Source organism: Atractosteus spatula, chromosome 19 (genome assembly GCF_055471065.1).
Source record: "Atractosteus spatula isolate fAtrSpa1 chromosome 19, fAtrSpa1.hap1, whole genome shotgun sequence".
In the NCBI taxonomy this organism is placed as follows: domain Eukaryota; kingdom Metazoa; phylum Chordata; class Actinopteri; order Semionotiformes; family Lepisosteidae; genus Atractosteus; species Atractosteus spatula.
In genome coordinates, this window is record NC_142724.1 from 5135490 (window position 1) to 5190840 (window position 55351).

General features: G+C 36.0%; 2 protein-coding genes across 3 annotated transcripts; both read left to right on the forward strand.

Moving 5' to 3' along the window:
- The first annotated feature begins 7968 nt into the window (after window positions 1–7968).
- Window positions 7969–26263, forward strand: myt1b (myelin transcription factor 1b). Its single transcript, XM_088937126.1, has 21 exons — window positions 7969–8023; window positions 8587–8617; window positions 10349–10411; window positions 11070–11329; window positions 11705–12715; window positions 13326–13460; window positions 13896–13986; window positions 14119–14238; window positions 15395–15609; window positions 16212–16420; window positions 18698–18949; window positions 19408–19562; window positions 20034–20096; window positions 20981–21049; window positions 21478–21540; window positions 21842–21925; window positions 22771–22992; window positions 24200–24291; window positions 24656–24759; window positions 25034–25177; window positions 26071–26263. The coding sequence occupies exons 1-21, from the start codon at window positions 7969–7971 to the stop codon at window positions 26212–26214; spliced, it is 3582 nt and encodes a 1193-aa protein (XP_088793252.1). The 3' UTR covers window positions 26215–26263.
- Window positions 26264–38325: 12062 nt separating this feature from the next.
- Window positions 38326–49958, forward strand: pcmtd2b (protein-L-isoaspartate (D-aspartate) O-methyltransferase domain containing 2b). 2 transcript variants are annotated; one of them, XM_088937127.1, is made up of 6 exons: window positions 38326–38580; window positions 40958–41302; window positions 41763–41865; window positions 43666–43837; window positions 44908–45031; window positions 45805–49958. In XM_088937127.1, exons 2-6 carry the CDS (start codon window positions 40996–40998, stop codon window positions 46200–46202), a joined length of 1104 nt encoding a protein of 367 aa, XP_088793253.1. In that variant the 5' UTR covers window positions 38326–38580; window positions 40958–40995; the 3' UTR covers window positions 46203–49958. The 2 variants fall into 2 exon arrangements, with proteins under 2 accessions (XP_088793253.1, XP_088793254.1); XM_088937128.1 differs by having other exon boundaries at window positions 38329–38580; window positions 45808–49958.
- The last annotated feature ends 5393 nt before the right edge of the window (window positions 49959–55351 follow it).

The following is a 55351-nucleotide window of genomic DNA, read 5'->3' on the forward strand; positions in this document are numbered from 1 at the left end:
CCCCAATGTACAGCCAGTTTTGCGACACTGAAGGCGAATCTCGTGTATGTCTGTATCACAGCCAATGGAAGTTTTCTATTTTCTTATGGACCTCCTATGTGTCAAAATGGGGTGGAATTCACCAGCTTTATTCCAGGGCTATAAGTTTCATGAGATCCATCCTTTTTTCTCTCAAAAAAATGTGCAATAGCCCTTTGGAGCAAAAAAAAAAAAAAAGCTGTGAACACTGAAATGTGATGTATGCTTTGTGCGTTAATTGCTTCTTTTCTTAATTATCTCATTTTTAGAAAGTGTTAATCGTTCTACAAAACCATACTTCCCAACATAGCTTAAAAGCATCTGGGCTGAGATTCTGTTGTTCAAATCACATTTTGATTTTTCTTACTTTAGGTATGTTCTCATTCGATTTTCTGTTTTCTCGTGGTTTAAGCTATAAAACCGTATTTATATAATGAACCTAAATATTATGCTAATTGTTAGATTTATTCCAGTGCATGAATGGTATTTGTGTGTTTTGCTGCGAATAAGTATAAGTAATACAAGTTGTTAAAAATGAGTAAAGACGTCTAATGTTTAACTTGCCTGTATCTCGGCGAATGTTGTTGGAAGCTGAGCATTTCTCTTTGTAAATTGCAAGTCAGGGTTTGGCTAAGTTTGAAAAACCAAACCATTGAATACATACCGATAAGATAAAGCATGGCACAGGCCTAGTGCTGTCGTACAAGAAAGAGTATAGGCCTACGGTAAATTAATTTTTGCTAAATATAGGAAACTAGGACGCTGTAAAATGTTTCTTTTGTTGTACTCACCAAAGAGCTTCTCGGTGTTGTCCAAAAGGTTCATAAACTAGTAGACAAATTCACTCTCCTTCGTCTAAATCCGTTCATTGTATTATTTATTAATTCATTATTGATATTTCCGGATTGTGTGTGCAAAATTGATTATTATGGAGAAAAGCGATTAGCTATTGTTATGCGGAGCTATTCTGTTCTGACATTTGCTGTGATGTGGTTTGCCTTCGGCTACGTGTTTCCTGCATTCGAAATTACTTTTGAGCGTGAATAGCTTTTAAAATTATTCCAATAAAGTTTCAGATGGGGAAAAAAATTCCTACGCAACGTAGACTAAAGAAATTCTTAATCAGACCTTCTTTTGAAGAAAAATAATAATTCCCATTCGCAAGGATCCCCTACGATGAAACTGAATATTAATTATTCCTCGTGAAAGACAGGACAAAGAAACAGACTGAGTGTATCTGACACAAAATTTGCCTGTTAAACATTCATACAGTTAACAAAATAACAACATAACTGAGCTCTTCGAAGAGCTAGTGGTTTAATGGTTATCTTATATTACAAATTTACATTAACATTTCTAATTAGTTTTTTCTTATTTTATCATTTTGCCTACGCACGTTTCCTATTATGTGGACAGCACGTTCGTAAAAGTGCTGATTAAAAAGCTCTTATTGCCCCTGGTGACAGGACCAGGTGTCATAGGAACGCAGAAGTGGAAAACGCGATAAGCGTTTCCAGTGAAACAGCTGGGTCAAACTGTGCGTCCTTTTATTCAATGCATATAATCAAAACTCAAGCGATTGAAACGCGAGTCAGGGTCACCCAAGTCATCAATAAAAAATGTCACCAGCGATGTAGTAAGGCAAGAAGCCTTGAAACGGAATGTTTTTAACGGGATGGATGGGTAGGCTTTAAAACAACCTCTATTATCAAAGATGTTACATAATGTGCAATTAATTTTCACAACCCACCTCTTACAAAATCCATTCTTACAAAAATGCACAGTCGACCTCAAATCCCGCTTAATAAGGTTCAATCGCAGCATCGAAAATGTAAAACTAAGCTTAAGCTGGGAGGAGGGAAACTATCCATTCAAATAAACTATATGGAATGCTTTATAGAAGAAGTTACTCCTTAAGACATAAAAGACTTTCTTTGATACTAGTAGCATACAAACTACCCATAACTGCGTTTACAAACATTCAATTCTCACAATCCTTGTTCAGTGAGAGTTCAATGTCTGAAAGCTTGGCTGAAAACCTTAATTTTACAAACTATCCCTCTTTCTTAAAAATCAATTGCAGAAACCTGACAGTTCTTGGACTCAAACAACTACAACAACAACAAAAAACTTTATGTCAAATGATTACATATGTAAGTGCCCATTGCCTCTTAATCCTAACATTTAACAATTAGATATATTTCTGAAACAGGTTTACTGTGAAAACATGGTACTGTACATACATGCAACCCTGTATAAATAGATGATCAGAGTTCAATTATTTCAAAAGTCAGATACATTGCTAAATGTTTTGTGAAGGGAAGTCTATTTATCTTTTTGGCTTTTCAGGACTGTGTTAGTAATTCAGATTCAGACATTTAAGCAAAACAAATTACATCACAACTCAAATAATGGGATTTACATATATCCTCTCTTTTAAGTTTGTGAATATAAGATTTGGGTAATTAAACTGTTTTAGAGGAATAGAATATGTTAGAATATGATAAATGTGCCACTTTTGAGAAGCTTTCCTGACATGTTCTGTAGAACAAAACTCTGTATAGAACTCACAGGCAAGCCATCTGAAAGCTGAAACTGACTTAAAATACAATATGTACTTCTTTAAATACATGTACAATACACAAACAATACAAGTATATTATATTTTTATCCTAAAAATCTAAACTTGAGGCTGTATTTTGTTTTGTTTTGTTTTGTTTTTTTTTTCTTTTCCTGATTTTATGGTGCTGGCATTCTTTTGTCTCTAATCACACAATGTTGCTTTTAAATCCTGTCTAAGTAGAACTCTAGCATGCATCTGGATGGCTTTTGGATTATTGTAAACCTACACTTTGCAGTTTAATCTGAACTATGGATTTAATTCCTCCTTTGCTTAAATCTTACAGTTTTGCATAGTACTTTACAATTGTTCAATTTTGATTGCTTTGAGTGAACTATTATTGTGCAGTTTCAGGTTAATCAAGACCGTGCTTTGTTCTAGCCTGAATTAGAACATGTTTATGTTGTATCATTGGAAAAAATAGGCATCACAGGTTTTGTCAGTCAATAAATCAAAATTACGTGGAATGTTATTCTGCTTATTATATTGCATTTGTGATCTTCTAATTTACATTTTTTATCATAAGATAAAAAGCTTGATTAAAAGTATGCAACAAATCCCCATATTAATTTAATACAAAGCCCATATTCAGTCTACAAGCACATTCATTGTTTAACAGATTTTCTCCCCAAAGTCATTTTAAATAAAAGACTAGAATAGATAGCATGAGAACTAAGTTTATAAATAAGGAGCAAATTAACAATTCATCAAAATATGGAGTTTTTACCATTGTAAAGCTTTTACTGGAAATTAGAACACTCAAAAAACTATGCTCAGGCTCTGTTTATCACAAGGCTATTTAGCCAATTTTTTAAACCTCTATTTGCTTTTCTATTTACATGTTTATTTCAGTAACATTTCTCTGGTGATCTGTAGATGCTTTGGAATAAAACCAGTGTTGAAATTTCTCTTGATGTGCCAGAAGCATCTCGCGAGGCTCTTGATAAGCAATGATGGGCGAGAGAGCAAGTATGAGATTGTTGATTTTAATTGCAAGCAAACTGCTAAGTGTACTTGTTTAGTTTCAGCATGCTTTCCCATCTGTGTGTGGAGTAGTCACCAGTTGTATTCCGAGAGTTTCCTGTGTTAGTGCTGAGTGTAACAGATGGAGGTGCAGGAGTGCAGCTTTCAGGAAATTAACCAGATTGGTAGGAGTGGGGTGCGGGTGGGTGGGGGATCAACCTACCTGGTGTTTCTCCTGGGAAAGTGAAATTCAGCTACAGTGTTTATTTGTACAAACAAAAGCTTGAGGTAAAATCCATAGCAGTGTATGTTTGGGAGAAAAAAAAAACAGTGAGGTAAATATTGGCCAAGTACATTCGTCATTTCATTCTTGTTTTCCTTCTGTGATTTGCTACACTGGGTTTAAAATTAAAAAATAATGTTAGCGTTCAATAATTCTGAATGCATTAACACATGATTCTATCTTTTCTCTAAAAGCTTCAGTGATATTTATTTGCTTTTCAGCATCCACAGGGCAAAGGTTTTAGGCTTCTGATTTTACAAAAAAAAGTCATTATTGTTGCTGTGTTCTGCAGGTATGGCACACAATACTTTACAGGTTTTAATATTCATGTGCTTTTCTGACTGCACACTATACTTTACACAATGAAGGAATTGTGTAAAACAAATTGTCTTTAAACAAATGGTTATAGAGTTAAAGTTCTATTGGGGTTATAACTGAAATCCCAGGGTAGATTTGTGAACTTGCTTTGCCCCTGTGTTTTTTTTGTAGCGACATGCTGTACTAATATTTATGTACATAACGGTATGTACAATGGTTTAATGCACGAGGCACATGTGCTATCTAAAGGAAAGGGGAAATATACCATTACCCTGATGAAATTGTTTTCATTTGTTCTTGATTAATTATTCACTGACCTCCCTGACCCCTTATCTTACTCTTGGAACTGCAAAAAGCACAATAAAAATGTGAGAAGTTGATTAATTCTAATGGCAGATTGAGGGGAACAGCTGGGATTCTGCACCACTGCATTTGCACACATTAGTTAATGGCAGTGATTTGAGCTTATTTGTGTGTGGTCAGCTCTTATGGTTTTCACCGTTGTTGTTGAATATAATTTTTCCTTTCTCTGCTCTTTCAGAAAATGAATTTCGAGGCGAGCTGCTGAATCAGAGGTGGACAAGAGGAGAAAGACTCAGCAGTTGTGGAACAACAAAAAGCCTGCACAGCAGACGAATCAAGGCAAGGGGCAATTGCATTCTGGTTTCATTTCTGCTTTTTATGCATTTTCAAGTCAGGGAGTTTATCATACAGATGGTAACAGACAGCAAAATCACTGCTGGGCAAGGAGTATAAGCATATTGAATTTAAAATTCAGCCCATGCTACTATTTCTTTTAAATAGTTAAAAATATGTTTGCAGTGCTTTCCAAAATTAAAACTACCCACTACTGAGGAAAAACATTAGATTTGGTTGTTCGTAACATCTGATTCTCTTTCATAGCATTAACACATACAGTAGGTGAAAGTTTTGTTTCTTCATGCTTTTGGTTCTTCATGCTTTGAATAACTTTGAGCTTTTTCAAATAATTCTGAGGTGCATGATCTCCACGGTCCTGAACAGAAAAGGGAACTAGGTTTTCTAAGGTTTTTGTAATGTTTCAGGTTTCCCATTGATATTTGCAATACTTTAAAGGAAGAGGTTTTATTGACCTTCTTTCAACAGTAGTGGTGCTTTAAATTATTCACTTGGATTATTAAAAACTCGGCTTCGTTTGCTTCCATGCAGCTTCAAGAGGATCTGAATATCTAAAATCGCGATCCTCTCCTTTGAGGGAGTAACCCAAGGAAAAAAAAATGCATTTCCATTCGGAAATAGTTTTTTTTTTCTCTGAGAATAAACATTAGTCATTCATAATCTGTTTGCTTTTTCCAGAACCAACTGAAAAAAAGTCCATTTAACCCCCAGCACTTCCACAAAGCAGCATCCCCATTGCACAGAATACAGGGGTCTTGGTTATCTTTTCCTGTTTTGAATATGGTACTGCCTGATGGATCTTTTAATTGGCTTTGGTTGTCCATAGGTAATTTTAAAATGTCAGTCTTTCATTCTTCCACTAAAAGTGTTGCCTAGTGAATCTGGTATGTTATTCTTGGTTTTGCTTGTAAAAGTGAAAAGGAATAATAGGCTCGTTTATGCACATGGTGAAGAGGGTGACCTTCTCTATGAAGTCATTGCCCCCAGCCAGAAATTTACATATAGCTGTCAGAATGCGAGTCTCAAAACCTTCTCGTCTGTAGGAAGCACAAAGAAGGACATTATTAATAATGTACACAGGAGCCTGAGGGATAAAGATCCTCTCAGTTGCTTTCTATCAAAACTGCATCTTTTTTCTCTCTTCTTTTCCTTTCTACTGAAAAATGACGTACATGTTTAATTTAAAAGATTTGATGAAAAGCAAAGGTCAGGTTAAGTCTGCATTTCAATTTTTTGAAAATGAATGAAAAGGTGAATCATCACATATTTTTTATTTACTGGCCCTTTAATTAATAATTTGGAACTACTTTCAATTCATATATATATAATGATGCACTTTTAGTTGCTTAAGTTATATTTAATTTAAAAAGCCTTAAAACTGAGCCAGCCTACACCATTCCTTGTAATCTTGTATTTTGAAATCTGATCCTTTTTCAGTTTTTTTTAGTCGTCATTTCATTAAATTGTAAAAGTTTCACCTTCAGATTGATTATTTCACATTCTACTGTGATACATTGGTGAAATATAAAATACATCATTTTTGAAGTGAATTAATGTGAAAAATCGGTTTTGAAATGTGAAATTAAAAATTCCAGAGAAGATTTGTTTGGGTGAACAGAATCATGTAAAAAAAAAAAACATTTGGGTAAGTTGTTGCAGAGAGATCGACTTTGAAACTGAGTTCAATTCCCTGTCCCTTTCATTTATTTCATACAACTTTCAACTACAGAAACTATTAAGACACAATGTAGATTGATGCCAAAATGGCCCTGGTACTACGCACAAAGACTACTTGTTGTCCATATTTACATTCATTTAAACTGATCAAAAGTCCTATTTGATTTGAGCACACTGCACCTGTACACAGAATCACTTGGAGCAGAACTGAACACACAGCACTTTTATGTAGCTCTCCTTTTAAAATAATTTATCTGCAGGAAGTAGCAATTGCCAGAGCAGCTCTGCTTAAATCAACTATGTCTCTGCCAACTTCACTCCAGACAGGAACAAAACCTCTAAGTGCATGGCTTGAGATAAACGTGGGGTCCCTAGTAATCAAAACTAATAGCCTTATTGTGTAAAAAGCATCAGATAGCTTAGAGTGTGGTATATTTAAAAGCATAATAAATGGAATTGAGGCATTCGGTGACACCTGCTCTTTTGTGCATAAATGTAGGCCAGAACTATACAGGGACCACATGCTCAAAATTAGGAATTACAGTAATTGTATTTTCTATTTCAACAGAGTAAGGCGGTAGTCATAAAGAGATCACTCAAGACTGAACACACTGTGCCATATGCAATTGTGTTTATTGTTCAGGTGCAATAAATTAGGGGTAGGGATGGAGTTTTAAAATGCAGAATAAACACTAGGGGGTTACTTTTAGATAAATAGAGCCTTTTTTCATTTATTTTTTGTACTGTAATCTTTAGACTGTTTTTTATTCTTTTGCCAAAATGGTTTAACAGCAATACAAGAGCTCTGTGCATATATTAGGGAAAAATAACTAAAACATATGATTTTGTTTCTTTTCTACATATTTGGTCCAATGTAGCTCTCTAAAAATGGAGAAACAAGTCTGTGCATGTTGTAATAATCCACAGAAAGCTTAAAATTGTCTTGCAGACAAGGGCTACTGAAGCAGGTACGCATCTTTCCAAGAAAAGCATTTATTTGTTTGCTAAGCATACTCCATTTTCCAGGTTTGCTGTTGGGAGAAAGTAACTGAAGTGTCACATTTTTCTTTCACCATTGCAACATGCCAATCATTGTTCTGCATAGAACAAATATAGTAGAACTGTACCAAACTACAAAGTATCATAATATAGCAAAGCATGACAACACGTGAATGCACACATTATGATATGATATTGCAAAGTGCCATGACTTTCAATTGTGTAATGTTTTCTCTTTCTTTTCCTACACTGAAACTGGCAGTAAAGAAAAAGGGAGAGTGAAAATTAAAAACAAGAAAGCATGAGCTAAAACTTTCCAATTTCGTTTCCAATGAGTCAATCTCTGTCTGTGGACTATTTATCTGCACAGCTGCTAGTTTTCAAGAACAACAGCCTGAAATCCTTTGTACATTTTGTCCTGGTTTTTTTACAGATGAGTTTAGACAGTGACGACAAGAGAACACGAACACGATCAAAGGGAATTAGAGGTGAGTTAACATACATTATCACAGGAACAGTTTGATTGATGCATTTCCACTCGGGGCATATTTGTTCAAATGTGTTTCATTTTAGTTATTTTTATCTTAAACATCTATGTATCAATACAATCCTTTGTATAGAATGTTTTGCTAAAAATGGATTAGAACGAACAACAACCTTCAAGTGATCCAAAGCACTTTGTCTTTGCAAAGACTGAGTAATAATTACATTTATTTTCACAATTTCATTTTCATAGAAGTTTCATTTAATTAAATTTGATTATAAGTTAATTAAATGTGAATATTGTTTTGTATTCAGGTTTTGGAAATGTGCTGCAAATACATATTTCTCTGTTTTGTAAGTTTTAAAGTAAAGATAAGGTGATAGAATTAAACATTTAACTGATGGGTAACATTTTATGATGTTATTACTATATGTCCTGAATTAAACTGTTTTAGTTAAATTACACATAAAGTAATTACAGTATATCTAGCGGAGTCTATATGATATTATTAAAAGAGTTTCAAATATATACTTATTTCTTGTTTTCTGTCTTTTGTCAATCCCTCAGTACCTGTAGAACTTGTAGGACAAGAATTAAGGTGAGAAAATTGTGGATTCTCTTCATAAATATGATTGTATGAGTTAGAAGTGGAAAACAAAGCCTTCATATATGTACATGTGTCAGAAAGATGACATCCACCTTTAACATCAGGATGGACATTATATTGGCATTGTGATAGTCCATGCATTTCAATGACTCTTTCACTCCTTTATTCTGTTTTGCCCCCTGATATCAACACCTGAGGATTGTAGACTGTCCTTATGCTGGCTCTGACAATCATGGCTAAAGTAAAAATAAAACCAGGGCACAGCACTAGTGATACCTTTTCTCTGGTAAAGGCAATGGAAAAAAGGGACCAAACAGAAATGAGGGCATGAAGAGACATAAAGAGTCTGAAAAAGGCCAAGGTATCATTTTGGTGATGAGTGGATTCTCCTTTCAGAAACACATTATCATATATATACACATGGTTATTTATATAATGTGCATTTAAAACTCATATTGTGTTTTTAATATGCCTTTGGCTTTAATCTTGTTTTGCACATACACTTTTTTTATAATAAAATCTTTATTACTAATATGTGTAAGATGATTTGATTTGTCTTCTGCTTTTTTAAAATTGGCTCAATGAGGAATTGCTGTTTGTGTGACTCCTGTAGTGTTTTGTTAGCACAAAATGCAGACAGTTAATTTAAGAATGTAAAATGCAAATCTACTGAGGTTTTATTACCCATTTCTTTATAATATCACATCATCCTTGTTCCCGAACCTGAGAAATAATATGATTCACCAGCATAGGTCACAGTTTTTTTTCAAAGTCAATAAAAAGAGATGATGCTATACTGATCAGTTTCAAAATGCCCATTTACTCAGAGCAATAGACACAGTTAGTCATCAGGACACAGCCTAGGAAATTTTGCAAATTCACAAGGGCATGCTGAGGGCATTCGGAAACTTGCACTAGCACACTAGCACAGAAATGATCTATTGACTACAACTATTTTAGTAATATAGCAATGAGTCCTTTTTGCATTTTCACAAACGGTACCATAAACATACAGTATATTCCCAGTTTGGCATTAATAAAGTTCCCATTGCTGTCATAAACCCATTGTTTCTGACCCAAAAGCCATTTCAGACTAATTCTGTCCATTTGTCACGCCTCACTCTCCAGCATTGATCAAAATTCATAATACAATCTTACGGGCATTGACGGGAGTGAATGTGCTACCTAATTTAGAATGTTAATGTAGCATGTAATAAATAATAATAGCAATAATAATAATCTCAAGGATTGATGAGGATACACATTAGCAATTATAACTACTGTGTGTTTCGCAAAAATGTGCAATAACTTCCATATTGGCTTTGATTGTTTCGTGCAAGTAATGGAAAGGAGAGGGCAGACTATGAAGCTTTGGATTTAATCTCAATAGCACACACAGGCACTTGAAATTCTAAATGTGAAATAACTTGTCAGTGATTAGGAGTGACTGCTGGTCCTGAGTTCCTTAATATTCTATATAACATTGACAGTAAAGCACAGCACATTTCACCATGTTAGTCAGTTTACTTTTCCATTTGCATTATTTACAGCCCCAACAAAAGACTATGCATTCTCTTGGCAATTCTTCAGCGACGTGCCTGACCTTCCTTGTGGTCTGTGTTCCAGTGTGTATGAATGAGTGTGCTGTACCCTTGCAGTACTTTCTTATTTGAGACGGGGAGACAAACTAATTTGAACTAATTTATTTCTGACTCCATTCAGCTGCCCCACCCCTGGATGCAATGGCTCAGGTCATGTCAGTGGAAAATATGCAAGACACAGAAGGTAGGGTAGTATAATCCCCATTTCTGCAGTACAGACACTACATAGGCTGGACATTACAATACCAGGTTTCACGTGTCAGCCACAATTATCAATTTGCTTAAATTAATACTATTGGGGAAAAGTTACATTGGAGTTTATTCCAAAGCAGAGTCATTAAAAGGACAAGCATTGTTTCTAAAATTAAACTTATTTTTTTCAAGGTACTTTTTAATCTCACTCTGGAATTTTTTGGTTTATGGATTTCCTAAGTTTTCTAGTGAAAGCTTTGTTTATTTCCATCCTCTACTTTCTCAGTTCACTGAAGTGTCCAGTTTGCAGCAGTCAACTGGATGTAATCATGTGTGTACTATCACATTATTCCCTACTGAACTATAGCAAACATCTATTCATGATGCATCACTTACATCAATATCTCTGTCATTCACTCATCATGAACAGGCATCGAAATCCTATATTAACCATACGTGACCACACCACGTTGATCATATCAGGGAGAGAAATACAATTCTTTTGTTATCTGTATTTTTGAAACCTCCGAATGAATGGAACGCATATTTGTTACAACAGCTGTATTTCAGATTTTGGCCAGGCTTCAGCGAAAAAGTGTAAAGAGTGTTGTGAACTGTTCCTCGACACATCCATGTGCTTCCTTCTCCAGTTTACAGAGCTGCCCATTGGCCAAAAAAAGAAAACACCAGGATGCAGATGCAGACCAGCCCACATCTAAAAGGAAGTCCCACCCCCTGAAGCTGGCTCTTGATGAGGGGTACAATGTGGACAGTGATGGCAGTGATGAGATGGAAGCCAAGGAGGACTCCACAGCTGATGAATCAGAAGAAGCTTTGGAGGACGAACAAGAAGAGATGGTTGAAAAAGATGGGAGTGTGGAGAGTCAATACACATCTGTGATCACAGAAGGTAGAGCACACAAAAATGCTTTTCTGAAGTCAACGTAGAACATGCAGAAAGAAGAGTGAGATAAAAACTATAGTGGTATGAGTATATCTACTATCCTTCTATATTCCAGCTACTTAACCAATTTCTGCTTTTCATACAATTGGGTTTATATACCATAGATAAAAATACTGTAATCTTAACTCACATACCTGAATTAAGATTATGTAGTCCAGGACAAATGACTAGATTTCTAAACCACTGCTATTTCTTATATATATTTCAATGCTTCAATGTTTCAAATTTGAGAGATAAGTTGCTCCTTTTTGTACAATTTATCTTCCCATGAAAGCTAACTATTCCCAATAGCTAATTATTTTATATTTTTGCTCAACACAGCAGAATGTTTGACAGCAGAATCTTCAAATGTTAAAAAATCTAAAGAGAATGACTCACCTAAGGCACCTGCTGTTAATCAAAGAGATGATTACTCCAGCTATCATGAAATGGTAGCAAGCTCCCTCCTCAACTTGGGTCAAATCGCAGAAAACACAAGAGAAAGAGCAGAGGACTGCCTCAACCACACAAATGCCAGCATGAGGTATGAGTCAGACAAATCTGAGAAAGGGGGCAAGGAAGGAACAGAGCAACATCTTGAAGGTGACGAGGAAGATGATGACAATGATGATGATGAAGATGGAGAAAATGCACATCCCCAGGAGGAGGCTAAATTAACCCAGCCCACAGGTGACAGGCTGACAGGGAAAATCCAAGAGCCAGAAGAGGAGGATGAGGACGATGAAGAAGATGAAGGCAGGGAAACTCGCATGACCCAGAAGGACAATTCAGACCATCAGTACTTCAGTGGCAGGTTCAGAACAGGGCCAAAGGAGAAAGAGGCTGGGTCAGACATGCACTGTGAGGAGATCCTGGAAGAGGAGGAGGATGAAGAGGAACAGGAGGAAGATGAAGAAGACAATGAAGAGGATGCAGAAGAAGAGCCTGGTGCTGCCACTCGTGCTGCTGCCACTCAGGGATCTCAGTCTGAAACGCAGGCTGAAGTGGTACAGGAGTCTCAGCAGGATGACTACTCCTGTCACAAAACCGCGCCATCCGTCGTCATCGAGGTGCGATCCGAGGAGTCCGAGAAGGACGAAGACGAAGACGAGGATGACGAGGAAGATGACGACAGCCTCTCGCAGAAGTCGGCTGTCACAGATGAGTCGGAAATGTATGACATGACCAGGGGGAACCTGGGCCTCCTCGAGCAGGCCATCGCCTTGAAAGCAGAGCAGGTGAAGGGCGCGCGGGAGCCAGGCCGAGTGTCAGGCGAACAGCTGCGCTATTTCCACATAGAGGACAGGCCGAGCAAGGCTGTGGATGCCATCCGAAAAAGTTACTTCGGTAAAGGTAAAGGTTTGCTTATGACGTATCCTGTAATTATTTCTTTTTTTTTATCTGTTCTAAAATTCAAAGTTGTAAAATATGGTTTGTCTGAAAGTGAGAGCAGTTACAGATATCAGAATTGCTTTACATTTCCCTTCTCTTTTCAAGATGGCATTCGGAAACCTTAATTAGAAGAGTCCATTAACATTTGGTTTAGAAAACTTTAGAGCTCATCATCTATATTGCCAGCTATTGATCGGGCAAAAGGACTGTTTCTGTTTGAAACTGCATAGTTTGTATTTTGGATGAGTGAAAAGAACCCTCCTTCATGACTGAGGGTATTTTGTTTTTCTGAGTAACCTAAGAGAGCACTTTTAAATCTGTTTGTTATGGTTCGTATCTTTACCTGGACATATTCATTTCTCTTCATAGGTAAACATTTTAAAAGACATTGAGTTCCAGTACCGTCCAATATATTTTCTGTAGAAATAGTTTTATATTTTATATTTATATCCATGACCAGAAAGCTTTTTGTTCTGGTAAAACTATAATAATTATAAGTTATTAACCAATACCAAAAGAGCATCATTTTTCAGAGGCCTAGTTTAAAGCTCAACTTTGATTTCCTGTACAGAGAGTTCCAGGCCAGAGAAAAGAGAAATAAAGTGCCCAACCCCAGGCTGTGATGGGACAGGACATGTCACTGGGCTATACCCTCACCATCGCAGCCTATCTGGCTGCCCACACAAGGACAGAATACCTCCAGAGAGTAAGTACCAGCATGGCCGTCACACAATAGAAAATATGTTCTTTCTTTCCAAGTAAAAAGTTAGTTAGTTAACAGCCTGCTTTGTAATAAGTTGATTTTCTTTCTTTTCCCAAGAAGATAATGTTAATTGAAGATAATAAATCTATATGTATATTGTATTTCAACAAAGCTTATCACCTTATCTTATACCATGTTGTGTAGAATATACTGCATCTAGGGAAGAACACTTAAAACAATTCATTCTAAATGTAATTTACTAACTTTTAAAACCATTAAATCTTCCCAGAGGAAACCTTTTAGTGTAGTGATTTATTTCGATAGTCTTAATGTATAACATTGTCATCATTCATGGGCGTAACATCAGAGCACATCCAAGAGCACATTTCGAAAACATCCTCGAAAGGAAATGCAATCTAAATTTGACTCTTTCTTCAGTCCTGGCCATGCATGAGAATGTCCTGAAGTGTCCAACACCTGGCTGTACAGGACAAGGTCATGTGAACAGCAACCGCAACACTCACAGAAGGTAGGATTGTACTTATCATGTACTTGCCAGTGAGGGATTTTGTGTGAATGTGTACATTTAATGACAATGTATTAAGAGTTAACCTATACTCTTAACACATAAGCAATCGCAATTATTCCATTACTCCTTCAGCTTATCTGGATGCCCCATTGCTGCTGCAGAGAAACTGTCCAAAAGCCACGAGAAGCAGCAAGTTCCACAGCCTTCGAGTGACCACCCCAAAGGCAGCCCCAATTCTGATAGAGTACTCAGGTAAATCCTATATACGCTGGAAAGTTCATCCTGTAGAATTTTCTGCAGTGTTCTCAGACCTTATAATTTCATCTGAGCATCATGTAATGCTGTAACAATTCTAGGCCTGCTTTAGCAGTAAAAAAAGGAGTCAATCTGCCCTCCTAAACCCCCCCACCTGTGCCAGCCCCATTCCCTTCCCAAAAATAGACTTGATTTAGTGCTAATTGGATGCAAAGCACAGCAATCATTGCATGGTACCTGATTTATGCCACATTTATTTTTCATAAGCTGCAGTATATTACATCTTCAAGTTCAGCTCTTTTCTCAGTGCTTCTCATTGTTGCATGCCCTTTGAAGAATTATATATCAGTTACTAAAATTTGATATTGGATTAAATACCTGTTGGATTTTTAACATTCCGATTACCTCCTAAATAAATTAAGCATTCTGTACAGCATGGTTAGTATAAAAATAATTACAAATCACTAGGGATTAAAAATAACATACTACTCTTTTTTTCCATTCAAACAATGTCACTAAGTGTATGAAGCCACACTGTGCAAGAAGGGAATGAAAATCACAATGATTTTCAGAATTTTGTATCCAGACTTTAATGAAATGTATGAAAAAGTACAGAACTAATGTGTGCAATTAGCCACCCTTAATCCATTGGCATCTGTTCTATATTTTGCTTTTGTGTTCAGAAAACCATTCAGTTTTAACAAATTCTACCCCTTCTGCTCAGGCAGTAATCTAGTGTTCTAATCCTCCATATCTTTAATTCAACCAGCAACTAATGGCTCATTTATGAAATTACGTTCCTTTGTCTATTATGACCTTTCACAGTGCAGGCCACACAGTGAAGAACATAGCCAAAGGTTTCAAAGAGCAGTAATCAGCACATGCAAATTCTCTATGTGCCTGACTTTAACAGAAAAAAAGAAATCTGCTTAGATTTGTGACAAGCGATGTTTGTCAGAGAATTCCCAAAGCAACTCTGGCTACAACTAAGCAGTCAAAGCAAACAGGAATTTAGTTTTTTTAACATAAGATAAACCTTAAACTCCCAGCACTACAATATGTAAATTTGCTCAATGCGGATAAGACGGGCTTTAATCCTTGGATCTGAGTGGAAAAGTCTTTTACATGCTTTTTTCTTTTCTGTGCCACACAGGCCCATGTGTTTTGTAAAGCAGTTAGAAATCCCTCAGTATGGCAGCTACAGGCCCAATGTACTACCTACAACGCCTCGCGCCAACCTGGCAAAAGAACTTGAAAAATACTCCAAGGTTTCCTTCGATTATGCAAGTTTTGATGTTCAGGTCTTTGGCAAACGTGTGCTTGCCCCAAAGATTCAGACCAGTGAAACCTCACCAAAAGCCTTTAAATGTAAGTATGGCAGATATTTGTTTTTTTCTGGCCAATTCTTTGATTATTATACTGTATGTGTGTCCTGGTTTAACTGCAGTGGGTTCAAAATTAACTTTAACATTTCTCAACATGGGCCTTATTGCAAACATCTACTGTAGGTATGACATTCAAATTTATTTTTATTTGGAATTACAAAGCCATTTTCAGGGATGGGAATTGAACAAGTTGATAAAGCCCTCTTTAGTATTTCTTGCTAGATGGCCTGTAGACAATTTCCCCTCTTTTCTTTAAACATAACTGAGATGAGTTGAAATTAAGAATTGTATCTTAAAACTTCAAAGAAGATGGAGAATATTTTGCTTTAAGACAATACTTTTCCCACTTTTTATAAAATCAGACAAGCTACCTCTATTGTTTCAAAGCAATGTTCAAGTGGGGAAAAATACGAAATGTGTTTTTTACATCCGCTCCTTCCAGCTCTTTGAAAAAGTTGCATTGAGAAAAGTGAGAAGCAAACTTTCAAAACAAGGCCATATTTGTTTTTCATGCATTGCAAAACGGAGTCTTTGCTCTGACATGATGCAGTTCACAACAAAGGCTATTTTCCTTCTGTGATGCAGCAAAACCATTCCCCAAGGCATCCTCCCCAAGCCACAGTATGTCCAGCAGCTATGTCAAGAGCACATCCTCCTCCTCCTCCAGTGGCTACGATTACTCCCATGATGCTGAGGCCGCTCACATGGCAGCCACAGCAATCTTGAACCTGTCCACCCGCTGCTGGGAAATGCCCGAAAACCTCAGCACAAAGCAGCAAGATCTCACCAGCAAGGTAAGAGAGCTACAGTATCAGCTGTTCACGCACTGCTCATTTGCAAGCCCTTAACCTCTGACTGGCTGTTTTTTTTCTTAGACCAAAACAGTGCACTTTGCCAACCTCTGCAGGCATCTCATTCATGCTCTACAGTGAACTTGCAAGAGTACATTCAGAAAACTTTTACTGATAAATTTCATGCTGCTACTCTTCCCTGAATTCCATGTTTTTGCCAAGAAGTAAACATAGTTGGCAAAACCCATAGCAAATGCATCATCATCCCGGAATAAATAAATGGCTGACTGTGACAGTTTGTATGCCATGTAGACTCTACTTTGCTTTAATATTAGTTTTCATCTGCTTTTATAATGAATGATTCTAGAGGGGGATACATTTGCACACTTTTGCAAAACCTTTTTTAAAAAATCAATGAAAAGACACATCAAATCTAAATGATTTATACATTGTGTCCAATACTGTAGCAAACTCCCATCTAAAAAAATCACCAAATCCTCAACAAATTGTCAATGGACAAGAATAATACGATTTAAATTTGTGTCCCTACAATACTTAACCAGCTCAGTAATTGTGAAATAATAATACTTTAATAAAAATAAGCCTGCTGCTTTTACAGCATGATCGTTCCTCTTTTGGGAATAATTAAGAACAGTGACACATTCAAATCCAATATTTCTCCTTATGTTTCTTTTGCTTTCTATGTGTTATCATCCTTTCCACTTCAGATGCTTCATTGTGCTTGCTTTGGATTTTAAATACATGTTGACTTCGACGCCGATTGCATGATATTGATCCTTCTTTTTTATTAAACTTGGCTGCAGCTGCACTCTAGATTAAGCTGGCTAGATATTTACTTTTTCATTATTTCCACTGACTATAAAAGCTTGCTGTGCACAGCAAAGATAGGATGATAAATTTGGGTCAAAAGGATTTTTTGTTTCATTCCCAGAATAATTGCATCTGCACTTTTCCCTTATTGCAATTTTAAAAGGTTTTGCCTTCATGGGGAGTGACTACTTAATCACTTCCATTTCATGACATTGTTATTGGCTGGGAAAAGTAAGATAAATCACTAGAATAACCCAAGAATACAATTGTAATCAGTAAAGGATATTCTGGGGTGCTGCAATTTTCTTCCACTGTGTATGGATTCAGATTTTTTGGTTTTATCAGACCTTTTAATATTGTGTTAGAAATTCCTGAAAGAGTTTATATATATTCATATGGTATAGCAGCAAACATACACAGAGACAATTCCACAGGACCAATTTGAGCCAAGATAAAAGTATGATTGATTGAACTTTCAGTTATGTGGAAAGGTCTATATTGAGTTATTAGGGCTGAGGAAAAAGGAAATAACCATTTATGATTTTATTCAAAGCATGTTTTTTCCTTAATATTCAAATCATGTTTCATGTGCTACACCACATCTCATTTAATCTTACTTTAACAAATATGTCCATGTTTTGGTGTAATTGAGTCAGAATTATTATTTTCAACAAGATAGGTCTTTTTTTAGCGCTAAAAGTGGAAGACACATCCAGAGCTTTTACAAACGCCAAAACAATGACACGTAGTCTTATGGGTACAGTATGTCCACACTGGAGCTTTTTATGTATACAATACACTTCACTTAAAGAACACTGTGAACATTAAAAATTAAGCAATTTTGGCAGCTCCAATCGACAAATTGAAACAAACAAAGAGAGATCAGGTAGTCTCAGTCCACTTGGCTAATGGGCTGGGTACACATCACTACTAGAGTAGTAGAAGTAGTAGTAGAGGAGTTTATTGCCTTATGTACATGTACGTTGGAATTCTTTATAAACTTCAATGTGAACAGAGCGAGGAACATTATTTGCAAACAGGGAATGAATCAGGATAACAGCTCCTTTCCTGCTGTTACAGAAAATGTGTTATACATTTCCAGGGTAAGTGTAAGGAAGATCCATCATATCTCATGTGTTTTTTTTAAATACGTGACAGTAACCTATTCTGACAAAGTATCTAATGTAATTAATATAAATATTATGATAATTGACTATAGCAGTGTGAATTCCAGTCCGCTTCCAGATTAAATACAGTAGACCCAAGTGTGAACAGCTAGCACATTGATACATTGTTTCAAACCAAGCTCCTCTGAAGTGAGTGTACATAAGCCCTGAACGACTCCATAAGAGAAAGTAAAAATCTCTTTTTATAGAGATAGCAGGCATGGAAAATATATAACACACCTGCATCCAAACTCTGCTGACCTGTTTAGTGATGTCTTCGCAGAACATGGACATCGAGGTGGACGAGAACGGGACCCTGGATCTCAGCATGAAGAAGCACATGAAGAGAGAGGGCAGCTTGTCGTGTGTGAGCCCAGGGGTCCGCTCTCCGGACCAGTCTCAGAACCAGAGCAGCAGTGCCAGCAGCAGTGCTATGACCTCCCCGCAGTCCAGCCACACCTACAAGCAGGAGGACTGGGAGGGCCCCATCGACTATACCAAACCAAACAGGCAGCGCGAGGAGGACATGGAGGAGGTCAGTGGACTGGGGTTCCTGCTGGAGGACAGTAGTCAGCTTAGGACCCTGAAAAGGAAATTATTTTTTAGGATCTAAAAACACAGGATACAACACAGTTCAAAGTACCTCTGCAGTATTGCTGTATTTTTATTATTCTTCATTACTGCAAATGGTTTGCTTGTCTACTGTTGGAAGCATAACACAGAAATTTAGTGTTGTCATTTGTTTCTTTAAGCATTCAGGTTATGTTTTCTCATTTTGTATCAAGGCACTTCATTCTTTTTAGGATATTTAAATGCATGGGCAGGATTCTTTCACACCAACTTCATGCCTTTCCACTTTTTTCTGGTTACTTGTAATTTTGAGATAGTTATGGCCAATTTTCACTCATGGACATTTGAAACAGTGAAACGATGCATTTTCTCACAGTTCGTATATTGTAGATTCTATTAAACATACACCAAACTTTTTACCAGGCGGAGCCTGCATCCCACTCTTTCGCCTCATCAGAGCCTGAAGACTGTGAAATGATTCAGGAGAGTATGGAAGAAAGAAAGTACCCAGGAGAGGTCACAACCTCGAGCTTCAAAGTGAAATATCAGTCCAAGGACTGCAAAAAAGAACTTCTGCTGTAAGCCCACCTCTTGAACCTACAAAAAACTTAATAATGGTCCACAAAACTATTGTAACTATTGTTATACTTATATCAAATTAATATAAAAATATTTACATATTTCACCTTTCACTAATCAACTGTGAAATTGTATGTATTAAGGTTTAATATTAAAAATTACATAGCTGATTGGCATTTAGCTACACTTCTAATTTTGATATTTTGTAAATATCAAAAGCAAAAGTATTGTGATTATTAAGCAGTTATTAAAGCATTCATGGATATCATTATTGTATAACTTCGGCAACGAGTGGAAATACGTATTCCATTAGCGTGAATGAATGCTGCACACACCCTAAACAAAGTGATCTAACCGACTCTTCACAAAGGAAGCAGATGTTTTAAGAAGAGTCAACCCTGCTCGCAAGATGTTTTGTTTAAATTTTTCATGAGCTCAAAAATGGTTTACTGTGATTTACCTTTTTGCAGGTGTCCAACACCTGGCTGTGATGGTAGTGGCCACATCACTGGAAACTATGCTTCACACCGGAGGTATGGGTCCCAGCAGTACAAAGCACCTTCATTTAAATATCCCTTTTCTTTTCTCCATAAGTTAAGTTCAGGGTTGTTGCACGAAGATGTTTAGTGGAACTAAACACCTTTGTTTAGTTAGAAAATGGATGGGCGATGATTCCATATCATAGTTCAGATCATAGTTAGGGGAAGAGGTATCTTAATGATTAAAAGATTTACAGTTCAAATTTAAATATTTATATTTATTCACAGTGTATTTACCAGGTTCTGGACTTCAGCAGCTGTAACCTCTGAAATGCAGACTTTTCTTGAATGACATATACTGGGCCGCTTTGTGGTTCCAGCAAAGGGTGACTTCTTCTGTCTCCTATAGCATAATGAGTGGAAGAGCACCACAGGAAGAGTTTGCACTTACAAGAGATTTCTGAGCTATTTATTAATAAATCTCCAACCCCTATTTATTTATAAATCCCCAACCTTAATTTTTATTCGCATGCATACAGTATCTGAGTTTCTAAGGTACCTGCTAAGCATTAAACAAGTAAAACAAAGCTCTTCCCAAATTCTTTTAGAGTAGTATTTTTGCCAGATATTTCTTGAAAGCTTCACAATCTTTACTTTGTCACATATATTGACGTCCCAGCTCTCTCGGCCTTTTTCAAGGCAACATAGCGAAAATGTTGAAACACAATGAGCCTGTTGAAAGTATCAGTGATACTATGAAGAAAAAGAAGTAATAATGTTCAACGGAATAGCACCAACTCTGTGGAACCAAATAGGTTAAACAAAGCACCAGCCCTCTCTCTGTCTGTGTTCTCTGGCATGTCTTCTGAGCACGCTGGACTCTTCTTCCTCCCTGTCACCTCCTTGCTCTCACCAAGCCTCTCTGTCTTCTCTTCCAGCCTGTCTGGTTGTCCTCTTGCTGACAAGAGTCTCAGATCCCTCATGGCTGCCCACTCTGCTGAGCTGAAGTATGTGTGCACTTAACTGAACTGTTTTTCCCCCTTACTGCTGCACTTCAGTCTTTACAGCTTTACCCTTTTTCAGCAAATAATACAACAAATGAGCTTACGGTGGAGAAAAGGGGGAGAGAACCTTGAATTGCTTTTAACAAAGGGCTGAAATGTGTGCGTGGTGAGGGTAGTCGTCTGATTATGCCGTTTAGATGTTTACATGTTTACAAGATGTTTACAAGTTCCTGAGTAGTAACTGCCCCCCCACATAAAAATCAAGGAGGCCCAGTATAACAAATAATCCCAAGGGCCATGTGAATGTATCAGAGGCTGTGACTTCGAATTCATGTTAAATCAAAGGGAAATCATGGTGGGGCTGATGTACACTGGCGTTCAGAGTGTGAGGCTTCCATTCTCAGTGCTGAGTCTGCCTTCTCTCTTGACAGGTGCCCCACCCCAGGATGTGATGGATCTGGTCACATCACAGGAAACTATGCCTCACACAGAAGGTATGCACGGCTCATTTCAGCACCACCTTTTTACTTGCTGTTTCATCTAAGGAATGGCTATATAAAATCTATAATTACAAATGCATAGAGAGACACAAATAGCCGTAGACACAAGCAGACACTCACATGTATTAGAACACAAGCTGAGAGAGAGGCTTTTTTGTTAATTAATATAGATCATACGTTTCTTCCTTTTTTTTTTGGTTGGTTGGTTTCCTCGTTTAATTTCTATAGATTTCTGCAACCAGTGTCGCATGGTGTTATCCGCCTTTTTTTATCGGCTCATACTTTCTATTTTCAGTTTGTCTGGGTGCCCCCGTGCCAAGAAAGGTGGAATAAAAACAACTCCTTCCAAGGACGACAAGGAAGACTCCGAGCTCTTAAAGTTCGTACTGCCAAGAAAGCCACACCTTTGTTTTCTCCGATGCTGAAACATCTAGAAAAACCTCTAAATCATAAAAAAGTACAGTCAAGAGGCCAATTAAGACCCTCCGTCAATGGCATCTCTTTGCTGAGTTGGTGAGATCTTTATGAACCTGATGCCAACTTGAAAAGTACTCAATAACCGACGTAACACCATTTTATTTTACCTCCATACCATCCTGAGGTGCCTGGGTACCTCAGAGTTATATACGATAGTTCAAACTAGTTTAAAAGCAAGTTAGATATCATACAGTTAAAATTAATTAATATAGAACAACAATTCAGATTGTTTCTGAAGATGTTGTAACATGCTGCTTCCAAGAGACACAGCCACAATCATGGTATTGTAGGTTTTTTGTTGCCAAGGAAGAGATAAAGGCTAAGAGAAAAAAATCCAGTAAATATTACCTTGTATACAAGCTGGTGGATTAATTTCCTCTGTGGCAGTCTTGTTGCAGGAAAGATGATATTCCTCCATTTTACACAAATATCTTAGGAGGATGATATTCCTCCATTTTATACCATTTCTCAAAGATGTATCGACCAATATATAAAAAGTATAACCTGTGAAGGGAAGGCATTGGTGAGGTAAGAGGGCTTGGTGTGCCTTTACATGAGGCACATGTAGTTTGGGCATTAAATTTCCAAGATTATCATAAGCATTTTATCCTCATAAATATGAAGGAACGTCCATCAGCCACACTGAGCACAAGGCAATATTAACTGGTTTCATCTCTTCATCGTCAGCTTTCATCTCTTCACCTCTCCCTTCTCTCCCATTAACTTGGCAACACTCCTCCTCTTCAGGTGCCCAGTTCCAGGATGCGACAGCTTGGGCCACATCAGTGGAAAGTACGCTACTCACCGCAGTGCCTACGGTTGCCCACTGGCTGCCCGCAGACAGAAGGAAGGGCTCCTGGAAGGCTCCCCTTTCTCTTGGAAATCCTTCAAAACCGAGGGGCCAACCTGCCCTACTCCAGGATGTGACGGCTCAGGGCACGCTAATGGCAGCTTCCTTACGCATAGAAGGTGAGGGTAACCGATGGTTACAAAGTGGTGTGAGGCACTCTGCAACTCACAGTAATATGGGGAGCTAATGTAGCCTTACAGTGCATTCTGTATATGGATTTTTCCTCGATGCACAACACAGGGAACTGAGGATGATGGCTGTGGAATCCAAACATATTGGGCATTTCCGAAGTATAACAATAGGGCTGGAAAGTCAAGTTGGGATTGAAAATTGAACAGACCTCATAGACTGTTACACACATTTCTTCATTGTAAATAAATGTTAACAATACTGGAAACCTGCTCATAACTCATAAGGGTCATGGCCACCCAGGACTCAACCCAGGAATATAGTGTGGATAGGACCGGTGTGGATGAGGTGCCCAGAGACACCAGTCAATACTGCCAGTATGTTTTTAAAAGGAAACCAGAGCAGTCAGTGACAATCCAGGCAGATGGGACTTAAAATGCAAACTTCACACTGACAGCACCCTAGTCCAGAATAAAACCCAAGACCCAAGAGCCATGAAACAGCAACACGATCAATCACAACATCTGGGTCACTCTCATAGACAAAAGAAAAGATATTGATGGTCCATAACTCTTTGAAATGTATTTCCCTTTTCAGGTTTATTTATAAATGTCCTGGATAAATAAGATTCCTGCTGCTGTGTAATTGTTTTTCTCATGGTATCCCAACCAGATGTTATCTGAAAGATTTGGATGGGTGTCTCATGTGAGATGGGCTTCTCATTTCTATGTAATCAGATGTTTCTTCCATCAAAAAAATCAAATCAAAGTTTATTTATCAAATGCACAACAATACAGCGTCCAGCAGTAGTTGCTGGCAATGAAATGTCTTTTCATAGCCTGCTTCATCCCACAGCCCATAGACCTTTTTTGTTCTCTAAATTGTTCTCCCCAAAATCAGCTTATTTTTAAAATACAAGGAGTACTGAAACTTCATGAAGCAGAAATCTGTCTTCACGACAAATTTAAAGTCGAGTTTCAGTACTTATGAAGTTACATGAAGTATGCAAAATGTGGTCACCAAGGGCAGTTCATGGCTGTTATACTCTGGGTAAACTTTCATATTACATCTCAGTATAGGAAGACAAGTCTTACAAAATCATACAAACTGACTGCTTTTATTACCACTCTCCGATTCACATTCATTTTCAGCAAGTACAATGTTGTACACAATAACATGTGCTCATTTATTTCTTAGTCTATCAGGCTGCCCCAGAGCATCTTTTGCTAAGAAGAAAGCAAAGTTCCCAGGGGAGGAATATCTAAGCACCAAATTCAGGGCCAGTGATGGTAAGACTATATATATATATCAAATGAAGTACAAACCTTTTATTTTTATTTTACCTGTCTGAGCAGAGCTAGAAATGTAAACCAAGTTTAAACTTGATGGGTCAGCCTGCAGCGTAAGATCACGCTGTCCTTTGTATCATAGTTTTAGTATATTGAGTTGAGTAAGTGAAAACCTATATTTAAGAACTAGTGAAATTCTATTTCTTCGAAATTACATGAAGCTATTTTTATAATAGCCTATTACAGTTATTTATAACAAGGCATAATATCACTTTTCTGAAAATTTGCATTCTCTTTTATCCTGTGCTACTGTCACCTTATATGAATGTTGATGAATGTTTGATGGGTTTGCTTTCCCCTTCAGTGCTGGATAATGATGAAGATATCAAACAGTTAAACAAGGAGATAAGCGAACTCAACGAATCCAACACTGAAATGGAAGCAGACATGGTCAATCTGCAGACACAGGTTTGTACGAGCTTTGGTTTTCTTGCAACCTTCATGAAGCATTTCAATTTTTCATAATAAACTATTATGGATAGGAAAGAAAAACATTCTTATCATTTTTAGCTGTGTACAGCAAAAAGTGTAAACAAATTCTGAAAATGACTGGTGAAACCATATCCTTCTCAGCAAACTAACTCAGCAAAAGATAGCAATCCCCCTCAAGATAAGAGGATATTCTTTTGTCAAATGGCTGGCTCTGTGGTAACTCTTTTCTTCAATGGAACATTGCATTTAGATTTCTTCAATGGAAAAGAACCTGAAGAACATTGAAGAGGAGAACAAAATCATTGAGGAGCAGAATGAAGCCTTGTTTATGGAGCTCTCTGGTCTAAGTCAGGCTCTTATCCGCAGCCTCGCCAACATCCGCCTTCCACACATGGTAAGTTGGAGAAAGGCTGCTTTCAGAATCTCATCCAGTCGAAGTTATGGGAATACACTGCAACAAGAAAGCTTTTGAAAAAGTAAAAGCTTGTAGTGTTTTCTTTATTTATATGCTTTAATTTCCCCTTATAAAAAAAATAAACGGTAGTGAGTCTACAGCTCCCATTAGATTATATCTAACTGATTATATCTAACTCATTGTGACATTGCTTACTTTTAGAGTGCAAAAGCAAACATCTAATTACTGGAACATTCACCTAACAGACAATTAGTGAAAATCTTGATGCTACACAAAAGCCTGGCTAAGCTGATAAAAAAGAGATTGGAACAACGTGTTTAGATAGCACTGCTTCCAAATGATGAAACTCTTTTCTTTTTAATCACCTCTGCTTTAAATAGTTTTTTGCAAGCATAGTGCCTCAATCTTTTATGCTTAATTCTATCTAGCTATCTGATGAGGATGTAAGTTCCTATTATGTGTAATTCAATGAAAGGGCCCAAAAAAGAAAAGGGAAACATGCAGCATTGCCCGATAATACCAATCAATGTCGGGGGCAACGTGGAACGATAGTCATACATAAATAAAGGTTACACAAATGATAAAGCAACGTTATCTGCTGTACATCTATGACACCATTTGGTGTTGTTTCCTTCTTGTCTCACTTTTATTCCCTGTAGCCTCATTTGCGATTGTTTGTTCTCCCATTCCAGCTCGTCCTGTTTTGTTTGTTGTTGTTTTTTGGTTTGGGAAATGACACGGGAGACACTGAGCTGCAAGGAAATAAAATATGATGTGTGAGAAAAAAGGGGGCAACAGCACCAAACAGAATTCTGTGAGTTAATGCAAAAAAAGGTCAGCATGTTACTGAAAGTGTGAACTTTTTAATTCAGCAGGAGCCAATAACTGAGCAGAATTTCGATGCCTACGTGAACACGTTGACGGACATGTACACCAATAAGGAATGCTACCAGAACCCAGAGAACAAGGCCCTTCTGGAGACAATTAACCAAGCAGTAAAGGGTATCAAGGTTTAAAGGACAGAGAGACTACGACAAAATGAATAAATTAAAAAAAAATTAAAAAGGGCATTCAGGTTTTAAAAGGCAATGTACTTCTTTCCCAGGGAGCATTCCTCAAAACCAGGACCAAAATCCAGGCATGCTGCTGCTGGGGGCTTATAGGACAAGTGGATCAGAACCAAATTGTTTTTTTTTTTGTTTTTTTTTTGCTGTCCTAGTTTTTGACTCTGAACACTTTGAGATTTGAAGTTGAATTATCAGGATCAAACGGATTAGCAGGTTCGAAATCCCTGCTTGAAAAAAAAGAATGTTAATGAGTGTTATTCTTTCTACCATTGAAAAGTCAGCTTACCTATTTGTTGGGGAACGATCAACAGCTACTTCTGACAGCTGACCTGAAAACTGGAAAACAAGTTACAGATGCTGTGATGACCATGCTGGTGTTTGACATCTGTTTACCTTATTATGGGGCAGATCAATACCCCTGGGGATCATTTCTGCTAGTTCTCTTGTGAATTGGGGTGGCTATCATCCTAAAGGAGAAGAAGAACATAGAAGGTTTCTGGTCAAGGTTGTTTGCCAGATAACAACTAGACCTGTTTTAATTGTGTTCCGAGATCTCCCTGGTCCCCTATAGACCGGATGAAAATCGTATGAAATCCTCACACTGCAGTAGAGAATATATCTTCCAACACAGCCTGTTCCCAATTGCTTTCCCTGCCTCATCAGATGTCCATGAACAATACTTTCCTGTCTGATGGTTAAAAAAAATACACCTGATACCACCTTTTCCTTAAAGATAAAAAAGAAAAAAATATATTGTGTAAATAAATTTCAATTTCATCTAGTAATATTTATAGTATTTATGAGCATAGAAATTGCACTTCATTTCAATAACTAGTTTGTAGTTTAATTATTGTTATATAAATTATTTAATTTGTATCCGTGAAGGGTAAAATGTAATTTATTCCCAGTATTCTATGTTAACTTTGCCTATTTATTTAACCTTGCCTATTTATTTTTTTGTAAAACAGAATACAGCACATCCAGTAAAACCTTTTAAATGGCCATTGAAACAATGATGATAAATTTCCTCAAGATTAACATTTGAAAAAGAAAAATCTATTTAAAATATCAACCACAGTGAATTATTTTATATATTTTAGTATTTATTTTGAAGAATGGGATTTTTTAACCTCTTTTTTTAAGTGCAAATATTTTATAACTGACAAGTTTTGATAATTTTTTAAAGGTTTCTTTTTGTTGATATTTATTTTTGTTTTCCGCAACGTGTTTTCAGACACCCGCAACCGATAAAATAAAGTTATGTATTTATTATTTATTTAATATTTAAGAAATAATTAACAGTGATATTGTTGGATATTTATTTTGTAATGTCTGTGTGTCTCTGTGTTGGCTGAGTATTCATAGTCTTTAAACTTCTGTTGCTCTTTAAAATAAACGAAAAACATGTTCCGCAACATTGTACAACAAGGTGTTTGATTACATAGTGTTTCCATAGTACAACTGCAGTACATCCTGTCAGACTGTAGAAGAAACTACTGTGTCCCCCAGAGTTCTGAGCAGCCATCTGCCCTTCAAGCCAGGAAAAAAAAAGATTGTACTTGCCTTCATCTTACCAACGATCTGCCATATCAAAGTGTTCCTGAAATATTGTTAAGCTTTGTTAATATCAAAATGTTTTCATGTCTGTGCTTCAGATTTTCTCACTTTAGTTTTAATTATTTGACTTTTTTCATTTTTCTTTTAAGGACAACAGTTGCAAAAATGTGTTTCTAGTTAAATAGCGAACGCAAACACACACTTAAGAGAATTGTTCATTTACAGATCATTAAGTCCTAAGACTTTCAAGAAGTGTATACCCTGGTAGCCTTATTCTTGTTTTTGTATTTTTAATGCACAAAGTGCCACTAACTGATCCTTTCTTTAGTGATTTTCATTCAGCAATGATAGACCCTCTGGGCACGTGATATAGTTGATTAGTGATTGTTACAAATGCCTTTTTTTCTTGCCAAGATGGCCATAAATACAATATATAACTTCTGTAAAGAAAAAAGTATATATATAAATATACATATATATTTTTCCAGTGTAATTGTTAAATTTGCTCTTTCTCTTAGTAGCACATCAAAAGAGAACTCTCTGTTCAGATAGCACTCTTTATTAACTGTGTTCTTTGAAGTTGTGAACCCTTGTAAGTTTTGTTTTAATAGTAAGACCATTTTGACTGTGGTTTTAGGATAGTCCAGAAAAAAAGCAAAGAAAAACAAACAAAAAAGTATGGACACTGAGTTTTCAAAGGTATCAGCTGTCATGGTTTCATATTCTATTATATCTGACCAATAATGTATTGAGCTCCTGTTAGTTGTTATAGAGAATCTGTATCCTATAGTTGTAATATAGTAGCATATGGATATTGGCAAATTCTTTCCTAATAAGTAAGAAAAATTAGATTTTTGTAATATATAAACACCACAGACATGGCTTGGAGGCTGACGTTAAGATGTACAGTTTTTTGAAAATATGTTGGAAAAACATGTTTCCCCAGAACAGAGGTAAAGGACAGAGATTAAGATTTGATCACTGAAATTAAACATTTAATGTGCAGCACATCAGGTATCTAATGGACTGTTGAAAGGAAGAATTTCTTACCAATAGCGATGATTCAGTCATGTCATAGAGGGTCATTCAGTTAATAACAGGCCAACAGTGTACAAAACTAATCAAAAAATCTTTTTTTTTTAGAATTGCTTTGGGGTGTGAAAGCAAATATAAGTAGCAGTCTTCATTCAGATACATGATTTGTTAAATTATTGAAAGAAATCAGATCTATACAGTGTCAATTATATAACAAAATACTGCACAAGATTTATTGATTTTACTTTGTAGAGCATTATTATTGCTCCTGAAATGACTGTGTGAAAACTTAGGTAATTTCCTCTCCTGTGAACTGTTGCTGAAAAATCTGCATTCTATTGAAGTCTACTCTAAAGGAGGGATTCATTGATCAAATTGATCAAATTGATCATTGTACTTTGCACATATTATGGATAAAGAAAATTCTATGTGGTTAACTAAGGCCAGAAAAATTGAATTTCCTTTAACAGAGTATGTTTATACTGTACTGCTAAACCCTTTATGAACAAAAAGCAGAAAAAATACTCAGTGGTAGATAATGGGAGAGTTCCAAAGAGCATTTTCATGTTACTGTATTGGCTAAGAAAACACATTTGTTGTTTGTTTTTTTGTTGTTGTTGTTTTGAAATCTGCTGTTTGAAATGAACAAATAATTGCTTTTCCAAAAAGTATAAAAAGGGATTTTGCTTTGTTCGTTTATTTTGATTAAAAAAATGTCAAATGTGACATTAATTTTTAGACATGTAATAACATTTTTAAGAGAAGCTGGTTAATCAGCATGTTTGAGAGAATCCAGAAGAAAAGGTCACAGTATTTTCTGTACTTTTCTTATGATATTTTGCCATGTATGTTTATTTCAAAAAGAGCAAATTCTAGGTTGATGTGTGTCGGATGTTAGTAATGGCATCCATCTAATAAATATAAACAAATTAAGTTTGCAGATGACAGCTCGGAAAGAACTTTCTCAACGTAACACCATTTAAAAAATATTAATTGTTCCTAAATCTTGCCTTTCTTATATTCAGATATTAAAATGTGTCTTATCTTATGGTCAGTTGAATTGAAATTTAGTAAAATGAGACTGCAATATGACATTTTTGTACATACTTATTTTCTAATAGTAAGAGTTTTTGCATGTTGGCTTTGCTTGGTACCAGAAGTAATAATACATTGGGTACCTACTCTATTTGTGTAATAGAATGGTTATTAAACTCCTGATGAATAACCCTAGTAATACCATATGAGGCCATAAGTAAACAAAGATTTTCCAGCCACATCTGAATGGCTTCAATAATGATCCTGCTGTGTGGTTACAGGTAGTGGAACAGTGAGCCCAAATTCAAAACACGATGATTACAGAGCAATCAGTACCAATCAGTAAAGGAGAAAAGAGCATCAGTTATTGCAATGTAATTACATGCACACCCAAACCAATATTTTCCATAAATCATAATGCTTGGTTTTCAGTTCCGCAATCGTAGCCTTAAAAACATGTGAAACAGTGCTCTGGCAGAGTAATAGCTCACTCCTGTGCTATATACTGTATATTCGTTCATATCATGTGGCACCCATGGAGGGTTTTGCTGTTAAGTACAAAACTGCTTGCTCATGAAATATTTCACATGGGTCTGAAAGAGGGAGATTGTATTTCAAGAAATATACATCTAGAGAGCTAGCTGTGCTGGAGTGAGAGATCCAGTCATCATTCCACCACACATTTTATCAGGAATATTAGAAAATAGATAAACTACACATAAGGACCACGTCCTTATTTTCTAGTTCACCAGATTGGCACGACTGGCTCACTAGATAATTGGGAATATTCTGAAACACAATCTTTTTCAGACCCATGTGAAGTAGCTGACGAGCAAGCCATGCCAAGCTTGCATTAACAGTCCAAATAGCTTCTCTGTGAAATATTTCTAGCAAGAATTATATTGATACAGTAGCACACACCTGAACAAGGCTCCATATATAGCATCGCATTATTTCTTCTTTCTACTTTTCAGGTGGAAAAATATTTAACTGTACTCCTTTCTTTTCGACTTGCTGACATTTATCCCATATCAAACGTATAAATATGACAGACATAGTCATTTCATTCTTCCAGTGCACTGTATATCTAAATGGCATTAAATTGTGGTGCTAGAGAGTTAGAATTTTTCCAAATTATTTTTAGCAACCTCATCTCCTTTTGTAGTTAGTTATCGACTTTATTAACTTCAGTACCAGTGTTCCCTAGTCTTCAAATATTGAGGGTTTTGGATTATCTGTAAAAGATGTAGGACTGCAGCCTTCCAGAGCCAGAATAAAAATGATTGGCCCTTTCTCTTATACTTCCAAAACTAGCATGTTTTTTTTTCAACAGTGATGCATTGTAGTCACTGCTAACTGTGCAATCACACAAATATAACAATAAAAATACTGAGCTTACAATCACTCTGTGTGATTGCTAGAGAATATGAATTTGTTCGATTCTTGACAGACTAAGACAAAGAGGTTTGGCACTGTAAGTGCCTATACTTGAATTACTGATATTTCCCTCAAATTTATTAACATTACATAAAACTAGAATCTAAATTAAAAATGAGAAAGGCATGTGTGGTAGAATGGTACTTTCTATTAAGCTAATATAACCAAAATTCCCTAGTAGGTACTGTAGCTTAAAACTGTGTAATTGTATCATTTGTGCCTTTCTCATACCATTAAAGCAGGAAGGGTATGTTTACATTTGGGAACTGGGTTCAAATCTAGCTCAGGATGATGTGAATGAAAAAAAGACCCTTCAGAGGGTATGAAACGGAAATTAAATGAAAAGTGTTGCTGCTGGGCGTGCAAAGAATTCATATCAATTGTTCTGGTGACACTTTCATCAAATTTCTGGAAAAAAAATGAAACTGTGATTTGATATAATGATTCAGGTACCAAACGGCATTATAGTAAAATTATTTTAGAAGAAGTAAATAAACAAACAAGCAGTAACACAAACAATCAGGGCATTATTTTAAAAATGAGTGGCATACTCTGTAAAAATTTGTATTAAAGGACAGTGTTATTGTTGTTGTAAAAAAAAGATAAAATAAAAAAATCTCTCCTACATACAGTATGTGTAAGAAACTATACAGTCAGGGTTTGTCCTGTCAGCATATTTTTACAGAGAAGAAATATTTTTACCGGCAACTTTTTAGGTACTGATGATAGCCTTTGAAATGAAAAGGGTACTTCCAAAAATATTGGTACTTCCACAAATTTAAATGGTGGTTTTGTAGAAGTGGTGTTCCTTTCTTACCATTTTCTAAAGCAGATCAAGCCCTGACCGTATGTGTTCGGTCTCTTGTTTTTAAAGTGAGCACTGTAGATCCACACAGTTTGTGAAGTAATGTCTGTGATTCTGTGTCTATGTATCAGTGTTATAAACATTGAAGCTGATGTTGGTTATTTGTTGGCATATGATCCATTTCAATGTTACTTATGAAAAATGAGAATAAAAAAATGAAACAATATGATTTAAACTTGATTTTTTTATATATCATCATATAATACTTTTCATGCCACTTTATATTATATACCCCAAATAATTACAAAGAAAAACATTAAGTAGAAAACTTGAAGAGCCTTATTTATGTTTTTGTCAAACAATATGTCTGAACCTGGCAAAACAAAGGCTCCAGTGTGTTAAATAAAGAGTCTAGTTGTGTAAATCAAAATGTCTAACATTCCTCTAAAATGTATGGCTTTTATCAAAAACAAAATATTTTCACCTAAAATCTTATATTTTGGGGATGTTTTACTAATGTTATCTATGATTTTTTCATAAATAATCCAAAATGTTTAAAAACTGTTAAAAATATACTGAACATCAAATGAAACACAACACAGAGGTCTAGTGAATATAATCCACTATTTTAAACATTGATATCAAATAAAACTCAGAAATGTGCATAAAAATACAAATAAAGGATCTGTCATATTTTTAGTATGAAATGTAACAAAACTGTCAAAATGAAAACATTACAGAGTTAGTATTGGATATGGGCACTGATACAACCCTGGCCGTATTGAGCTGATCTCCTTTATATACTGCTTCAAATTGTCTCTTGTTGAATAAAGTTGGTCCTCAAATGTTCTGTATGACTCAGATGATGTTTAGCTAGCCACACTGAGGCCTCAACATTATAGTGGAAATGTAATCACAGCTGTGTGGTCTTTCAGTGTTCTGTTGGAAAATCACCTTTTCTGTATCTTTTCCAAAAGATTCTTATCCTGAAAGAAGATTCCTCCCAACATCATAACACTTCCACCCCACTGACTCCCATGAACAATGCAACAATCGGTACCCTGCTTACCACATCTTCAACCATGTTAGACCCAATGCCTTCCATCATGTAGTTGATGGAAGTACTGAAAACAGTACTCATCATTCATCACAAGCACTCTCTCTGTACCCACCTCAGATATTCTCTGTCCCACAGATGACAGTTATGTATTCTCTCATTGGACAACGGTACCCCCAAATGGCCTCTGAGTATGCAGATCACTTCCATGTAGACAATGAGCTACAGTCATTCTGCTGATGCACATGTTACTTCTTCCTGGATTTTCCCATGCTGTGTCTCATACATTTCTCACCCACTGAAGACTGAGAATGGTTATGCAGATGGATAAGACAGACGTGGCTGTCCTCAGCTGATGTGGTGACCCTCTGTCTTTCAGGATATGGCCTGTCCTTTACAGAGCTGGCTTCCTGGTTTCTCTTGACTAGTCAGCTGATTGCTGGAGCAGAACATCTCATTTTCCAGGCACCTTCTCTCAGAAACAAGCTGGCTTTTTTATGTCAGTAGAAGCCAGGCAATTTTCATTATTCAAGTGGGGCATGGTCTTACCTTTCACTTTGCTTTCATTAATTAAAATAATGTCTTTTTGAACAGCTATTTATACAGATTCTTAATCAAATCTTTTTGAAAATGTTCACCCAATTCAAACACCACAGAGAACCTTGCGATTTCATGAAATCACTTCACTTGAGCTCAGTATTTTGTTATCCCAAGACTCAATACAGCTCAATCAATCAAAAAAACCATATCTGCACTATGTAAATATAAGATTGTGTATGTATCCAATGTGCTAATGATGTGAAATCAAGGTTTAGCCTTTTCATCGTGTATCATTAAGTGTATGCAGTTTTGAATAATGTACCTAGTATTCACTTTTCAAAAATGTAATAACATCTAGATGTCTGAAACATCTGAAAAAATAGAAATGTAAATGCAGTTAATTGGATTAACATACAGTAGTACTCATGTACTGTGTTTTTCACATTGAGAATGGAAATGTTGTCGCAGGAGTTAAAAACCACATTGGCTATAGAAAAAACAGCACTGGTTATAGAAATAGACTCAGAATTAACAAAAAGACCACACGACAAAACCTTCAGTAGTTTTTTTTCCCACTTACTAGCAGTGACATCCACGTTTCTAACCATTGAAAAACAGAAAAAGAATTCTTTGAAATCTCTTAATATTGCTTAAACTGATTTTCTAAAGCCAACTCTTAGTTCTTATTGGAAGTTATAAAACATCACAGTGACAACATTGGAAAACGCTTCAAAAGACACTCATTGGTTCCCGATGCAAATGTTATGTGGCTTCTTGTAATCAATCCATGGTCCAATTTGCATTTAAAAGTTAGAGCAAACAACAAAGAAAAGCCTTATGTGTGATTAGAGAGCAAAAAATTGTTTTCTGAAACCATAAAAAATGGAGGAAAAACAGGGAGGAAACCCCTAAAGATCAATATGCTCAAGTGGAATTTGTGTTTTGTGTTGAATGGGAGAGGAGTGGGGGAGGAGAAAAATAATCCATGTAAATAACAAACGATATTCAAAAGTTGCCCTTTTGATTAAATAAACGTTGAGTGAAACGTTAATGTATTCATCAGCTGGGGGTGACAGATGGGAGCTGAGTCTTTCCTGAAAAAAAGCTTCTCTCGGCAGGAGCCCAGGCTTCCAGACTCATCACTAATCTCCTAATGTACACATCTGTTTGCGCACAGTAAGTATGAGAAACATCAGTGGAGCCTAACTTTTACAAGCACTCAAACTCTGGACAAACTGTAGAGGGAACTTGAAAAAATTATTTTCATCCATTTTTTTTTGTAAATCTGTTTTCTAATTCAGTATGTAAGAACACACATAATAGGAAATATATATTTTTTCATGTTCCTCTTTATTTATTGAGGATTTTAAATAACAGAGTCTTTTATAATGTAAACAGTACCTTAGATCTGAATTTGAGATGTTCAATGCAGAGCGTGACCACATTTAGGCAGACTAGACACTTACTTCCCACAATGCCACTCTCGTCCAAAATTTCTGAGACTCAAGGTGAAATAGATTCAATAAAATCCAGATTCTCGTGTATCCTATCAAATATTTACCATTGAACCTGCTCACATAGCATATTATATGTTAATGACCTCTTATTATCTTATTATAAAGAAGCAAGTATAAAACAATTTTTACTTTAGTCACACTCGAATATTATATATTATAAAAAATGATATATCCCAACAATACTATACTTGTTTACTTCTTGTATTTCTTTCCAACAAAGAGCTTTGTTAAACTTCAGCATGTACCTTTATGGTAGTGAATATACGTTTATTTTTTTCTGATTATTTATAGGAGTGGAACTCAGCAGTATCTTGTGTGATTTGTCTGGGAATACATTACATTATCAAGAACTTACACGCTTTAGAAAATGGGGGCTTTTTCTCATAGTAGAAACAAACCATATATTGCACAAGAGTGCTGACACCTGCTGGATTAACGAGGTAGGAATCCTCTATGAAAACCATGCTGTTTTTTTTTCATCAAGCATGCAATTTTTGAAGTATGCATTCTTAATTGTAGGCATGAAACGTGCCTGTTTCTAGTTACATAGTTTAAAAATAAACTAATATCTCTTTATTGAGTTTACATAGTTTCTAAATGAAACCAGTACCTTTCCTGGGCTAAAATTATGTGAGTAAAAAGGTGTCAAGCCTAGAAACCCTATGGTAACTTCTGACAGATCCCAAAGGATAATGAAGTTATGAATGACTATGGAACAGCATATTAAAAAAAACTGAACACATTTAAAATGAATTGTTGTTGCAATGCGGAATAATGACCATTTTAAAAACTACCTATCACAAATTGCCACTCTTGTAAGTTTTCTGTTTTGCTATAGCAGCCTAAAAGCACTTCAAAAAAATTTGAATTATTTCCACTGTACTGTATTGTTTTGCTTGCCTATTACTTTTTATCCTTATAGACGAACTCATGTGTGTACAGTAGATATTCTGTTTTGTATTGGGGAGGTACAGCAGTGCAGTGGTTAGCTTTGCTGCCTCACGGTGCTGGTTTTCAATCCCTGGGGTGGCTTGCATGGGTTTCCTCTTGGTGCTCCAGTTCCATCCCATAGTCCATAAACATGCTGGTAGATTAATTGGCTTCTGTAAAATTGGTCCTGGTGTAAGTGTTTACATACAGTAACTGTGCCTGTGTGTGCGCTGAGAAGGACTGGCATCCCCTGCAGGGTGTATCCTGCCTTGAGCCCAGGGCATCCCAGGACAGGCTCTGGGCCAGTGCGTGCCTGAATTGGATAAGCAGTTATTGAAAGTGACGCGATGATGATGCTTTATGATGGAAACTGTTTTTAGTTTTAATTGAAGAGCACACTGTTCCTGCAAAGCTATTATGTGTCTATAAATACTGTATAGCATGTAATAGAATTATTTAAGCTCATATTAAAAAGGAGGTCTATTTAAATTATCTATTTTACAGGAGACTGACCTTATAATATGAATTTCAAGTAACAGAAATTAATATGAATTTAAAGCTATACAACACAAATATATATATAGGTGCACAACAATCTATTTCTTAAGCATTCATTTTTAAAGTATTCCTAATATATCAAACTAATACTAACCTGATAAATTCCTCGAAGGAAATGCAGTTATTATCATTGCCCATACTGTATCTAAAATCTCTTCCCTTTTCTACTATTTTGTCAATTTTGATCACATACACCACTTAACAAAAATCAGATGTACTGTAGGTTTTAAAATGCTTATTAAGATGACAGCAGTACCATTCTTGATTTGTATTAACAATGGTAATTATTCCTGTTTTTTTCTTCGTACAAACATAATTTAACTTGCATTCATTGGAGACAAACGTGCATTAAATATAGACTGTAATAAGATGTTTTAAGAACAGTCATTTATTCACAGCTGTGTGATAATGAATAATAAAACCAAGGATCTAAAAAGACCATTTGTTTCTGCGATGTAAGTTCATATTATCATGCTTTTAACAAGTATACACATTACAAATAGATGGAAGGTACATCAAAGAATATGTTATTATAGTCTGAAGTTTAAACTACATATTAAAAGTTATTTCTCCTTGAAAAAAAATTCACTCAGAAATGCAAAAGAATGCAGGAAAGGCTGCAAATGAGAGATCATTTAGCTCATCTTGCTTAATCATAAAGTACCTTATTGATGTAAGAATCACTATTTATTATTTACTGTATTGCAATATACTGACTGCATTGTCAGGTGTCCGTTGTACTAGGTACAGTATGTTCTGGGAGAATGGTGTGATTGAGAATCCCATTGTGCATGTACACATAACAAATAAATTCCCTGAGGTCCTTGTATAAATCCTTGTCTCCTATTTTAAGTCATGAATACACATTCTCTTAATTTCCATTGTGTCCTTGGATTATTTCCTTTATTGTCATGAAGCAAAGGGACAGGCACAGGACCAATTAAATAAAAACCCCTCTAAAGAAGGTTTTGAGTCTTGATTTAAAAGTGCTCAGGGAAGGTGATTCTGATATCCTTAGGTATAGAATTCCAGAGCTTTGGGGCTTAGTGGGAGAAGGCCCTGTCACTCATAGCTTGAAGACGGGCTTGGAGGACAGACAGGAGACCAGAATTAGATTAATTAGATGAACAAAGGTTGTTACTGGTGGGGGAGAAGTAAAATAGTAAATCGTTTATGTTTTTGCTTGAGTGATAGAACACAGACTGATTTTAATATAGTAGCCTTCCTAGACTTATCAGTTGTACACGCTGCTTGCTTCAGCTTTGTAGCAATGGTAGTTTTTGTTTCATAATAATCTACAGTATCTGGGCCTTCATCAATTTCCCTACGGGATTAATAAAGTCTTATCTATCTTGAGCACGAGGAAATGTTACTGATACGGTTTTTTTAACACCTGAACAAGCATATTATTCAGGACAACACAACACTTATTTTTATAAGATAAAGAAGGCGCTGTAGAAACATGCTAAAGCTTTTCAAGGCAAGCGTGCTTTCACAGAGCGAAAGGAAGAGTCGATACAAAACAAGGTCTTATTGCTGCAGCCCACATTCCTCATGTGGTGCATTTGTGTGCGTGACGTCACGGAGTCAGCTGCTCATTGTTTACATCCAGCTCTGAACTGGCTGTGAATGTTTCTGCACAAAAGCTTGAAGAAAACAAGACGAAGACAAAATATTACTATACAAACAATTTACATTTCCAAATAGCTGATAACAGCTACATGCTTTTTTTGGAGACGTCTTTATTTGCTGCTGTCACTGAGTTATTTCTTACGGGTATTGTGTTTCTCCCCAATTTATTTTCCGCTTCTCGATTTCCCAGACTGCTGTCGCAGAAGACAAAGGTGAGAAATCTACCGACTTGTCACTTTTAATTCAAAGTAAACCTTATCGCTTTGAAAATTCCGATTAAAAAAACAAAATAAATAAATCTTTTAATCCCTCGAAGGTCACCCAGGCAATTAGCTGGTTGAATCAGAGTAGGGCTGCACATTTCCGGAAGAGAAGCACGGTGTGTATGCAGTGTTTTCTAGTCTCCATTACGTTTTTGTATTCTCGTACTGTGCCTGATTATATTATGAAAAATAAAAAGAAATATCTGTTTCTCCGCTGTTCCTTTGCTGGCAATAGATTTATAGCCGAACTAATCCAGTACAGTAAAGTGTTACAGCACCACCTCCCGGCTCATACATGCTGTCTTATTACAGAACAAGGCCGTAATTTAAAAGCCACGACTTTTGGATAATCAGGAACACCAGAAAAAAAGTCTCTGGTAGCCGTGAGCATTGAGCTTTGTCAACTCCATCTGAAAACTGTTGAGCGCCTCTTTTTGTCGCTTTGATTACGCGAAAACACGGATTTAATAAAACTGTACATCGAGAGTCAGCACTGTCTTAGGCAAAAAGTAGATTACCGCTGTAGTCTGTCTAGTTATAAACGTGAAACCACACTGGCACAGCATTTGGGGGGAAAATAGATGCACGTTTCTTTTAATGGACGTAAAAACATCGCCCAATTTACCTTTAATATATTATATTCCATTACCTAATAGTATAACCCAGCGTGACTAAACCACCACAGTACTGCCAAAATTCAGGCTTGTGGCAAATAGTATATATTTACAAACCTACGTTTATAAATTAGTATGTTTGTTTATTTTTAAAGAATTAGTTTATCCAAAATGTGTTACAATTGGCAAACCAGGTTTGCTGTAGGTCCAACCAGGATGGAAGAGCCACATGGATGGCTCACAATCCCAAATGAGATTAAAAGATATTGTATATGGAGAATTATAACAACATGGTAAAATAAGTCTGGTGAGTCTCTGTTACTTCTAAAGACTGGTACGTGAATGCAGAAATCATCACAAACTGGAACTTGCATAATACATATTTGTAACCAATTAGCAAAATGTTTGCCTACCGAAAGCAAAATACATGTTTTTTTTGTGGGGCAGCAAAAATGCTTACAGCAATAAAATAAATTAGTAAATATTTGAAATTATCTCTGTCCTTTAATTGGTCATATATTGGAGGTTATTAATGATTGAACAATGTTTTGTTTATTTTATCATTTCAGCAAAATTAAGGATTGGCTTTGCTTTAAGAATCCTGCATATGATAACTTATTGTGAAATTAAGTTGATACTTTTAATTAAAATTCCATTGTAGGTTGTGGATTGTCAATAATATAGATGTAGAAATTTGGAAAGAGACCATTTCTTACTTGTTAAACTACCATCGTTTTTTTGTAAAGCATTCATACAAGCATCATCCTGTGTATTATGTGGTTTCAGATGATTATATTAATAATTGCAGTGTCCTTCTAAAAAGAGATGTAATTTTTGCAATAGGAGATAAAAAATCTTTGTTTTTCAGCCTCAATGTTACAGATTCAAAGGATTTAGAAACAGAAAGTTCAGGGTGATTGAATGTCCTTAAGCTGAATTATTTTCCATGGGATATTCTGTGCAGATGCACATTGTGCAGAGCTTCTGTTTTCCATCGACATGACATCAAAATAATCTGTCCCCTAAAAAGTAATACAATACAGCTTCAATAAATGTTCCCTTAACATTAATTTGCTGTGAGGGCACAGCACACAGACACACTGTGTGCAATTATTATAATTCATGTCAACCTAAAGGCAAATATCAAATCAAAGAGGTCATTTGTTTGTGATGCTGTTAGGTGCTACCATCACCTGTATCATTTATTTAAATGAGATATTAGTGTGTAGATGACTTTGCAAATACTATAGATGAATTGTTGTCATTATAACATCTTGAAGGAGTTGTTTTTATGTTAGGGAAGAGTTTTATTCATTATATATCTCAATATCCCTTTTCAGCAAAGTTCTCATCATCATTACTAATAATAATACTGGTAGCAGTCAAATTAATTTGAATTACACTTTTATCCAAAGCAACTTAAATTTCTATCCATTTATATAGGGGAGTATTTTACTGTAGTGATCTGAGTAAAGGGTACAACAGCAGTGTCTTGTCTGGAATTTGATCCCAAAGCCTTTCAGCTATAAGTTGACATAACCGTTACTGCTGCCATCAGTACATCATGTATTTTTATAACTACAGCTGGAATGATAACATTTAAAGAGTCATTTTGTTGCATGGTCCTTCTGGATCACTCATGGCTTTTCTTTATGCGTGAGGTCTCCGAACCCTGAAATTAACCCTAATCACTCCCGTTTTATTTCCCATAGTGCCTGACTCCTGACAGGCCGACCTTTATTCGGTGAAGATGGGTGGAGCAGTCAGTGCCGGGGAGGACAACGACGAGTTAATCGATAATCTGAAAGAGGCCCATTACATCCGGACGGATCTGGTGGAGCAGGCCTTCCGGGCCATTGACCGGGCAGATTATTACTTGGAGGAGTTCAGGGACAATGCATATAAGGACCTGGCATGGAGACACGGGAACATCCATCTCTCTGCTCCATGCATCTACTCTGAAGTCATGGAAGCCCTGGATCTACAGCCCGGGCTTTCCTTTCTGAACCTGGGGAGCGGAACAGGCTACCTCAGTACCATGGTTGGCTTAATATTAGGTAGAGCTCTAGGTTAAACTCAGTCCACTTCATGATAAGTGATAAGTGATAAGAAAGTCCCTTCATATTTTGCCCAATTAAAAAATGACAGTCTGTATGGGGTATCCATACATTCAGGAGTATCCACACTTCTCTATAACTCTGTCTGTAACTTATGACTCTTAGTTAAAATGTAACTATAGCACGCATACTAGGAGGTTTTTGGGATTCATTTTTAGTAGGTTGATTCGTATATAAGGGGCAGTTTGATAAATCCGTACTTTTTTGTATTGCATGTATATGCATTTTAGGCAGTATTAGTAACTGAATAGCTTTCTTTTGAAAATGAAATCACTATTACTGTGGATAAGTCAAAGGAACGAATGGTTCAATTTAATACACAGATTCTTCTTGTTCTTCGTCTTCTTCGTCTTCTTGTTACAATAATATTGAGATCCCCTCATTTCGTGTTTCTTATAAGGTCCATTTGGTGTTAACCACGGGGTGGAGCTCCATGCTGATGTCATTGAATATGCCTACCAGAAGCTGGATTTTTTCATCAAGACCAGTGACAGCTTTGACAAGTGAGATGTTTCCTTTTTCTGTTATTTACTTTATTCAGAATGAAACAGAAACAACAGCAGATTAAGTCATTCCAGTAGATTGGTGGTTTCACTAGGTGAAAATTACATACTGTATTTCTATGGGTGTGCAAAATGAGGAAATTAAGTTGTTATAAATGGGTTACATGTATTGATAACGAACATTTTATGAAAATGATAAAGCTCAGTTGTTTATCTGTTATGAAATACATTTTGTAGTAGTTACTCAGTATGCAGTCACTTGAAGTTCTGTAACTTCTTAAACAGAGGAGGTGATCATACTGGTAGCCGCACAGAACTATATAAATATTTCCTGCACAGGCAGCATTTCCTGCATTCCTTCTTGATATTATGATTCTGAACACTGGTTTATTTTAGGTAACAATAGCATGCTTTTTTGGCATGCAGAGTTGCATTGATACACGAGCACTGTGTGTTGTTATGCAACCAGAATGAATTAAATTCATTCATTAAGTTAAATTGCAGTCACTCCCACAAGTAAACAGTGTCAACTACTGATAGTGAATTGCTTGATCGGTACTTATAGTCAGGACTGGCCATCTCTTTTTTATTTTCTTTGTAAAGGTTTTAAGACACGAGAATTTTTCTGTGTAACAAGATTCCCTTCTGCCTTCCATTTTGTCTCAATGACTTAATGTGACTTGAATAATTCTTATTAGTCAAGCAGAACTGTGTATAAATTGGCGTAATTTAATCAGTTTAGTCCAGTTGTTTTACCCATGTAGTAACAGTATCACTCTGTTATCCACAGCTTCACACTGTTGTTTTTATCCCTTCAAAACATCTGTTAATACATTGATCATTTTGGCAAGAAATACATCAGTAGTAAAAAATAAAATTCAGGCCTAAGATAAATCCAGATATCGAGTAGCATGTTCAGTAAGATACTTAAAAAAGCTTTATGTATCTCTGTTTGCACTTGTGTGCTGCAGTTTGTAGCTTTGTGGTAGGATGATAATAATGTGGAAGATTGCAGAAATGTTTAAATGTCCACATGAGTACGTAGTTCCAACATGTATCTGCCTAGGAGAGACATTTACATGGCTAAAGTAGGAGTGTAAATAATAACATGAGGTGAATAAAACAACTGCTGTGAAGGGCACAATTCTCCTTTAAGTTCTGATATTTGAAGAAGTGCTCTGTGTGAGGAATTGCCAAAGTCATGCTGTCAGCGGACCAGAAGTTAAGATTCTTGTGTGACAGGTACAGAGGTGTGAACAGCATTAGTAGCACTTGTTCTGGTGTGTTACTGAGCTATCCCCAATCATTTGCATATTGTGTTGAATGTGTTGTAAAAATAACTCTTTAGTGACTAATTCACTACATTTGCTATATTAAACACAGAGTTTGTTATGTCATGTACTCTATTCAAAAGTAACATTGTCTTTATAATGATATTATAATTCTTTAGGTGAATTTTGTGATTTTTAAAATATTTTTGCTCAAGTGATCTGCTTTGTTTGATATGCAGTAGTTCAAAGTAAAAAACATCACAATTGAGAATACCTGTCATCATGCACCATTTTTCTTTGTATGGTCCTAATAATAAAATAAAGCTTTTAAGACTGCATCCACCTTACCACATTGTTGATAAGAAATGAGAAGAAGAACCTTTTGTTATAAAGATGAATGTTGCTGTGTTTTCAGGTTTTCTATGTTTGTATTGTACAGTTGTATAACTGTATGGCATTGATGTTCCAATTGACACCATGAGTGTGCGAGATTATTGAAACTTCTGAACAGTAACCATGCCTTCTGCAGGTTTGAGTTCTGTGAACCTTCGTTCGTGGTAGGGAATTGTCTTGAAATCACCCCTGAAAGTCGACAGTATGACAGAGTCTACTGCGGAGCAGGAGTGCAGAAGGAGCATGAGGACTACATGAGGAACCTATTGAAAGTGGGGGGAATTTTGGTCTTGCCCTTAGAAGAGAAGGTGAGCCAGATGTCTTTGACCTTGAGAAAATAAATGAAAACCAGACACCTTTGTCAAGTTCTTTTGGCAAACTATGCATTGTTATAATTATAACAATTACGCCACTTTAGATTCTGTGTTAATGTGAATGTGACACAAAACCTGCCTGCTTGGGCGAGGATTTAAGCACCTAATGATTTGCCTTCTGCAATGTGCCCAGCAATAAAAATAAGCATTGCATCTCAAAAACAACATATGGGCATTTGATGAGTATCATACCTATCAGGTTAGGGATTTCCAAGTGACGCGTCCATTAAAGGCACTAACTCTTGAGTGCAGATTGAGAACTGTTTCAGCTGTTGTGAGTTTGAGCCTGTGCCATGTCACCAGCCAGCTGTAACTGTGATCTCCACAACAGACTCACAGTTAGCATATTGTCTCAGGGGTTGGGTTCAGATTGGTCACACAGGGGTCTTTCCGGTCTTGGTGAAACAAGAACTCTTCCCACCTGGAGGTTTACAGTGAAATCAGGGGATGAGTCGATGACTGAGCATTTCCAAGGAGCCTGTCTGCCTTTTCTCATGCTCCCCAGCGTCATTATTCCATACAGGGTTACAGTTGCTGTGAGCCAAGACGTAAAGAAACATTTCATGTGTCCTAACTGGACATCTTTAGACTTAATGTGCTGGTTCAATCCACAGAAAAAAGGCATTAGCCTACAGTATATAATGACCCCCATGTTGTATCGAAGGTGAAACATTCATGTGTAAAAGCATTTAATTTAATGTAAGTAGTTTACAAAGCTGCTTACGCATTAGACTGATTTAAATATACAAAAAGTGGAGCATTAAATCTTTTAGTTGGCTTTCAGGTTGTCTTTATTACAGGTGAGTAAACTTTGGTTTGTATTAAACTCCCTTGATGTTTTCGCATTCTCTAATATACGTGCCTCTAAATAAGTACATAACAGAGGCCCAGTGTGTCACCAGAGTATATAAATGGATATTGTAACTTATTAATTACAATAGTAGAGTTCTTGTTGTTGTTGTCTTATTTATTGAGAAACTTCATATTTGTGTGATTTTTTGTAGCTAACAAAGATTACCCGCACAGGATATAACACATGGGAAACCAAAAAGATCATTGCTGTGTCCTTTGCCCCACTTGTACAACCTAAGAACAGAGATAATGGGAAATCTAAACTTGTCCCACTCCGTAAGTATCAAAGTTCTATTGCCTTTTCATATTGCTCTATTGATTTTTTCTGTCAGAAAAATTGTGTAGTATTGCCTGCGTCCAGCATTTCAGCCTTATGTTAAACCTACAGGAGCAAAAGGGCTTTCTCTGAATATTAAGGTATACATATACATTTCACATTTGAATTAAATAAGATGGTAATTTGAAACAGTTCTTTGTTCTTGCAATAGAGTCCATGCAAGGGCTCCATGTTTTTTCTCTACATGGAATAGCACTGCTCTAGAGAAACTGTAGATCCATATTTCTTTGCCTACCTTACACAATAGTAAACTTATAAACACTGTAATGAGCAGAAGCAGAATTCTACATGTTTGCACTAGTGAAATGGAAAAAGTAATAATGTACATAATAATACCTCGTTTGTCAAGATTTTTGTATCTCATGATTAAAACATAATGCTTAATTTACCTAATTGTTGCTTGATGATTTGCTCTTTTTATTTATGTGCGTTTGTCACAAATAATAGCAATCATGCTGCTTAAAAATGTAGTTGTATAATATTGTTCTTTAGGCTTTATTACAGGTTCAAAGTGCAGTCAAGAAACATGTCAGCTGAAATAATTTGATATGGCTTCTATTCACTGATGCTTTATATTTTGTTATTATGTTTGCAATCATTTATCCATCCTGAGAGTAAATATTTTTAGTGTGCCACTTATTTTAAGATGATCAGAAAACTGTTTGTTAACATTGCTTATTTTCTCCGTTTGTAAATCTGTAAAAAACATAAGCAGCGATGTTTGAAGTGCGGACACTGCAGGACCTGTCCCGCATTTCAATACGCCACACCTTGAAAAAGGTCATCAACCAAGAGAAGCCGAAGAACGGCACCGCGGCCAGGAGCGCTCCGCGGTTCAAGCGCAGGAGGGTGCATCGCCGGCGCGTGGACTCTGTCCTCTTGTCCAACAAGCACGTGTTTGTCAGCCGGATGATTCCGGGCCCCATGGATGACAATAACAACTGCGACGAGATCGAGGAGGAGCGGGCAGAGGAGGACGAGGAAGATGAAGAGCGGGAGCATGGCGACCTTAAGCCTGACCCCCCCATCAACCTGCTGAGGGAGAAGATCTTGAGCCTCCCTCTGCCTGAACCCCTCAAAATGTACTTGCTCTATTACAGAGAAAAATAGATGAGGTCCCTTCAATGTAGTCAATACCCATTCTGACAAACTAGAGATTAGCTCACACCACAAAATCTTGTCCCCTGTAGGCACTTCAGACACACGCTAACTCTTAAGTGTCATATCATTTCTTTTTCAGTTTTAAAGAACAGAGGGGCTGGTTTCAGAGATTGCAACAATCTTTGCTCATTTTGAGGGGTAGTTGTCTTGGGCAGACCAAATCTTTTCTCTGAATGCTTATTTATTTCTCAGTGAATTTGATCTTGGAGAACTTTGTTTATTTCTTTTACAGAGTTTTATAGTTTGTTTTCCTAAACAGTTATAATGGATCTTTTGATGGATAAACTTTGTTGAAGCTATCAAGTTTCAAAATATTAAGGGCCAAGCAAATCATTTTCATGACCATTTTTAGAGGATCACAACCCATGAAATGAAAAATAATACCTTCTGTTTTCTCAGTGCATACTAAGTGTTGTCAGATATTTTTAATTATCCAGTTTGCATTTCATGAATTTAATCTTTCCAAATATGAAGTGTCTTTATGGTGTTTGGTTTCTTGATTTTTGGGTATCAAGAGGTTGATATACATTTGTGCTTGATAGGTGGAACAGTTACAACAGAACTGATTTTTCTTGTTATCTCAAAATTGTGTTTAAAAACAAATTAGTATATTGTATTGCAGTTCGTAAGACATGTTTGACAGAAAGTAGAATATGGATGAAAAGAAAAGGTAGATGCTTAGAAAGTCAGGAAATGATTCTGTAGAAAAAATATTTTCCTTGATGCTTCTGAGAATTAAAAAAAAAACATTGAGCAACTTTTTGTAGATTTGCATGTTTTTTTAGAAATAATTAAAGCTACAGTACCATAGTCTAAAGTGTTTTTACCATATGCATATAAAATAAATACTGTATTAGTAAATTATACAAGTTATAGCAATATAGATCTTAAGTGGACGATCTTGCTAATATGCCACATTGCATATTTAAATTAGAGTCAGTGATCAGATTCTCACTGGTTTGAGTACTGGTCATGGTATGTTTTTAACCTTTGAATGGGACCCAACAGAAATGAGAGCATTAATTTTCATCTTCCTTCCAGCTAGGGGCACAAATAATTAAGTTAGTCTTGTAAAAGCAACTGGAGTAGAGGAAGCAGCAGGAGAGTCGACGCTGTTTCATCCTCTTAAGTCTGGTATGTTCTGTTCAGAGAGGCTACAGACTGAAAAAATGCATAAAACAATAAGGCGCTTGTCTTCTGAGTCTAGCATTCTATCACAGAAGTTATGTTAAATCATATCAAACCTATACATGCTATAAAACCTACAGAGGAGTGTTATTATGGTTAATTTTAAGATGAAAGTATTTTTATTCTGCTGAGGCCTAGATATTTTTTCCCACATCTAGTGAACATTTTTTTTTATGTTTTTGAGATTATAATAAGGTTTTGCATGATGCCATCAGTGAGAGAGAAGCATAGTAAGGAGAAGGGTGGTCAGTTATGCATCTTTTCATTTAGTTTATCAGTGTAAATGGCTTTATGTTAAAAAGTTTTGTTTCTTTATTGTGCCTCCTGGCAGTTTTATTGTGGTCAGCTTGTAAACTCCACAGATTCCTGTCATCTTTACACTGTTACATTTAAAAGTGCCTCTTTTGTGTCTCAAGGTATTGTTTTCTGGGCCTTCATTTGAAAAGATGTCAATGAGGTTACATATATAAGTGTGGTGGTATATGTAATTGAAGTATTAACTATCTTGTAAATGTTTCTGAGTGTAAAATTGCTTGTGTTTGAGGAAATTGCCTAATGTTTAATGGTTATATTTTCGGAACCATGTGGTAAGTCCTGCTTAAAAATGGGGTTACAATTAAAAAAAGGTGCATTTCACAAGCTTTGGTAGCTGAATTATACTAAAATCTATAGTTGAAAAGATTCCAAAACAGTGCTGTTTTGCCTGCTGGAATTGTAGTGGGGTGGAACAATATAGCTCTCTTCATATACTGCCAGAATTATTCTTAATAAGGTAATAATTATTAGACATTAAGAAGTGTATTTTTTTTAATTACTTAAGCTTGTGTTTAAGATTGTGCTTGTTTTTTTATTAATGACAAAGATCATACTGCTGTTCCACATCTTCATATTGCAATGAAGATGGGATGACACAAATTTGGGTGCCAGCACCATGAGAGCATACAGTTTATGTTGAAAAATGAGTGTTCCTTTCTCTGGCTGAGTAATGTGTGTCATTCACTTTAAAAAAGATTTGCAAGAACAATTTACAATGAGAGCATGAAGCAAGTGTTCATTAATCATAAAGCAGTGTAAATGATACTAGCTGTATATTGACATATATATTAGCTTGGATGTTGCAGAATTGGGATCTTGTGTGAGTTCATCAATGTCCCCACAGATTGGCTCAGTAAGTGGAAACCTGTTGATTTTAAATGTAGTCTACCAGATAGTAGGATATCTATTAATGTCTTTTATCTTTTTTATTTTTTGTTGAAGTTTCTGATAGTGAGACACTGCAAGTGGGGAAAATATGCTTGTTCTCGGTCATTGAGGGTTATGACACGGGCTGTTTTGAGAGGGTGTTTTGAAAGCATCAAGGAATACTTATGAAATAAGTATTTCATATTGGATAAGAGATTAAAATTTTCTGTCTTTTTTCTGAATTTCTGATTTATGCCAGCACTCTGAAATCTCCATTTAAAATATGTTTCAGTAGCGGAGTTTCATTTTGCAAAGGGGGTACTAGGACTGGAGAAACTGTTTTACACAAGTTCTGTTCTTAATCTGATTAGGTGTATGAAAGCTGTATATTTTTTGAAGTTGTTTTGCAAATACAATAAGAGTTCTTTACACGTGCTTTCCGTAAGTGATAGTGTAGAGTGTACTTCAAGTGGAGTTTGGTATTGCAGAACTGAAATCTGACAGTCTGATGCAACATGGGTGTTGAGCAGTATCCACACATCTTACCTGCATTAAACGTTAGATGGGTATTTGACATCCATTTACCATAGCATTCTGTTACCTTGCCACATGATTATTTTGCAGATCTACAGATCATTCATCACGTTTTTAAATCTAGAAATGTTTGCATGGCAGTGTGAAAGGGATATTGTTTAATATGCTGAGGATTATTTTTCCCCATGCAACAAAACCATTATTATTTCAGTGGTTGAGGAACACCTTTTAATGACAGACATTTAAATTTCATTTGCAATGCTTTTTAATAAGTGATGTAATTCATATGCATTACATACTGTCATTTTTATTTTTGTTAAAATTACTAGTGATTCAAAAACTGTGCACTTGGCTACTTTTTGTTTGAAATGAAAAGTTCAGTATATTTGCTGTCCACATACATATAAATTAAATGTGTTCTGCGATACTTGGCTGGTAGTGTAACTGGGTAATACTTATTCCATTCTTGCTGTGATTTACTTTTGGATGATGTGCTGTCTCTGTAACAGCCCACATACTTTATTAGTTTCAGAGAAACATTTCTTAGACTTTGCAAGACTGTATTTTCAGTGCCAAATGTAAATTGCTTGAAACCTACACTGCTTAAGGGATATGTCTTGTAGAGCTTTCCTCCAATTGTAATGTTATCTTTAGGATTTTTTAAGGTTTACATTTTTGCAATGTTAATGTCGTACGTTTTTGCACATAAATGTGAGAGAGATGTTCTGATTTGAAAAAGTGTTTTGTTGTTCTCACTCTTGACTGCAGTTAATAAAAATAACACTTAAATGTGCAAAGAAATATTTTGTTGTGAATTTCATGGCCTTTTAAATAAGTCAAGAAATGAAAGGATAGAAAGGTTGTGTAAGATGGTGTTTTGTATCTGCTAATCAGATGATCTGATGAAGCCAGATCAACAGAAAATAGAAATTATCTTCTAGTGCTGCTTATGCAGAACGTAAAAGGAACCTTATTCGTGTAATAGGTATTGTTCTCCAATACAAACCCACCTTGTAGCCTGATCTCATTAGATCTCATAGGCTATGGAAGGCAGAGCCTGGTTAATATTGGGATGGGAGACCTCTAAGGAAAATGTGTTGCTGCTATAAGAGACTCTCTTCCCTCTAAACCAGATTTTTCAAACCGGTTTTCTAGTACTGGGGACTCTAGGTGGTTCTGTCAATTGGATGAAATGTGAAACCATGGTCATAACTGGTCATAAAAGATTCAGATTAAGGATCCCAATGAACTGTTAGGTGTAAAACCATAATATGCTTGGTTCCCTTTGAACTTGTTAAAATTGGCCATCCTATACAGTACTTACTCTTTAATTCAATAATGTAACTGGGGCTGCTGGTGCCAAATGGCTGCTATGTGTTAGTCAGGTGTGTGATGAACTTCAGTAATGGATTTAGTAGGTTTCTTGCTATCTTTCAAATACGTTAAAATGCTTTCAGGATGAAAAACATTGAACCAATGGAAGGACCAATAATATTACATGTAACCTGAAAGTATACCCTTCTAAGCCTCTGAAAGTGTTTTTTTCTAATAAGTGGAAATTCATTCATGTTTGCAGAATGCATTCAGATTTTTGTATAATCTGTAACCTCTATATAAAAGCTTGAACATGTGACTGTAAAAATTATCCTGCAGTTGATGTCATGCATTCAGACAACTGTCACACATAACAAATACCTGTCAGACCGCAGGGGAATCCAATAAAAGCTCACAGAGGTTGTGTTTTTTTCCCATTTTGCATGGCTGAACAGTATTTGTGGTTGGCCTACTTAAAACTGTCAGCAGTCTGTTTGAGCTTGTCATGATAGGCTAACCATACACAGATAAAGGCAGTTGCCCCAATTCAATAAAGTATATCTCAAACATTTTCTGTGAAAGACAAATCTAATGGGAGAAACTTAGATAACCAAAATAAAATTTGTAAAACAAAGACCCTAGATATTTACGTGGTCAGAAAAAGACATTTTGAAAGGGGATTTAGTCTCATTTTTACCAAATTTCCCGACAATTCATTGTTTACACTTCATATACTAAGAGACAGTTGTATCATCCGTTTATCTGTATGGTAAAATAAAAAGAAATAGCAAAAACATTTTGGAAATTTAATTAGTTCACTATTAATCTCAAGATCTGAGTTGCTGATTTTCCCTTAAATATGGAATCAGTTAATTAACATAATATTCTCGAAAAAATGGCCATTTGGCTACAATGTAACCACATAGTTCTTAGTGAGAAATATTCTGCAGTCTTAAATACCAATACTGATGTAATTGGATACTTAATTAGTGAATTAGCATTAGCAGAACTGGTCTTGATTTACTTAGTGCAGTGAAATGAATTTGAGGTTCAGTCTTTTTTTACTTTTTTAAAGAAATGTGTCAACACTGACTGGACAACTGTGCTGCTAATGTGCCAACCATTTCTCACACTTGTCTTGCCCAGGGGCAAGAGACAGCTTGATGAACTCCTTCCTCTCAGCTGTGCCAAGTGCTCCACTGTCATTTGAATGTCGCAGAACCATGAAACACAGACTGTGGAACTTCACACACTGGCATCTTAATGCAGCAATTTGCGGATGAAAGGGTTATTAGGACTAATGAAGTACATTAATTAGATGGTGTTTTTTTGTTTTGCAAAGTATACACAGAATTTCCCACAGATTTTATCAAATAGGACAAAAAGATATTTACTATACTGTAATGTTAAAATACAAGGGAGATACAGACAGTATTTTAAGAAAAGTGTCATTATCAGCATTTTCCTCTTTAATTTTAAGTAAAAAATCCTTTATACAATTTGATACAATCAACGAAATGATGTCAGGTTGACCTTTGGAATAAAGTCACTGAGTTTTTCGAATTTGTTACTCTGCTGGGTTTTCTACGATAGAACAACTACGTTCCGTTACAAATACTTGATCTCGAAACCATTGCGTTTCTCCTGGAAAAATCCTAAGCATCACCTCCAAGTTCCGAGACCCCTCATAGTTTTTAGAAAACAAAACCAACCAGATTCGGAGTTCTGGAGTGGATGTTCTACGCCTAAAGTGACAGTGGCTTGTGTGTACTGTGCTGTACATTGTGTCTGATATTGATTGACACCTCTGTTTCCACAGGCGACATCCTCGCAGAGGTTACAAAGACTCGACACATCGTGGCGAGGACCTGGAGTCGTGGTGCTGGTTCCTAGGTCTGTTCTTCAAGTTGTTGGTTTTTGTGTCTGCTTACGCGCAGATGCCACTGCTAATCTTTTGAACTGACAATGACTGGTGAATGTGTGAACCCACTATTAAAAGGTAATGTCCGACATTGTTAATAGTTATTGTTCACTTTTACAAAACAACGTTCATTGCAATTGTACTTTTATCCTTTACTTTGTCGTTTTCATTTTGTTTTGTTTTTTTCTGCATAGGTTCTTTCCAGGTGCTCTATATTATATACATGAATTTCATTCTGATATTTTCTTACTTTTAAAAAACGTACGGTCAAAATATGCTCAACTCCTTATGGTTTCCGGAGAATAAACATAAATAAACGTAATAATAATAATACAGGTCTGACAAAACACAAGCCACAGATGAAATAATGTGGCTAGCGGTCACACTTTATCAGATCAAATTGATACTTTTTGGATTCAGGCTAAATGTGAATGGTGCTCGAGTGTTCTCACTCTTTCCCATTGGCAAATATCTAAGGCGTATTCAGCTTCTGAATGCCCTCTGCCTAGTATGCACCTATTCATCTCGATTAGTCAAGCCGATTTGTCATTAGAAGAAAGGTGAATTCGTAGTGTTTCTTGTAGTTCAATTCTTTCAGAATAAGTAGCTGTATTGGTGGTCATGGGTTGCAATATACTGGTATACTAATATTTCTGACTGAAGGGCGCAAAGTCCTTAGATTATACAAAAAATGTATCTCTTTTGCATTTAATAGCAAGTATTAAAGCTACAATTTAGACATTACTGACAATCAGTACTAGCACAGATGAAAAAGGAACTAATTGCCTAGTAATCAGTGAAAAGTACATTGACATTTACAATATTCCTGCAAAATCTGAAGCCGTGTGGATGATTATCAATGGATTGCAGCAGGCGTGTTTACTATAAACGCTATAAATGTAGTTGTTATACATTTCTTTTATCAGTAATATTTTGTCTCCCTCTTGTGGTACAAGATTAAACATTCCAGGTTCCCGTTTGGTCAATTATAATTACTATAGTAATATTCATTTATGCGAAAAAAACATTGAATCGTGTTAAATATTATTACGAAACGGTAATATTAGTATGTACAGCACCGCGCAAGCATGAAGTTTAAAGATAATCCCAGCCCGGATAAATTGCTGTTAAACTACTGTTTTCTACAACTGTTAAATATTGTTAGTATTGTTTAAAACCTTTGTAAGGCTACCAGGTAAGTTTCTAACTGAATGATTGCAAAATGCATTATCCATAAACAAGAGAGAACATGTTCTCAGCTGATATTTTGTTCCACATGCTTGTATATAGTTTTTACCTAAAATTTAAGAAGCCCTATCCAGTAGGCTATTAAATGAAGGGATTAGCTCTACATGTCAAATGCAGCCTCTATATAAATATTTCATGCAAAACAAAATTAACATTGGAACCAAAGTTTTCTATTATATACAGTCATAAACATGAATTTCAATTACAAAAACATTCTCTACAAAATGGATTAATCCTGATGCAATATTATTCTTTGGCTAAACTAAAAAATAAAAAAGGCTAACATATAAAAAGCTTAACATTTGAGCTAATAGTAGCTAGCATTTTGTACTGGTCACTAGCCTGTGCAGACTTTCTTACCAACACAAAGATGTTTGTTAACTTATCAGGTATCATTGCAGTACATGGCCAGCTATAATTTTAAACCAAAGTCCCGAAGCATAACAAAACAGATCACAATGAAGACACAAATTAGTGCTCATTAAATGCACGATGTGTAATTCATTTAATGGGAGTGACCTCAGATTGTGGTAACAAGTAAACCGGGTGAAGTCAATTGCAGTAGAGCAAAGGAAATACATTTCCATTTTCATGCAGATGATAATAGCTTTTGTTTGTTAATTTCACATTATACATTTGGAACATTTGTAAGCTTTTTCATGTTTCAACTGAATTATGCTCTTGCAAATTTTGCAGCATTATTCTATAATGAATAAATGTTAATTCAAGAGGGTTATTATAGAATTCTGTGTGTTGCATGTCTATTGTCTTTGTCTTTTGTTTTAAAAATGAAACTGAACCGATTATTTCTAAACAAGGCTTAGCAGCTATGTAAACTGCATAGCTTTCGAAAGAAAAAAATCTAACATGCATGATGATTTGAAGAATGATTGTATTTTACTCACTTGTAGAGTGTTACAGTAAATTCCCAGGTGGCTACTTAAAAATGTTACTAAAGACAAGGTGGATGTTTTAACCTAATGTAGAGTTCTTTGAATTTTTTTTATTTATTCAACCAGGTACATACATTTGCAATGCATGTATTAGTATAAAACAATATAATTCGACCACAAAGATGTACAAGTAGATAAAAAGGGATATTTTAAACTTCAATAGAGTGGACACACCTTTGAAAATTATGTCTTAAACTATTAAATTATCAGTTGGAACAAGCAAAGCAGAAGCTGATTTCCATTTTAAGTTAAGATCTTTGACATTGCTTAATTGACTTTTTTAAAAGACCCCACAGTATTTCATTAATGTGAGAAGAATCAATGGGTGTGTTTTTAACCAAAAAAAAATTAAAACTTTTTACATGAGAAGCCGCAATACATTGCATGCCAGAAATGAGACATTAACCTTTCTGGCAAGCACAGCCCATCATGCAAACTGCTCTTTTATAAGAACAGTTAGGCTGATGCAGAAGTCATATTTGATCATATTAAAGTGTGTCCTGTGTTCCACTTTTTAACTGTACTGTCATTCTACACTGCCGATTTAATAATAATAATAATAATAATAATAATACAATTATTCCTTCCACATATATAGCCCTTTTCAGGTAATGGGGAGTCCTCTATACCACCAATGTGTAGCCCCCACCTGGATGATTCGATAGCAGCCAAAGTGCCCCAGTAAGATCAATGATCATCAGCTATCAATGGGAATTAGAAGAGAGTAATTAAGCCAGTTAATAGATGAGGATTATTAG

What these genes read in the sequence shown, in the direction of transcription:
- myt1b (XM_088937126.1), top strand. Translation starts at nt 7,969, where the DNA reads ATGAGTTTAGACAGTGACGACAAGAGAACACGAACACGATCAAAGGGA. An exon ending in AAAAAGTTACTTCGGTAAAG is followed by an intron (nt 12,716 to 13,325) that starts GTAAAGGTTTGC and finishes TTTCCTGTACAG; the next exon opens with AGAGTTCCAGGCCAGAGAAA. An exon ending in GAAGACTCCGAGCTCTTAAA is followed by an intron (nt 21,926 to 22,770) that starts GTTCGTACTGCC and finishes CCTCCTCTTCAG; the next exon opens with GTGCCCAGTTCCAGGATGCG.
- pcmtd2b (XM_088937127.1), top strand. Translation starts at nt 40,996, where the DNA reads ATGGGTGGAGCAGTCAGTGCCGGGGAGGACAACGACGAGTTAATCGAT. An exon ending in TCTTGCCCTTAGAAGAGAAG is followed by an intron (nt 43,838 to 44,907) that starts GTGAGCCAGATG and finishes GATTTTTTGTAG; the next exon opens with CTAACAAAGATTACCCGCAC. An exon ending in ATCTAAACTTGTCCCACTCC is followed by an intron (nt 45,032 to 45,804) that starts GTAAGTATCAAA and finishes AAAAAACATAAG; the next exon opens with CAGCGATGTTTGAAGTGCGG.